At 67.3% G+C, this 58109-nt stretch overlaps 2 protein-coding genes across 6 annotated transcripts; one reads left to right on the forward strand and one right to left on the reverse strand.

The window, feature by feature from the left end:
* Positions 1 to 282: 282 nt before the first annotated feature.
* ARRDC5 (arrestin domain containing 5) lies at positions 283 to 8762 on the reverse strand. The gene is made up of 3 exons (XM_062185158.1): positions 8510 to 8762; positions 6612 to 6817; positions 283 to 804 (listed from the first exon to the last, which is right to left on the reverse strand). The coding sequence occupies exons 1-3, from the start codon at positions 8760 to 8762 to the stop codon at positions 283 to 285; spliced, it is 981 nt and encodes a 326-aa protein (XP_062041142.1).
* A 2363-nt stretch (positions 8763 to 11125) lies between these two features.
* Positions 11126 to 32454, forward strand: UHRF1 (ubiquitin like with PHD and ring finger domains 1). 5 transcript variants are annotated; one of them, XM_062185162.1, is made up of 17 exons: positions 11126 to 11225; positions 12308 to 12470; positions 20185 to 20445; positions 20797 to 20957; positions 22280 to 22495; positions 24944 to 25044; positions 25184 to 25370; positions 25890 to 26013; positions 26123 to 26230; positions 26828 to 26932; positions 27318 to 27424; positions 27738 to 27900; positions 27982 to 28119; positions 28830 to 28995; positions 29102 to 29253; positions 29893 to 29991; positions 31472 to 32453. In XM_062185162.1, the coding sequence occupies exons 2-17, from the start codon at positions 12318 to 12320 to the stop codon at positions 31616 to 31618; spliced, it is 2388 nt and encodes a 795-aa protein (XP_062041146.1). In that variant the 5' UTR covers positions 11126 to 11225; positions 12308 to 12317; the 3' UTR covers positions 31619 to 32453. The 5 variants fall into 5 exon arrangements, with proteins under 5 accessions (XP_062041146.1, XP_062041145.1, XP_062041143.1 ...); XM_062185161.1 differs by having other exon boundaries at positions 11149 to 11225; positions 24944 to 25008; positions 31472 to 32454; XM_062185159.1 differs by having other exon boundaries at positions 11155 to 11225; positions 12305 to 12470.
* Positions 32455 to 58109: the final 25655 nt, after the last annotated feature.

Raw genomic sequence — 58109 nt, forward strand, 5'->3', positions numbered from 1 at the left:
GGACAGCAGCAGAGGACGGCCCGAGTCCCTGGGCCCCTGCACCTGCGTGGGAGACCGGGATGGAGCTCCTGGCTCCTGGCTCCAGCCTGGCCCAGCCCTGGGCTGCTGCAGCCATCCGGGGAGTGACCCAGGGGGTGGAAGCTTTGTCTCTGTGGCTAAAGTCACACACACACACACACACACACACGCACCCGGCACAAGGCGCACTCCAGGGAGTCAGACGCGAGGCGGAGGACTGGGTAGAGTCTGATAAAGCTTTTTCATATGTAGAAGTCTGGACACTCAGTTCTGGCGGTCTCGGCTCGGGGGCGGCGTGCAGCCCGGCGCCGCGTCGGTGTCGGCGGCGGGGGTCCTGGCGATGACGACGGGCACCTTGGCCTTCACGCCGCTCAGGGACCAGGGCAAGTGCACGGTGACGACCAGCTCGTAGTGCGTCTGCACCAGCGCGTCCTCGCGCGAGCCGCCGCTCACCGGCAGCACGGGCGGCAGGTGGAAGGCGCTGACCACCTTGCTGGTGCCGAAGGCGCCGATGTGCGTGTTGGCCTCCTGGCGCAGCAGCTCGCTGCTGTCGGTGCGCAGCCGGCGCTCGGCGCTCGGCGTGAAGCCCTGGTACTGCGCGCGCGCGTACAGCGCGAAGGTGACCGTCTTGATGCACTTGCCGCTCTGGTTGCTGATCTCGGCGGTGAAGGCCACCTTCTCGCCCGGGGCGAACACGCTCTTGTCCATGCGCACGCGCAGGCGGACGCTGCCCTGGCTGCAGCAGTTGTAAGGGACCCGCTTCTCGGCCTCCACCAGCAGAGGGTTCTGGGAGAGCAAGCGGGGAGGGGCGCGGCGGTCAGCGAGAGGCCGCTGTCCACCCCGAGACCCTTCCCAGCCGCGGGGCCCGGGGGCGCCCCAGGGAGACGCCCGGGGGCAGCCTCCCCTCTCCGGGACTGCGTGCCCGCCCGTCCTGGGATCAGCTTCCTTCTCTCTAGAGCTGCACGCGAGGTCCGGTGGGTTCAGAGCCCTGCCTGCCGGCCACCTCCAAGCGCCCGGAGTCAGCTCCCTGCGCATGCGCACCCTGGGAGGAGGCAGCGGGGAGCGCTCAAGTGCGTGTGCACCTGCACCCCAGCGCGTGAGACCCGGATGGAGCGCCGGGCTCCTGGCTCTGGTCTGGCCCAGCGCCGGCCGTTGTGGGCATCTGGGGAGAGACCCAGCGATGGAAGATCACGCTCCGTGTGTGCCCCCCTCCTCCATGTCGCTGCGCAGGGGTCTCCCACGCGGGTGCAGGTGCACACGCACTTGAGCGCTCCCCGTGGCCTCCCAGGGTGCGCAGGTCCTCCCAGAAGCTCCATCCGGGTCCCCCACGCAGGTGCAGGGGCCCAAGGACCTGGGCCATCGTCCACTGCTCTCCCAGGCCACAGCAGAGAGCTGGATGGGAAGAGGAGCAGCCGGGACTCAAACCGGCGCCCATGGGGGATGCCAGCGCCATGGGCAGAGGCTTTAACAGTGCTGACCCCATGACTTCATTTTTAAAAATTATTTATTGGGCCAGCACGTGGCTCACTTGGCTAATCCTCCGCCTGTGGCACCGGCACACCGGGTTCTAGTCCCAGTTGGGGCGCTGGTTCTGTCCCGGTTGCTCCTCTTCCAGGCCAGCTCTCTGCTGTGGCCCAGGAGTGCAGTGGAGGATGGCCCAAGTGCCTGGGCCCTGCACCCCATGGGAGACCAGGAGAAGCACCTTGGGGAATGAACCAATGGAAGGAAGACCTTTCTCTCCCTCTCCCCCCCCCCCCTCTGACTATAACTCTACCTGTCAAATAAAACTATTTCTTTTCATTTACATGAAAGGCAGCGCAACAGCCACAGGAGTCAGGACAGAGTGCTGTCTGCGGGTTCGTTCCCCAGGAGCTGAGTCAGGCCAAGCCGGGCGCTCGGCGCTCCATCGGGGTCTCTAGCGTGGGGGCAGGGACCCAGGGCGGGCAGCAGCAGGCAGCGAGAGGAGTGGAGCCAGGCACTGTGACGGGGGTGCAGGGGCCCCCGCTGCTGCTCTGACCCCCGCCCCGGGCTGTGTGATGGGGGGGCCGTGTGGTGGGGGCTATGTGGTGGGGGCTGTGTGGTCGTGGAGCTGTGTGACCATGGGGGCCATGTGGTGGGGGCTGTGTGACCGTGGAGCTGTGTGACCGTGGAGCTGTGTGACCGTGGGGCCGTGTGGTGGGGGCTGTGTGACCGTGGAGCTGTGTGACCGTGGGGGCCGTGTGGTGGGGGCTGTGTGACCGTGGAGCTGTGTGACCGTGGGGCCGTGTGGTGGGGGCTGTGTGACCGTGGAGCTGTGTGACCGTGGGGGCCATGTGGTGGGGGCCGTGTGATGGGGGCCGTGTGACTGTAGAGCTGTGTGGTGGGGGCCGTGTGGTGGGGGCCGTGTGGCCGTGGAGCTGTGTGACCGTGGGGGCCATGTGGTGGGGGCCGTGTGATGGGGGCCGTGTGACTGTAGAGCTGTGTGGTGGGGGCCGTGTGGTGGGGGCCGTGTGGCCGTGGAGCTGTGTGACCGTGGGGGCCATGTGGTGGGGGCCGTGTGATGGGGGCCGTGTGACTGTAGAGCTGTGTGGTGGGGGCCGTGTGGTGGGGGCCGTGTGGTGGGGGCCGTGTGGCCGTGGAGCTGTGTGACCGTGGAGCTGTGTGATCGTGGGGGCCGTGTGACTGTAGGGGCCGTGTGACCGTGGAGCTGTGTGACTGTGGGGGCTGTGTGACCGTGGAGCTGTGTGACCGTGGGGGCCGTGTGGTGGGGGCTGTGTGACTGTGGAGCTGTGTGATGGGGGGGCCGTGTGGTGGGGGCTGTGTGACCGTGGAGCTGTGTGACTGTGGGGGCCATGTGGTGGGGGCTGTGTGATTGTAGGGGCCGTGTGACCGTGGAGCTGTGTGGTGGGGGGCTGTGGTGGGGGCTGTGTGGTGGGGACCGTGTGGTGGGGGCCGTGTGGTGGGGGCTGTGTGACTGTGGAGGCCATGTGACCGTGGAGCCGTGTGACCGTGGGGGCTGTGTGACTGTAGGGGCCGTGTGACCGTGGAGCTGTGTGGTGGGGGCCGTGTGGTGGGGGCTGGGTGACTGTGGAGCCTGAGTGACCGTGGGGGCTGTGTGACTGTGGGGACCGTGTGGTGGGGGCTGTGTGACTGTGGAGCTGTGTGGTGGGGGCCGTGTGACCGTGGGGCCGTGTGACCGTGGGGGTGCAGTGCACGCGTGGCGGGGGCCATACTCGGACTCTGCCCCCTGGCTGGTGCCCTGCTGTCCCACGCCTTCTCCTGCTGTCGGTTCCTCCGTGGTCAGGAGAGGAAGCCACGGCACCGGGCGTTATGCCCTGCGGCTGAGCTCCGCTGTGCGTAGGCTGTGGGTATGTATTTAATGCGTTTTCTGACTACGATATTTGCAGCTTGCGCTGGGTTTACAGGGACTGGACCCCACGATAGTGGAAGAGCATCTGTACATAGCATCCCCCAGGGGCGCCGGTTCAAGTCCCGGCTGCTCCCCTTCCCATCCAGCTCTCTGCTGCGGCCTGGGAGAGCAGTGGACGATGGCCCAAGTGCTGGGGTCCCTGCACCCACGTGGGAGACCCGGATGGAGCTCCTGGCTCCTGGCTCCTGGCTCGGGATCGGCCCAGCTCTGGCCATTGCGGCCATCTGGGGAGTGACCCAGCGATGGAAGACCTCTCTCTCTCTCTCTCTCTCTCTCTCTCTGTCTCTATCTCTAACTCTGCCTTTCAAATAAATAAATCTTAAAAAAACATGGCCTGCACACACCGAGTGCTCCTCTCGGGCAGTTCTGACTCCATCGTCTGCTCCGTGCGCAGAGCGGTCGCGGCCACCAGCCTCTTCCCCGCTGTCCATTCCCAGCGCTGCTGCCCCTGCCTCGCGGGCGGCCGGCGCCCCGCATTGGAGCCCCGGTGCAGCCCCGACTCTGCCCTGCGCATGCGCGCCCTGGGCGCACAGGGAGGGCTCAGGGGCCCGGCCCCGCGTGGGAGCCCCAGGCTTTGGCCCGCCCGGCCCCGGTGGACGTTTGAGGAGTGACCCAGCGGGTGGGAGACCTGTCTGTCTCTGTCTCTGTGTATTTGAAGTGAAACACAGGATAACCACGCACAGCCACACCCACACTCACACACACTCACACACGCGCACACACACCCACACTCACACAGACTCACACACACCCACACACACTCACACACGCGCACACACACCCACACTCACACAGACTCACACACACCCACACACACTCTCGCACACACACTCACAGTCACACCCACACAGTCACACACACTCGTACACACACTCTCGCACACACCCACACTCAAGTCACACACACTCACAGTCACACACTTGTACACACGCACCCACACTCACACTCTTGCACACACACCCACACTCACACACTCACAGTCACACACACTTGTACACACACCCACACACTCACAGTCACACACACTCGTACACACACACCCACACTCACACACTCACAGTCTCACGCATTCACACACTTGCACACACACAGTCGCACTCACACACTCGCATGCACACACACAGAGTCGCACACGCCCACACACAGTCTCACTCTCATATACACACACACTCAGACACAGACTCTCACACACACACTCGTACACACACACTCACACACTCACACTCTCGCACACACACACTCAGTCACACACACAGTCTCACACACATTCACACACTTGCACACACAGTCGCACACAGCCGCACTCACCCACAGTCTCACACACACTCACACACTTGCACGCACACCCATACACACACAGTCACACACTCACACCCACACACTCAGTCTTACTCTCATACACCCACACTCATACACAGTCTCTCACACACCCACTCACACACTCACTGTCTCACCCACACACTCACACTCACCCCCCACACTCCCACACACTGATACACACACACACAGTCTCTCATACACTCACATGTGCACACACTCTCACACTCACGTGCACACACACTGTCTCACACTCACACGCGTGCACACACACAGTGACTTGCAACCTGCCCACGGCCGTGCCCGTGGTTTGAACACCCTGCCTGGGGCCGGCGGTCCCTCCTCTCCGGCCCTGCCCCTCCCCAGGCCCCCGGGGGCTTCCTCTCCTGCTGCCCTCAGTCTCATTCGTTAGGGTCCCCGCGCTCTGAGCCCCGGCTGTGCTCACTCGGGACGAAGCCAGGGGCCCCGTCCACAGGGGCCCGCAGACCCCCACCCCGGCCAGGCGGTGTCACGGGAGGGGCCCTTGGCCGAGGATGCACGGTACGCGCCCCACGCCGGATTTCCTGGGCGCGGAATGTTCTGGAATCCCGTTTTCCTTCTGGGTCTCGGAAGCCCGGGGGACTCCGTCATCCAGCCGGTGTGCAAGTTCAAGGACACCCCGAGGTCTCCCACGATAAAAATGACAGATTTGAAAATGAGCCAGGTGACTCCTGGTCGGGACTGTGATGAGGCCTTGTGGGATACAAAACGTTGCCGAGGGCCGGCTGCGGTGGGCAAAGCCCTTGCTTGCAACCCCAGCATGCCGTGTCGGAGTGGGGGCTCGAGTCCCGGCTGCTCCACTTCCGATCCCGCTCCCTGCTAACGCGCCTGGGAAGGCAGCGGACGATGGTCCAAGTCCCTGGGCCCCTGCGCCCGCGTGGGAGACCCAGATGGAGCTCCTGGCTCCTGGCTTTGGCCTGGCCCAGCCCTGGCTGTTGGGGCCATTTGAGGAGTGACCCAGCGGTGCAAGATCTCTTTGTCTCTCTGTGGTTTAGCGTTTCAAATAAATAAATAAATAAATACGGTTTTCCAAAGTCAATGCATGGTGTCTGACGCGTTCTAATCACCTTATGTGTTTCCTTGGAAGGCAGAGAGGTGGGAGTCTCCCACCTGCAGGTTCACGCCCCAGAGGACCACACGGCCAGGGCTGGGCCAGGCCAGTGCCGGGAGTCAGAGGCTCCATCCGGGTCTCCCCCAACTCCCGGAGCCCCTCACTGTGCCTCCCAGGAAGCAGGAGCCGGAAGCCGAGCCAGGACTCGAACCCAGGCCCTGGGGGTGGGAACACGTGTCCTCACCGTGCCAAAGCCGCCTCACTCTGCTTATTCCTTTTTTTTGGGGGGGATGTACTTACTTATGTTTTCAAAGATTGATTTACTTATTTATTTGAAAGGTGACATTAGCGACGCCACTGGAGACAGAGCGAGCGGCCTTGGCCAGCGTCAGTCCACACACCCAACTTCCGCCCCTGCAGCTGGCCTTGGGAAGAGACCAGACGCCCGGCCCCTTGGTCTCCAGCGTCCGAAGGCTTGCAGGCCCGCGCTCCCGCCCAGAGCCCCACTGTCCCTGTGGCCTTGGCCCTGCCCCCCCCCCACCTCCTTGTGCCGTCCTGAGCCCCTCCTGCCCTGATGCCCCCAGGGTCCTGGGATCAGGGTGGCCGGCTCAGCTCCGCCCCTGCTTCAGCTCCCCCCACTGCCTTCTGATGCCTTTTGTGAAACTCCAGGGCCGGGGGGGCGGTGCCAGCTTGGTTCCCGTGGTTCCCGCTTCCGGGTTGGAGGCCTTGGGGGCGTCCCTGCCCCGCCCCACCCCCAGATGCCCCGCCCCCGGATACCTGGAGTAGGTTTTCCTTGTGGGCGTCCGAGGTGCCTTGGACCATTAGGTAGGCCCGCCGCTTGGCCAGCACGTGCTCCCGGCCCAGGCAGCAGGCTTGCACGTGGTAGGAGATGCGGGCGACCTTGCTGTTGAACGTGGAGGGGAGCCTGGGAGGCAAGTTGAAATGGAAGTCAAACGCGTGGCTGCCCGCACTTAACCAATTATCTGAAAGCAAAACACACCGCGGCCATCAGAGGGCTCCGGACGCCCCCCGCCTTCCTCCTGTCTCCCGCGCGCTCACTTCAAAGATTTACTTATTTACGGGAAAAGAGAGAGAGAGAGAGGAGAGCTGCCTTCCGCTGGTTCACCCCCCAGGTGGCCACAACGGCTGGGGCTGGACCAGGCCGAAGCCGGGAGCCCTGCTGGGCTGGAGGGGGCGGTGGGTGGTGCGGCTGGGGCGGTCACTGCACACCCCACCCAGCTCCGGCCCAGATGGTTTTAGGCGATGTTCACAGCCATAAGCGCTGCATACAGTAGGCACTTAATACTTGTGGGTTGACCAAGTTTCAGCTCCCTGGGTTTCTCTGGAACTCTCAGTGTGTGCGTGTCCCAGCTGATGCTCCCCTACCCCTACACCGTGTATACAGTAGGTGCTCAATACATGCTTTCAACTAAACAAGCGAACCTGTTGCAGGCCTCAGGCCAACTGCATTGTCCGCCTGGGGATGCCTTTTCCTAGCTCCCAGGCCTACATTTTGTGAAATTTTAGGCCTTTAAGAATTGCCCCGGGGGCCGGTGCTGCGGCCCAGCGGGTGACTCCGGCATCCCATCGCTGTGCCCATGTGGGTCCCGGCTGCTCCCCTGCTGATGCGCCTGGGGGGGGCAGCAAGTGATGGCTCAGGTACTCGGGCTCCTGCCACTCGGGAGGGAGACCCAGGAGGTCCCGGCTCTAGCCCGGCCCAGCTCTGACGGCCGCAGGCACCTGGGAGCGAGCCCGGGGACAGACATGTCCCTTTCTGTGCCACTCTGCCTTTCAAATAGACGAGTCTTTAAAAAAAATTACATCCAGGCCGGCGCTGTGGCTTAACAGGCTAATCCTCCGCCTTGCGGTGCTGGCACACTGGGTTCTAGTCCCAGTTGGGGCACCGGATTCTGTCCCAGTTGCCCCTCTTCCAGGCCAGCTCTCTGCTATGGCCCTAGAAGGCAGTGGAGGATGGCCCAAGTCCTTGGGCCCTGCACCCAATGGGAGACCAGGAGAAGCACCTGGCTCCTGGCTTCGGATCAGCGTGATGAGCCGGCCACAGCAGCCATTGGAGGGTGAACCAATGGCAAAAAGGAAGACCTTTCTCTCTGTCTCTATCCACTCTGCCTGTCAAAAAAAAAAAAAAAAAAATTAGGTCCGGTTCGGCGTGGCGGTGCAGCGGGTAAAGCCACAGCCTGCAGCACTGGTGTCCTGTACCTGAGCGCCAGTTCGAGTCCCGGCTGCTCCACTTCCGACCCAGCTCCCTGCCAATGCACCTGGGAAAGCAGTGGACGACGGCTCAAGTGCTTCGGTCCCTGCACCCCTGTGGGAGACCCAGAAGAAGCTCCTGGCTTCGGATCGGCCCAGCTCCGGCTGTTGCAACCATTTGGGGAGTGAACCAGCGGATGGAAGACCTCCCTCTCTCTTTCTCTGTAACTCTGCCTTTCAAATAAATAAAACTCACACCAAAAAAGTCTGAAGTTAACCTCTGACCCAGTCGGCCGTCCCCGCGGCAGGACCCCGGAGCCGCGGGGCTGGAGGCTGGCGGCCAGCGAGGTGCCGTCCGCGCTCCGGCCTCCGCGCGCCCTCTCCCCACGCGGTGTCCCGGCCAGAGGGACAGGCCGCTCCTGCGCCTGGCCCCACGCGGCGTCCCTGGCCGTGCCTGCCGTCCTCACCCTCCACTGGGAACGTCTTGGTCTTGTGCACGTAGTCTGCTTTGTTGTTGCAGATGACGGCCCGGCTGTAGTCGCGGGTCGCCCCGACTTCCTCGTTCCACTCCACATAGCCCCTTCCCACCAGCTCCACCCTCACCACGGGGTCCACCAGGGTGCTGTTCAGGGTCAGGACCACCTGTCCGTGGACGCTGGAGCCAGCCAGGTAGACGGCATCCTTGGGCAGCACGAGTTCGATGGACTTCACCACAGACATGGGGGGTGGGGGCGCTGGAGACGCATCCTCCCCCTCCCCCGCGCACCTGTCTGTGACCTCACTCTGCAGAGTTCCGGGGAGGGGGGCGCCCCGGGGCCGGGGCCGGGGCCAGGAGTCACACGGCCCCCACGGCTTCCCGGGGTGGCAGCCGATCACTGGGGCCTGGGCGGGGGGCCCTAGGCCCCAAGTCCCTCCCCCCAAAGTCCAACCTTCCTGCCACAGAGAGCTGTCCGTCATCCTGTCTGGCGGCCCCACACCTGAGCCCACAGGTTCACGGCTCAGGTCCACCCACACACGGACGCCCCGTCCGTCTCATAGCGCTCTGTGTGACGAGAGCGCACAGATGGCCAGGGCCCCGGGGATGCCTGGGCGACCGTGTACTCGGCCCCAGCACCCACACTGCCTCCCCTCCAGCTGGGCTCCAAGCCTGCCTCTCTGTCGGAAGAGAGGACGAGAGGCCGGGGCGAGGACTGCGTCCCCTCCACTGCCTGCTGCCCTGGGCCTGCCTCAGACTGGGGGTGGGGGTGGGCAGTGAAAGTTGGTCGAATGACTTAATGACCTCCACAAGTCTATCATTTTGCAAAGGGGAAATGGGGGCCCTTGGCAGCCCAGGGGTCAGTCCTGGGGAGGGGACCCTGAAGGCCCCTGCTCCGGCGTGCCGAGCCTCACTCGTGGCCTGCTGTGTCTTGCTTTAGTTACGGCGGCAGCCTCCGTGGGCCTCCGCAGGCCGTCTCCCTCTCGGGGTTTTGAGCCCTGCCCTGAGACGGCTGGAGCAGTCTCTTAGGCTTTCAAACGGCGAACCCGAGCCAGTAATGGCGTCTGAGCGAATCTGGAGCTTCCTGACTTTCCCAAAATGACCGGCGAGGTGGAGCCCTGGGACTCACCACCACCTGCGGGGCTGAGCTCCCCGGGCTGACTTCAGAGACCTGCGCCCGCCCCAGGTGCGCCCTGAGAGAGAACAGGGCTCCCTGCGTGCGGCAGGTGCTCCTGCCCGGAAGGCCCTGGCCGCTCGCACGGGCCCAGGTGGAGCTGCCCGCGACCGGCGTGCACCTGGGGTCTCTCTGCCGCAGGGGCAGGCGGGCTTCCGGTCCGCAAGGGGACGGGCTCCTCCTGCTGCCGCACGTGTGCGAAGTGGCTCGGGAGGACACACCGGCATGACCTTGTGGGCCACAAGTCCAAAACGCAAGGGCGGGAGAACCTGTTTCCGGTCTCTTCGCCCACTCCCTCTCCACCTGTGGGAACCTTTCTGATGACCCCGGGCTCACCTGGTTGCCTCGAAATCCCCCCCCCCTCCAGCGCACCTGCAAAGCCCCTTGGACCGGGAGAAGGGGCCACAGTCCCCACTCCAGAGGCTAGGACGGGGCCATCTCTGGGGACCACACGGGGAAACAGCAGGAGCCCCCCCCAGCCCCGAGAAATAAAGGGGGGCTCCACAGTGTGGGGAGAGCTGATGGCCCCTGGTGCTGCTCGCTGCTCCCCAGGCTGCCCGGTGGCAGGTCACCCGCGGCCCTCCCCGGCCCCTGCACCCCTCTGTCCTGGGAGCCCACCGCCATCGCCCCAGCCGGGTCCCCTCCCTCCTCCTCCTTCAGCTTTTGTATTATCAGCAATAGTCTGCTTTTGTTCCTCATTTCTCGCTTATCTCAGGCCGGAGTGGACCTGCTGGGGACCAGCAGCCCAGGTGTGGTGGCCCCCGCCCCGTGCCCCCCAGCTCTGCACATCCCATCCATTAACCTGGGGGGGGAGTGCCCAGCGCCGGTCACTTGTGTGCCCGCCGAGACTGGCCAGAGTGGAGCAGGCAGGGCGGAGGGGGCAGGGCAGCCCTGCCCGCCTGGACAGCCCGAGAAGGCGGGAAAACTAGGCGGGAAAAACCGGTGACCAAACCCTGCGGGTGGGGAGAGCCGGGGCCCTGAGGCGAGGTAGAGCGATCGGGGCCTCAGGGTGCAACCCGGCTCCTGGGGACCCCGCATCTCCTCCCCCGAGGGTCTGGACACTGAATCCGGCCTTCTCAGTGCTACTGGTCAGTGCGTGCCCCGGCCAGGAGGTCGCGGGCACCAGACTTGAGAGGCCACGGGGTCCGCACCCGAGGCAGGGTCCCTGCCCCCGCGGGGGTCCCTAGGGCTCCTACAGGGCACGCGTGGGGTGCGGAGCCCAAGTTCCGCCCCCCCGGGCTCCCCTGCACGCTGGGCGGGGCGGAGAGCGGGGAAGTGGACAGAGGCGGGGGCGCCCCCCACCCCCTTTCTCGCTTCCCGCCACTGGCGCGGCCAATCAGGAGGCAGGCGCCCGCCCCCGGCACGGCCTCCCGCGGGCCCCGCAACTCCCAAACGCCGAGTTTTCGCGGGAAAAAAATCAGAGCAGCTGGCACCGCGGCGGGCAGCGCTCGGGGGCGCACGCAGGGGTCCGGGCCACGCACGCGGCCCCACCGCCACTTGCAGCCGGGCCGAGCCGATCGCGGCGGCCGGAGAGGTGAGGGTGCCAGCGGGGCCGCGCGCGCCCACGGGGAAGCACTTTCGCGCGCGGCCCCGCAGCCGGCCCCGGCGCGTCCGGGAGTCGCCGTGCCCACCCGCTGCGGCCCCGGCTCCGTCGTCCCCGGGGCCCGGCGGGGGTCGCCCAGGGCCGGGTGGGGGAGGGCCCGGCGAGCCGCGGGGGAGGATGTCAGGCTCCGCGCCTGCGCGCGGGGAGCCCCGCGATTCAATTGTCGCGCCCGAGCCTGATTTCGCGCGCCCTGAGTTCCCCGGGCGCGTCCGGGCCAATGGGGAGCGAGCGGGGCGGGGCGGCCGGGCCCTGCGGAGCCAATAAGAGGGGCGGCTGAAGTGAAGGGGCGGGATTTGGCGAGCGGGGCCCCTCGGTCGGTCCCGGCGGCGGCGGCGGCGCGGCTGAGGCGGCGGTGGGCGTGGGTTGGCTGGCGCGGCCCGCGCGGGAAGGAGTTCGGGGACGTGAGTCTGCGGGGCCGGGGGGCGCGAGCCGCTTCGGGGTCGAGGTGAGTCGCTGGGCGCGCGCGGGGGCGGCCGGGACGGGGCGGCCGGTTGCCATGGCCACCGCGGGGCCGGCCGCGTCGCGCACGCGCGCGGGGGGCCCCGGCCGGGGCTCCGGACCCTGAGGGGGGCCCGGGTCTCGCGTGGGGAGGGGTCCCGCCGAGCGCGCGGCGCGCTGGGCTGAGTTCCTCCCCCGGGACTTCTTGAAGTTCCGGCCTGCGCGGGACTTCGGGATTCCCTCTTCCGTGTGCGTGAATGAATGAATGAATGAATGAACGAAGGCGCCGCCGGCTGCGCGCCCGGGGCGGGGACGTCGGGCCTGCCCTGGGGAGGGGGCGGTGGGTGGACCCCGGAGGGCCCAGACCCCTTGCGCGCGCGTCTTTGATTGCCTTCGATTCTCCGCACTTGGTGCGCGTGGAGCCATCGCGTCCTTAATTCGCCCTGCCTGGCGCTGCCCGCGGTCCACGTGCGGGGCCCTCGGGGCCTGGACCCTCCCCCAGCCCCTAAGGCCCCTGTCGGCCGCCGGAAGCTGACCTGCGGGCCCTGCCCTCTCCCACCCCCCCACCCCAGCAGCACCGGCACCATGTGGATCCAAGTGCGAACCATGGACGGGAAGGAGAGCCACACGGTGGACTCGCTGTCCAGGCTGACCAAGGTGGAGGAGCTGAGGCGGAAGATCCAGGACCTGTTCCACGTGGAGCCCGGCCTGCAGCGGCTGTTCTACCGGGGCAAGCAGGTAGGCCCGCCCCACCTTTGTTCTGGCCCCGGGCCCCGGGCCCCCGGCCGTCCCGGAAGGAGAAGTCTCAGAACAAAGGCTGGGCTGGCGGGCGACCCCAGCCGGCGCGCCCACCCCTGCCCCTTGCAGAACGCCCCTAGGACTCGTTTCTAGGGAAAGAGGTTGGCGGTGGCCGGCGAGGGCCGGGCCGGGGTTCCCTGGACGCCTGCCCCAGAGGCCCCGCCTGCGCCCCTTGCCCGCAGGCCCCGCCGAGCGTGCTCTGGGAATCGGGCTGGGGGCTGCGCTCACGCCCAGCTGCCCGCACTTAGCGCGCTTCTCCCGTCGGCCCGGGCGGCTCTGCTTCCCGACTGGGCTCCCCGGGCGCGGGGGGAGTACCGCCACGGGAGGACTGGTGCCCGTGAGCCCGGCCCGGCCGCCGGCTCTCCCGGGACCCCAGCAGAAGTCGTGGCCGGGCTGCCAGCGCCGTACTTTGTTGTCGCCGTGTTGAGCTGGGTGCTGCTGCCACCTGCTGTCTCGCCGGGAAACACGCCATGTGCGTGGCCGGGGCGTGCTTGGCTCACCGGGAGCCACTCGCGAGGATGGCGGTCCCCGGGCTGGCCCAGCCCCGGCCGATCCTCGGAGCCTGTGTCCCGGGGGCCGGCGTGAGTGAGGGGCTGCCTCGGGCTTCCGGGCAGGAGAAGCTGCCCTGGAGACGTTGTGGGCCCCTTGGCCCCGGCTCCCCCGTGGCACCGATCCTTTTGCCTCGGTACCGTCGGTTCCGCACAGGCTCCGGCTTCCCAGAGTTCCCGAGGACGGTGCGCCGGCCGTGGCCGGGAGCCTGAAGCCCGCGCAGCCCGTGTTCCCGGGGCCTGCTCTGTGCCAGGCCCCGCGTCGGCCTTGGGACGTGGGCTCTCCGGCGTGTGGCCGCGCTGAAGGAGCCGTGGGCGTGCACACGCGTCCGCGCGTGGCTGTGCTCGTGGCAGTGTGCGGGCCGGGCTCCCGACACGGCCGGCGGCCCTCTTCCCCAGGGTGCACTGGGGATGAGTGACACACCAGCCCACCCCCACTCTCCCGCTTCCAGCCTGGGGTCCTTGCGAGGTTCTGTGCCTTCTTGGGGTAAAATGTGCGTGTAGTGAGGTAGACGCGCTCGATGGATCATTCGAAAGGTTTTTCAAACACTTTGTGCAGCGGAGAGAGGCGGCTGGGGAGAGGAGTCGCGTGGCCCCAGCGCTGGGGGGGGGCCCCAGGCGGCCGGGCCGGAGGAGGGAGTTGGGGGGCAGGACCTCCGTCCAGCTCTGCCTTGTTGCTGGCGGGCTCAGAAGGCAGAGCTGGGACTCGAACCCGGGCCGTGGGGCCTTCCTGGCGGACCAACCCCCCCCCCCAGGGGCTCAGAGACGCCCCAGCTCCTTCGTTTGCAAGGTGGCGTTTGTGTGCTAGGGTAGCCCTGGCGTCTGGCGAGCGTGAGGCGGGTGGTAGCTGGGGTGTGTTCCTGGCGGCGTGCAGTCGCCCGGCTGGCAGGGGCTCCGCGCGTGGACGGCGTGCCAGCGCCCCGACGCCCAGGGGGCGCACGTGGGCCGTCTTCACGGAGCGCCGAGCCCCTTTGTTTGTCTTTCTAAGGAGTGGAGCCCAGCTTGGCCGCGGGAGGGTGGCCGGGCGTCTCCTGTGGGCTGAATGGGGCGGTGGGGGAAGGGCCTTGGGGCCGCGGGCCCAGCCTGTCCCGGGAGATGGCTGCGGCTTGGCCGCTTCTTTTCTCTTGTGGCCACCGTAAAATAACAATGGCTGTCGTGGCGCCTCTACCATGCTAAGCACGATGTTCTGGGCTTTCCAGAATTGCCCAAGTCCCCCCGCCACCCAGTGTGTGCCGGCGGGGCGCTGGTGGCTGACCGTGGCCCGCCCAGGGCAGCGCGGTGAGAATTCAGCGAGGGGAGGGCAGGCCGGCCGAGCCCCGAGCCCAGCTCGGAAGAAACGGCTGAGAAGCCGCCGGGTCAGGGTCTCTGCGGCTCGGCACGGGACCCCGGAGTCGGAGGGTCCTCTGGGCACTGCAGGGTGCAGAGTGGAGGCCCCGCCCCCGCATGCCAGGGAGACCCCCAGCCGTGACGGCCCAGGGTGAGGTTGATGTGTGTGTCACAGAGCCGCCTGCCCCAGCCTGGAAATGAGCTGCAGGGGAGGCCTGGGGCGGCCTGGCCAGGACTGCCGGTCACGGCGCCGCCCTGGGGAGGCCGCGCGAGGCGGGGTTCCTGCCAGCCCCCCTTGCTCCCAGGGTCTCCAGCCGGAGGCCATCTGAGCCTGCGTGGGCGAGGCCGGGTTGCATGCTTTTTTTAGGATTTATTTAGTTGGAAGGTAGTGTTGGGGGGGAGCCATCTCCCATCAGCTGTTTCACTCCAGAACGCCTTAGTGACCGGGACTGGGCCAGGCCGGAGCCAGGACCTCCCCCTGGGTCTGCCGTGTGGGTGCAGGGGCCCCGGGACTCGGGCCGTCCTCTGCTGCTCTCCCGGGTGCGTTGGCAGGGAGCCACATCGGAAGTGGAGCAGCCGGGACTCGAACCAGCGCCCACGCGGGAGGCCGGGGCTGCAGGCGCTGGCTTTCCTCGCTGTGCCACACGCCGGCCCCGTCGGTCTAGCTTTACTGCCAAAAGCAGGTGCAGGCCAGAATGGTCAGCTGCCGCAGGGGGCCACTGGAGCCCGTGTTCCCATCCTGCCCCGGTGTGTGCCGGTGACCAGCCCTGCTGTGGTGTGTGCTAGGACAAGTCCCGGGTACGAGTGTTTGCTGTCCGTGGGGCGCGGGTCCCCAAGAGCCTCCGTGGACGCGGCTGCTGTAGGGGGCTGGTGGCTCAGGAGTGGGAAGCGGCCGGAAACAGGCAGCCTGGGGGTACGGCGTATGTGCCCCACCGCGCCCTGGTGAGGCCGCAGCCGTTCGGCGTCATCGTGGCTGGGGCTCGCCGAGCTGAAGTGCTGCCCCGAGGCCTGAGTGGGCTCCGTTGCGCTGGGACTCTTCCTGTCCGGGGGAAGACGGTGCCGTCCGCTCCACCTCCTGCCCGCGTGTCCGCCTGTCCACCCGGCTGTCTGGACACCTCGGGTGGCCTCAGCTCTTCCCTGCCAGGCTGGGACGGGACAGTGGGGCCAGGAGGAAGGACACAGGCCCAGTGCGCAGGCCCTGTGCGCCGTGTCTGAGCCCGCCGGCACCGCCGGCCCACCTGTGGGCGGTGCGTGGCGTCCTGGGAGGTGTCCAGGAGTGGGTGGGAGCCGTCCCGGCGCCAGCCCTGCGGCCCGGCGTGTGGAGCCAGGTTGCCTTTTTGTTTTTCCAAAGATTTGTTTGCTTGTGAGGCAGATTTTCCATCCATTGGTTCACTCCCCAAACAGCCGTGGCTGGAGCTGGGTCAGCCTGGAGCCAGGAACTCCTTCAGGGTCTCCCACGCGGGTGCAGGGGCCCGAGCACTCGGGCCGTCCTCTGCTGCTTTCCCAGGTGCATCAGCAGGGAGCTGGATCGGAAGTGGAGCAGCCGGGACGCGAACCTGCGCCTGTGTGGGATGCCGGCGCTGCATGCGGCCACGCTACCCGCTGCACCACAGCGCCGGCCCCTGTATTTGGTGTGTGACACAACGTGCCCGTGTGCACAGCCAGGGGCCCTGCTGATCCCGCCTTGGCCTCAGCTTACCTGGCAGTTGGCCGCAGTCCCCCAGGTGCTGAAACGTGCGGCTCTGCCCGGGACCGCGTGACGAGAGCCCGCCCGAGCGTCACCCTGGGCGGCTCTGGCGTCCCCATCTGTGTGCGGCTCGTCTTCCCGCGATGGCTTCCTGTGAGCTCTGTGGTCCGGGCGCCGCCTGACGCATCTTGGTTTGTCTGAGGCTGCTGTGCGTCGGAGGCCTTTACAGGACAGGGCGGGGAGTGCGCGGTCCGGTTCGGGCAGGGGCTGTTGCCGGCCCGCACCTGCGCTCAGCACGGAGCCTGCGAGGGTGGACAGAGGCCTGGCTCGGGACAGTGGCTGTGGTACTGCAGGGTTTGTCATGTCTTACTGTGCCCAGCTGTCCGTTACCTGTGGCCCAGGTTTGTAGGTAGGGGACAAAAGCGTGCACCTGGGGCCGAGGCCCACCCGTGGCTCCCAGCGTGCCCTGGGGGTCCTGGGACGTGTGCCCTGCGGACCAGGGGCTGCTGTGCCGGGCGGGTTTTAGGTGAAGTCGTCCCTTCCCGGTAGAGTGGCAGGATTTGAGGTAGAGCTGCAATTGTTTGTTTTTCAAACAGAAGATTGGAGAGGAAGGCCGAGCTCGCACCTGCTGGTTCACGCCCCAAACGCCTGCAGCAGCCCGGGCTGGGCCAGGCTGAAGCCGGGGGCCAGGAGCTCCATCGGGTAGCGCTGGCTTCCTGTATGGGCGCAGGTTCCAGTCCCGGCTGCTCCACTTCCCGCCTAGCTCTCTGCTGTGGCCCGGAAAAGCAGCGGAAGGTGGCTCAGTGCCAGGCCCCCGCACCCGCGTGGGAGACCCGGATGGAGCTCCTGGCTTCAGCCTGGTCCAGCTCCAGCTCTGGTGTTGTGGCCATCTGGGGAGTGAACCAGCAGATGGAAGACCTCTCAGCCTCTCCCACACTCTCTGTAACTGCCTTCTAACCGAAAGGGAGACGGAGCATCCGTCTGCTGGGTCACGCCCCACGTGGCTGCCATGGCCAGGGCTGGGCCAGGCTGGAGCCAGGAGCTGCTTCCAGGTCTCCCACGTGGGTGCAGGGGCCCAGGCACTCGGGCCGTCCTCTGCTGCTTTCCCAGGCCATTAGCAGGGAGCTGGATTGGAAGTGGAGCAGTCGGGACTTGAACTGGCCCTGATGGGTGTGGCTTAGCCCGCTGTGCCACAGCACCGGGCCTAGGCTTCGTCTTTAGCATCATGAGCCGGCCGGCATGTCAGGGTGTGCAGCTCCTGCTAATGTCCTTAGCCTCCCGCCGGGCCTCTGTGTCCCCGTAACCGGCCTGGACCTAGAACGTTCCTCCCGCACCTGACGGGCTCGCGGCCTGGCCTCTCCCTCCTGCTCCCGAGACACTGTGCTTGGTGCAGCTGCCGGGCAGGCGGCTCCTGCCACCCAGGGACCCTCCTGGGAGGTTCCAGAAGCAGTATCAGGAAGTGGCCTGACAGCTTGGCCACTTCCTGCCCCCTCTGCCCCTCTAGGGGCCCATCCTGGGCCTCTGACCAGGTTCACAGCTGGGAGGGGCTGCACCGGTGCTCGTGGGGCTGCTGCCCCAGCAACACGAGAGGGGGCCGGTCCCTGGTCCCCGGTCCCCGGTCCCTGCAGTTGGGCCGCCGGCCCTCCTCGAGACTGCGCTGTTGACCTCTGCACCTGCACCCACTGGCTGCCAGTGCTGGTCGCCTCTGCCTGCCCGTGAGCTCCACCCTGGCCTGCTCTCCGGCCCCTGGCCTGTCCCCCTGCCCGCCGTCAGACCCAGCTGCCTCGCTGGCTCCTGCTGGTCTGTGGTTTGGTTTGTGGGCCCGCCCCCAGCCACCTGCTGGCTGCCCCCCCCCCCCCCCGCTGGGCTCCCCAGTCTCCCCTGACTCGGTGGGGCTGGGCTGTGTGATAACCCTGCCGCTCCGCCCCGCAGCTGTTTGTCTTCGATAGCCCGGGCTGTGAGCGCGGGGCTTCGCTGGGCCCCTGGGTCTCAGGACCTCTGGCTGTCACGGATGGGGTGCCCCGGCGTGGAGTGGGTGGGGCTGGTGTCAGCAGGACCCTGTGCCCGACTGTGGTGCGAGCCCTGCCTGTGGGTGTCCTCGTCACCACTGCTCTGGGGACACTGCTCGCCCTCGGCCTTTCTGGAGCAGTGTGGGTTCACGGCACCTGTCCACGACGTCCTTGTCACCGCAGCCCGCGTCCACTAGGGTCACGGGTGGCGCTGCCCCCCCGTTGGGATCCTGCGGTGTGTGGCCTTCCTGGATTGGCCTCCTGCCCTTTGTAAGTGGCCCCTGCCCTCGGGACGTGGCTCCGTGGTTTTGGGCGTCTTCGGGTCGCACAGCTGTCGCCACCGTCCCCTTAGAAGTCCTCGGCCCCAGAGGGAAGCCTGTGCCGCCAGCTGTCACCGTTAGACCACACCTCCACTGTCTGGATTCCGTTGCTCTGGCGTTTCCTGCCGTGGCGTGCCGCTCTGGTTTTGGTGTGTGTGTCTCCCTGCCGTGATGTTCTGGGGCCCCCCACTCTGTGATGTCCTCGGGGCCCCCACGCTGCAGCGTGCCCACGCCTGCTCCCCTGGGTGCAGGCTGCCCTGTGGCTGTGGGGCTGTGGAGGACGTGTGTGTACAGGTGGACCTGTGCCCCCTCCCTGGCTCCACCACCCTCCATGCAGTGGCAGGTGGTGTCCCCCCCCCCCCCCCGTGGGAGGGCCAGGTGTGGCTTCCAGTGCCACCTGGCAGTGTGGGCCTTGGAGGTGAACAGTGGGGGTGGGGCAGGCCTGAGAGCCCTTACTGGGGGGAGGGGCGGTGCTGAGGTCAAGTGCGATTCCTTGGCCATGACCCCAGGTGCTATTTGCATACTAATAGCGGTGGGTCGGCCCTGGGAGGGAAGCTGACCTGTGCTCCCTTCTCCCTTTCCTTAGAGACCCCTGGACTCTGGCATGGAGTGGGCGGGGCTGGATAAGGCCGTCAGGAAAGGGGCCTTGTTGGACCCTGGGCGGGGGTGGGGGGAAACCAGACGCCGCCTCGGCATTTTGTTAGGTTGAGTGGGGACGGCTACAGGGAGGTTACCCCACGGCTGCTGGCCAGGAGCCGCCTTTTTTTTTTTTTTTTTAAAGTATTTTTACTTACTGGAAAGAATTAGAGCTGCTGGGAGAGGCAGAGAGAGGGAGATGGACATTCCCTCTGCTGGTCCACTCACCGAACGGCCACAGTGGCCAGGGCTGGTGCAGGTCTCCCACGAGGGTGCAGGGACTTGGGCCATCGTCCACTGCCTTCCTAGGCCATAGCAGGGAAGTGGAGCAGTTGGGTCTCAAACCCGCGCCCACATGGCATCCCTGGCGGCAGCTTGACCGCTGTGCCGCGGTGCTGGCCCCTCCTGGTCCACACTCCTTGGAGAGCCTGCGGGGGGGGGGTAGGACCCCACGGAGGGGCCTACGGAGGAAGCTGTGAACCAAGGGAGCCGCAGCTCCTGGCCTACACAGCCGGGTCTGTCCCTGCTCGGCCTGTCCTGGGCTCTGCCGGGTGGGGTAGCATCGCCGGCAGCGCCCCCCGACACGGCCAGACACCTGGGGCACGGGTCGCCCTTGGCTGGGAATCTGTGGAGTTCCCGGGATCGGGGGTTGCCGCGGGGCCGGGGCTACCGCGCACCGCGCACCGCGCTGTCGCTGCCTACGCGGCCGGCATCGGGTTCCGGAGCTCTGCTGGGGTCCCGGCTGCTCCGTGCCCACCCAGCTGCTGCTCAAAACACCTGAGAAGGCGACCAAGGACGGCCCAAGTATTCGGGCCCCGTTAGCCACGCGGGAGGCCGGGGTGGGGGGAGGGGAGCTCCTGGCTTCGGGCTTCAGCTGGGCCCAGCCCGGCCCTTGCTGCTCTTGGGAGAGTGAGCCCGACGGGAGGTCTCCTGTCTGTGTCTGCTTGTCTCCGTCACTCTGCTTTTCAAATCCTTAAAAAAAAAACTTCCGTAAGCAGAGCGTGAGAAAACGGCCCTGAAGCCCGGCGCGTGTCTGCATGGCTCCGGCAGCCCTGGCTGCCCAGGGCCTGGGGCCGGCCGGCGTGGGGGCTCCTGCCCCGGGCTCACCCCGGCACCGTGTCCCCGCAGATGGAGGACGGCCACACCCTCTTTGACTACGACGTGCGGCTGAACGACACCATCCAGCTGCTGGCGCGCCAGAGCCTGGCGCTGCCGCCCAGCGCCAAGGAGCGGGACTCGGAGCTGTCGGACACCGACTCCGGCTGCTGCCTGGGCCAGAGCGAGTCGGACAAGTCCTCCACGCACGGCGAGGCGGCCGCCGAGGGGGACGGCAAGGCCGGCCTGGCCGACGAGGACGAGTGGGACGAGACCGAGCTGGGGCTGTACAAGGTGAGGCGAGCCGCGTCCGTCGTCCCTGGCCAGGGCTCCTGGGCTCCCTCGTCCATGGCAGGGCCTCGCCGCGCCCGGGGCGTGTCGGAATTCACTGCCCACGTCCGAGACCGGCAGACCTCTCGGGGAATCGCAGTGTCCAGCTTCCCTGGACGGCTGGCAGCTCTGGCCTGCTGCCGCCTCCTGCAGGCTCTGGTCCTTGGGGGGGGGGGGGGTCCTGCCCGAGGGGACGTGAGGTGGGTGGGGTCGGGGCCGCTGCTCCACCCCCTGCAGCGCCCAGAGGTGTGCCCAGGCTTCCCCGGCTGGCCGGGAGGTGCGCCCGCGCCCTGACTGCAGCTCCCGGCCCCGCAGGTCAATGAGTACGTGGACGCCCGGGACACGAACATGGGGGCGTGGTTTGAGGCGCAGGTGGTCCGCGTGACGAGGCGGGCCCAGTCCCAGGACGCGCCCTGCAGCTCCACGGCCAGCCCCGCCCCGGACGAGGACGTGATCTACCACGTGAAATATGACGAGTGAGTGCAGACTGGCCCCCCCAGAGCTTCGTCTCGCCCCGCCCCCGGGACCTCGGGGCCCCTCCCACCTGCCCCAGAGCTGTATGTCTGGCTCTGCTCCCAGGACCTCAGGGACCCCTCCCGCCTGCCCCAAGAGCTGCGTGTCTCGCCCCGCCCCTGGGACCTCAGGACCCCTGCCCAAGGAGCTGCGTGTCTCTCCCTGCCCCCAGGACCTTGGGGACCCCTCCTGCCTGCCCAGAGTCCCGAGAGCCCTGTCTCCAGCACAGGGCAGGGACGCGGGGACTTCTGCCCTTCTGCCGAGAGGCCTCTGGTACAGTCTAGGCTCAGCTCTGAAACCCCGCGGAGAGAGGGCTTGAGTGAGATCCACGTCCTCCTGGGGTAGCAGGCCACCTCCTGGGGGCCAGCTGGGGCCAGCTGTGGCCCCCGTGGCTTCACGGGCACATCAGGTCGGCGCTGGCGGCTCTAGCAGCGAGCTGAAGCTGCCGTCGGGGCAGAGTCCTCCTGACCCCGAGCCCTTAGCGTCCTGTGTGGCCTTGGCGGGAACCGTGTGACGGCCCCACCGTCTGCCTACAGGGCGTGGGGAGCCCCCAGCCCCAGAGCTCCCAGCGTTGCTGACGGGATGTGTCTGTTGGCTTAGCTGCCCTACCGCGTGCCTGCTTTGGGGCCACCAGGACGTCCTGGTGTAGCTGCGGGGCCGCCCGCGTGCTGTGTCGCCGTGGCAGAAGCCATGTGCAGGCCGTGCCTGCAGTTACTTTGCCTCCCCAGGTTCCCTCTGCTGGTCTCACAGGGCTGCCAGAGCTCAGAGCCCCAACCTGGGAGGCCCTGGGGGTGGGCGCCATCCCCTCAGGCCCCGCGTCTGCTCTGGGAGTGGCTGGGGGTCCAGGAGCGCCTGCTGTCCAGTTCCCCACCCCTGCGGCCTGGGCCCCTCATCCTCTGGGTCTCCCTCCTGGGTGCCAGGGACCCATGTACTTCTGCCTTCCCAGACGGGTTAATAGAGAGCCGGGTTGGAAGTGGAGCAGCTGGGACCCGAACAAGCACCCGTGAGGGATGCCAGCATCCCAGGCGGTGGCTTGACCCGCTGTGCCACGGTGCCGACTGCTGTCGCCGTCCTGTTGTAAAGGGGTGGTCACGTTGGAGCAGGGCCCCCTGCTGCGACCCCACAGCCGGAGCCAGGGCTCCAGAGTCGGGGGCTCCTGTTCCGACTGACGGCTGTCATCGTGCCGCGCCCATGTGCCCGCGCCCACACCGGCCGACCTGGGGTCTGGGTGGGGGCGCCCAGCCTGCTGTGGCCGTGGGCTCTGAGCGTGGGCTTTTCCCACCAGCTACCCGGAGAACGGCGTGGTCCAGATGACCTCGCGCGACGTCCGCGCACGTGCCCGCACCATCATCAAGTGGCAGGACCTGGCCGTGGGCCAGGTGGTCATGCTCAACTACAACCCCGACAACCCCAAGGAGCGGGGCTTCTGGTACGACGCCCAGGTGTCCCGGAAGCGGGAGACCAGGACGGCGAGGGAGCTGTACGCCAACGTGGTGATCGGGTGAGCCGCGCACGCCACGCTCGGCGTCTCTCTCTCTTGCTCTCGTGTCGCTCGTGTCGCTCTCGGTGGGAGGCTGGCGAGGTTGGCCAGGCCCGGCCCCGCCCCAGGAAGGACCCAAGGCCGCACGCTGGCCCGGCCGGCCGCTCGCTGGCGGCGTCGCTTTCACTGGTGCCTCGCAGGAGCGTGCCGTGCCCGAACACAAGCCACAGCTTGTGTCGCAGCCTGGCGCCCACACAAGCCGGATCCGGCCCCGGCCACAGCTGTTGGTCAACCTTTTCCCATGGCTGCGGCGGGGCGGGGCGGCCATGACCGCTGTGCACCAGGAATCGGCCGCTGGGATGAGTGGGCTCTGTGAGGCTTAGTGACACTCGGCGCTTTCCCGTGGCTGTGGCTTTGCGGCGCTCGTCTCCAGAGCCGAGACTCTGTCCCGGGAAACCCTGGCTCCGCCTCCCAGTCCACTTCCCGTCTGTCTGAGGACTCCAGGGACCTCCGGGAGTGGATCCGGCAGGCCCCGTCCCTGGTCTGTGTCTCTGAGCGGGGCGTATGTCTATGTTGGAGTATTAACGAGATCCCGCTAGGCTCCCTGTGTGTGTCCGGCACCAGTGTCCCCAAGCCGAGGCGCGGTGTGAGCGGGGCGGGGCCGCTCCTGGTGCCTTCCTGGCCTGGAAGGGGGGTGAGCCCCCGTGGGCGGCTCCGGGGGCCCTGGCTTGCTCTCGTGGGAATTGGTGGTCAGTTGCTGTTGGAGGGAGCTGTCGGAGGGGTCCCCCCGGAAGTGATGTCTTGAGAGTTAGGGACGCTGGCCGCGGAGTGGGGCAGGGAGGGTGGGCAGCCGGGAGACGGAAGCTGCGGTGTCGTCTGGGGTCGGTCTCGGCTTGCGCAGCGCTGCTGGGGTGTCCCTGCTGCCCTGGAGCCGGCAGAAGCCGCCCCGCCCCTCGCTGCGGGGATCGGGTCACTGCTCCCGTGCATGTCTGTGCCATCTGCTGTGTGACGCTGGGTCGACCTCTGTCCCTCTCTGGGTCGTGGGTTCCAGGTGTCCGGCCAGGGTCCAGAGGCCTCAGTGGGGTGTTGCTGTCGATTCGCTTGCCAGCAGCCATCTTGGCGTGGCTGTCTCATCCCACTGCAGCGGGGCGGGGACGGGCAGCCGGGGGCAGCTCAGCCCAGGGGGCCCGGCCGCAGCCTTCCCGAGAGCCCACCTCCTCAGTTGTTACTGGGGGTGATTCTGACTTTTACGTGCTTTTTTTATGTATTTTTGTTTCATTTTTTAAAGATTTATTTATTTGAGAAGCAGAATTATGGAGAGGGGTCTTCCGTCTGCTGGTTCACTGCCCAAATGGCCACAACGGCCAGAGCTGTGCTGATCCGGAGCCGGGAGCTCCATCCGGGTCTCCCACGCGGGTGCAGGGCCCAGCACTCGGGCCATCGTCCACTGCTCTCCCAGGCCACAGCAGAGCTGGATGGGAGGTGGAGCAGCCCGGACTTGAGCAGCGCCGCTGTCCCACGGCGCCGGGGGCCTCCCTCCGCCCTGCTGCCATCTGTGTTGCGGTCTCTGGGAAGCCTCGGTTTGCCCTCTGGTGCCTGGGTTTCTTTGAGTCCTGGGAGGATGTGTATGTGAAAGGCAGAGTGACGCGCAGATCCTCCCATCGCTGCTCCTGGTTCACTCGTCAGGTGGCGTCCCCGTGTGCCTGTGGCCGCGTGGGAGCCGTCCCCTGCCGTCCGAGCCCCTCCGTGGCGCACGTGGCCGTGGGCTTGGACACACGTGCGGGTTCAGACTTGAACCCGCTGCGAGCTGGCCTGAGTTCTTCCCGCCCTGCCTGCGCCCTGCGGGAGCGGACAGCGCTGGAGAGGCTGGCACGGCGGCAGGGCGCCAGGAACCCGCGGGGGAGGGGCGCCTCTTCCGGTCCTGTCCGGAGTCGCAGCTGCAGAAAGATGCTCTGAAAACGGCCTGTGTGAAACCGGCAGGGTCTCGCGGGTGCCCTCGCGGTCCACGCGGTCCCCAGTGCCCGCCTTCCAGGGTGGTTGCTGGGAACCCCGGGGGCGGCCGCCTCGCCTCGGAGAGCCTGGGCGGAGCCCGCGCCCTGGCAGGCGGCTGCGAGGGCTCGGCTGCAGGGTCCCTGCGCCCGCGGGGGCTCCTGGTCGCCTTCCCAGCCCCTGGCTCCCGCCGGGCCTGGCCCGCGGTCTGGTCCAGGGCGTGCGCAGGGCCTGGGGCGTCTGTCCGTCTCTGCTCCACCATTCACACCAGCGGCGGCCGCTCCCTCCCTGTCCAGGCGTCCTCCCCCACGCGCGCGGGCACAGTGGCCTCTCCCAGGCGACTTCAGGAAGCTCCCGGGAAGTGGAGTAGCGCACGGCCTGTCTGGTGCCCGCCGGACGTGAGGTCCGCGCGTAGCCGGCAGCCTGTGCTGTGCGTTCTGGTGGGCTTGGCGCGGCCACAATGTCCCCTCGTGTCCGCAGGGAGGGCTCCATCAACGACTGCCGCATCCTCTTCGTGGACGAGGTCTTCAAGATCGAGCGCCCTGGTGAGGGGACCCCCGTGGTGGAGAACCCCCTGAGGCGTGAGTGCCGGGGCCGTGGGGGTGGGGGGTGCGTGGGCTCGGGGCGCTGGTCTTGGGCGGAGGCTCGGGGTGGGGGGCGCTGGAGGCTCCCCGGGGCGTGGGCTCGGCCGCGGCCAGGCTGACGCCCCCGCCCGCGCAGGCAAGAGCGGCCCGACCTGCAAGTACTGCAAGGACGACCTGAGCAAGCCGTGCCGCGTGTGCGCCTGCCACGAGTGCGGCGGCCGCGAGGAGCCGGCCAAGCAGCTGCTGTGCGACGAGTGCGACATGGCCTTCCACATCTACTGCCTGAGCCCGCCGCTCAGCGCCGTCCCCAGCGAGGCCGAGTGGTGAGCGCGGCGCGGGGCCGCCGAGCCGTGCGCCCGTGGTCCGAGCGTCCCGCCGTGCGCCCGTGGTCCGAGCGTCCCGCCGTGCGCCCGTGGTCCGAGCGTCCCGCCGTGCGCCCGTGGTCCGAGCGTCCCGCCGTGCGCCCGTGGTCCCTGCGTCCCGCCGTGCGCCCGTGGTCCCTGCGTCCCGCCGTGCGCCCGTGGTCCCTGCGTCCCGCCGTGCGCCCGTGGTCCGAGCGTCCCGCCGTGCGCCCGTGGTCCCTGCGTCCCGCCGTGCGCCCGTGGTCCCTGCGTCCCGCCGTGCGCCCGTGGTCCCTGCGTCCCGCCGTGCGCCCGTGGTCCCTGCGTCCCGCCGTGCGCCCGTGGTCCCTGCGTCCCGCCGTGCGCCCGTGGTCCCTGCGTCCATGGTCCATGCGCCCGTGGTCCGAGCGTCCCGCCGTGCGCCCGTGGTCCCTGCGTCCATGGTCCATGCGCCCTGCCGCGGACCCGGGCCACCCTCGCGAGCCCCGCCTGTCCCCGCAGGTACTGCCCCGACTGCCGGACCGACTCCAGCGAGGTGGTGCGCGCGGGAGAGCGGCTCAAGGAGAGCAAGAAGAAAGCCAAGATGGCGTCGGCCACGTCGTCCTCGCAGCGGGACTGGGGCAAGGCGAGCTGCGCCCCCGCCCCCGCCCCGCCCACCAACCCAGGCCCCGCCCCTCCGCCCCGCCCCTCCCCCCGCGCTCACCCCCCCCCCCCCGTGTGTCCTCCACGCGCAGGGCATGGCCTGTGTGGGGCGCACGAAGGAGTGCACCATTGTCCCCTCCAACCACTACGGACCCATCCCCGGGATCCCCGTGGGCACCATGTGGCGCTTCCGAGTCCAGGTACAGCTCCCGGGCCGCGCTGCCTGCCGGGGTCGCTGGGGCGGGGGGCCCCTGTGACCTGTGAGAGGGGCACCCTTCCTGGGCACAGTCGCGTCGTGGGCTCGGGCTGCTCGCTGCCGCCCTCTGATGGGCACGGGTGGACGCGCCCCTGCCTTCCCACCCGGGTCGTGTCGGCCCAGATGCCCCAGGTGTTGCTGGGGTCCCCTGTGGAGGGCACACGGGCCTCGGGCAGGAGACGGCCCCGCGCTGGGCTGTGCTGGCCGGGCTCCTGTCACGACCTCGTGCCACGTGTGGCGCGTGACTGGTGCTCGGGTGTGCAGGCGCGTGGCCGCAGGGTCTGGCCGGCCCACACAGGGCTGCGGTTCAGGCCGGCTGGCTCCTGTGTTCAGAGCCGTTTGTTTCTGGTTTGCTTGACCGTTGATTTGAGAGTCAGATTGTCTCACTGCCGCGGCCAGGTCACCCGCGTGGTGGCGGGGCCGGGTGCCCGCGGGTCGGCTGCTGCCCAGGGTGGGGTCGCGGCAGGCCCTGCTGCGGGAGGACCCGGGCGGCTCGCGGGGCGGCCTGGAAGGTGCCAGCCCCGTGTCGGTGCCGCCGCAGGTGAGCGAGTCGGGGGTCCACCGGCCTCACGTGGCGGGCATCCACGGCCGTAGCAACGACGGCGCCTACTCGCTGGTGCTGGCCGGCGGCTACGAGGACGACGTGGTGAGTGTGCGCTGTGCCGGCCTGGGAGGCGCCGCGGGGGTGCGCACGAGCCGAGTGGACGGCGCAGCCATCGCCTGCTCCGTCTCCCGAGCTGTCTTCCCGCCCCCCACACCCCGCCCCCCGCCCCCCACACCCCGCCTCCCACACCCCCGCACCCAGCCTCCCACACCCCGCCCCCCACACCCCGTCCCCCGCCCCTGGGGCCTCCTGCTCTGGTCTCCCGGGGGGGCGTGAGGGCCTTGGGCCGAAGTGCGGTTCCCCGGAGCCCCCCAGACGTGCCCGGACTTCTGGTTCCTCTTGTCGCGGCGGCGGCCGTGCTGGCGGGCCGTGGTCCCCCCGGCCGCCGGCTCTGCGCGGCGGCTTCAGCGGCCCCCCCGCCTTTCAGGACCACGGCAACTTCTTCACGTACACGGGCAGCGGCGGGCGCGACCTGTCGGGCAACAAGCGGACCGCGGAGCAGTCGTGTGACCAGAAGCTCACCAACACCAACAGGTCTGTGGGGTGGGGCCGGGGCCTGGGCCTGTGGGGCGGGCGGGGTCCAGCCCCTTCCTCTGAGGCTGGGGGCGGGTCCGACCCGTGGAGGGCGAGGGCCCCCACGCCGGTTCACGCTGCAGACTCGTTCACGCTGCAGACTCGTGCGGAGCCGGGAGCCAGAATGGGGCCGTCGGCGCCACCATCCCCCTGTGCCCGTGCCCTCTCGCACATGCGGATTCGGATCCAGATCCTGACCCAGCCGAGCAGGCTGTGTGCCCCGGCGGGGGTGGGGACATGGCTCCAACCTGCACCCTGGCTCTCCCCCCCGCAGGGCGCTGGCTCTCAACTGCAGCGCCCCCATCAACGACCAGCAGGGGGCGGAGGCCAAGGACTGGCGCTCCGGGAAGCCCGTGCGGGTGGTGCGGAATGTCAAGGGCGGGAAGCACAGCAAGTATGCGCCGGCCGAGGGCAACCGCTACGACGGCATCTACAAGGTGAGCCGCCCGCCTGCCCGTCCCGCCGCCCGGCCTGGCCGCCTGTGCCGGACGCCGTGCCGAGCCTGCCCTCCCCTCCAGGTCGTCAAATACTGGCCGGAGAAGGGCAAGTCCGGCTTCCTGGTGTGGCGCTACCTCCTGCGGCGGGACGACCAGGAGCCGGGGCCCTGGACCAAGGAGGGCAAGGACCGCATCCGGAAGCTGGGGCTCACCATGCAGGTGCGGCGCCCGCGGCCTCGCCAGCCCCCTCCCTGCAGTCCTGGGAGAGAGCGGGCTCCCCGCCATCGTGGTGGAGCTCTGGTCACACTGAGGAGTTCCTGCAGTGGGCTGTTCAAGGAATCCTAACTGCTGTGGAGACGCTGGGCCTGCCCCGGGGGCGCGGGGCTGTCACTTGAGCTCCCAGCCCCAGGGGCTCGCAGGGGAGCGCTGGGGTCCCTCAGTCCCCATTGTGACTTGAGGCTGCTAGTGAGGGCGGGTTTCCTGGTGGGGCCGCCGTGCGGGTGTCACCGCTGTTGCCCTAGAGGTGGGCGATGGCGGATGGAGCCTGGCGGGAGGTAGGAGAAGGCGGGACCAGCCCGGGGTGAGGCCCCTGAGGCGCGAGGGGCAGCCCCTGGAGAAGTGTTGGCCCTGCTGCTGAAGCTGCTCCAGCCCACCTGTGCTCCCCTGGCCAGAGGCCCACGGTCCCCGTGGTGCCCGGGGCTCCCCCATCCCGGACACAGCAGGCTCTCTGGGGCTCACGCCAGTAGGCAGGCAGCCCCGGGCCTGGCTCTCACTGCCCCTGCCCTCCCCCGTCCGGGCTCTCACTGCCCCTGCCCTGTCCCTGCCCCTCCCCCGTCCCGGCTCTCACTGCCCCTGCCCTGCCCCTGCCTGCCCCTGCCCTCTCCCTCCCCTCCCCCGTCCCGGCTCTCACTGCCCCTGCCCTCTTGCAGTACCCGGAGGGCTACTTGGAAGCCGTGGCCAGCAAGGAGAAGGAGAAGGAGAACAGGAAGAGGGTGGTGGCGGAGGAGGAGCCGGAGGAGGAGGAGCAGGCGCCCAAGAAGGCCAAGGGCAAGGGCAAGGGCTCCTGGAAGCGGAAGGCGGTGCCCGCGCCCGCAGGTGGGTGTTCCCACCCCTGCCCGCCCCGCCCCACCCCACCCCACCCCACCCCACCCCACCCCGCCCCATCCCACCGGCCTTCCCCTCACCCTCTGCCCCCTCCCAGGCCAGGGCAGCGCCGGGACCCCGGGCCGGGCCGCCAAGAAGACCAAGGTGGAGCCCTACAGCCTCACGGCCCAGCAGAGCAGCCTCATCCGCGAGGACAAGGCCAACGCCAAGCTGTGGGGCGAGGTCCTCAAGTCGCTCAAGGACGGCCCGGTGAGCGGGGCTGCGTGGCCGCCTCTGCCCCCCGAGACCCTGCCCGGGCACCGACTGCTTCCTGCCTGGGGGTCTGAGCTCGCAGGAATGCAGTCTGAGCCGAACGGGGTGTCCTGGGGGCCCCGCCTGGTCGCTCACCCCTGGGGCGTGGCTGTGTGTGTGCCCCCCCCCTCGCTCATCCCTGGGGCGTCCCCCCCCCCACCGCTTATCCCTGGGGCGTGGCCGTGGCCGAGACTGACAGCCCTAGTGGCTGTGGGCTTGCCCCCTCGCTCATCCCTGGAGTGTGGCCATGGGCGTGGCCGAGGCTGACGGCCCGCCTGGTCACTCTTCCCCGGGTCACTGTGTGCGTGCCCCCCCTCGCTCATCCCTGGGGCGTCTCCCCCCCCCCCCCCCCCCGCTCATCCCTGGGGTGTGGCCGAGGCTGACGTCCCGCCTGGTCACTCGTCCCCGGGTCACTGTGTGGAGTGTGGCCATGGGCGTGGCCGAGGCTGACGGCCGCCTGGTCACTCGTCCCCGGGTCACTGTGTGGAGTGTGGCCATGGGTGTGGCCGAGGCTGACGGCCGCCTGGTCACTCGTCCCCGGGTCACTGTGGAGTGTGGCCATGGGCGTGGCCGAGGCTGACGGCCGCCTGGTCGCAGGTGTTCCTGAGCAAGGTGGAGGAGACGTTCCAGTGCATCTGCTGCCAGGAGCTGGTGTTCCGGCCTGTGACCACCACGTGCCAGCACAACGTGTGCAAGGTGAGGGCGGGATCGAAAGAGTTAGAGAAGAGGTTGTCCATCCGCTGGGTCACTCCCCAGGTGGACGGAGTGGCTGGGAGCTGGGAGCCTCCTCCTGTTCTACCGTGGAGCCAGGGCCCCAGCACGGGGGCCATCACTGCTGCTCTCCCGGGCACGTCAGCAGGGAGCTGGATCGGAAGTGGAGCGGCCGAGGCCCCTGTGGGCCGCCCGCGCTGCAGGCCAGGGCTTTAACCCGCTGCGCCAGGAGCTCGGGCCGTGACGCTGCCCTGTGTTAGCCGGAGCGTCAGCGAGCTTCCATTCCCTGGTTCACCCTGCAAGTTCCCAGTGGGCCAGGCTCAGCTGGGGGCTGGGACCCAGGAACTTGCCGTCACCAGGTTGAACTCGGGCGCCCCGTCACGGAATAGGAGTGTCCTAGCCACTGGCCAGATGGCTGGGGGTCAGGGGGAGCCAGTGGGCTGCGCTTGGGTCAGGCGACAGGAGGGGCGTGTCCCTAGGGGGCCAGGAAGGGCTGGCCCCTGGCGGAGGCGGCGTGGACTCCGTTCGGGAAGTGTGGGGCGGGGGAGCGTCCCCGGGGTGCAGAGTGGGGCGTGGGGGCCGGGGCAGGCCTCAGTCGGGTCAGGGCACCTGTGTGACCCCATTGGATGGACTTTGAGAGATTGGGGACACTGCGTCCGCACCCCCCCATCTGCCCTGGCCTCTGTCGCTGGGCCTTGGTTCCCAGCCCTGGCACGCCCACTCCGCTTCCTGTCTGGGGACCTGAGGGGTCAGGGACCTCCTAGGAGCGTCCTAGGACCCCAGTGCCTGCTCTTGGAGTGGGGAGGGCACCTCGCCCCTTTCTGTGGCTGCTGGTGCGCTGCCGCCACACAGTGTCCTCCGGACCCCGGCCGCCTCCCCCTAGGCTGTCGCGTGTCACCGTGGGCTGGAGCCAACTCCAGCCGTCAGCCTGAGCCTCTTTCCCCCGGCGTCCGGACTGTGGGCTTGCGTGTTCCGGGGTTGGCGGACGTGGGAGATGAGGGTGGGAGCTGGCCTTGGCCGTTGGCCGTGTTGAGGCCTCGTGGGGCCCGGTCCCTGGAGCACATCCCTGTGCCTCTGGCTCCACCTGGCGTCTCCCCAGGCCTGGGGCGACCTTGACCCCAGTGCCTAGCTCCGTGGACGGGGCTCCCCTGGGCCCTCACTGAGCATCCGCTCTGCAGTGGGCGCCGTGCGCAGTGCCGGGAGCCAGGAGCGGCCTCTGACCTGCTCCGCACAAGCACAGGAGGCGGCCCGGCGGAGGGCACAGCGCTGGCCAGGGTGCGGCTGCTCTGGGCCTCCCGGGCCATCCGGGGGCGGGGCCGGGCAGCCGTCCGGGCTCTCACTGGGTGCTCTGGTCCTCCCAGGACATCCGGGGGCGGGGCCGGGGCGGCCGTCCGGGCTCTCACTGGATCTGGGGGCAGGGCCGGGGCGGTTGTCCGGGCTCTGACTGCGTGCTCTGGTCTTGCAGGACTGTCTGGACAGGTCCTTCCGGGCGCAGGTGTTCAGCTGCCCGGCCTGCCGCTACGAGCTGGGCCGCGGCTACGCCATGCAGGTGAACCAGCCGCTGCAGAGCGTCCTCAGCCAGCTCTTCCCCGGCTACGGCAGCGGCCGGTGATGGCCGGGCTGCGTCCTTGGCCCCGTCGGCTCGGCTCCCTCCAGACGCTGTCTTCCCGCCCCCACGCCCCCTGTGGTCCTTGGGCGCCCCGTCCCGGCCGCAGCGGTGGACCCGCACGGTCCTGGTCTGGTTTAGTTCTGTTGTGTTTTAAACGTCAAGCCTGCCGTTCAGCCACGAGACGACGACGCGAGGTTTCGGAGACGGGATGTGCGGCCTCGGCCTGCGGCTGCTTCTGGGCGGGGCCGCTGCGCCCCGCCGGGCTGGGCCACAGGCCACGCCAAGTGCCTTCCTCGCTCCCTTTTAAAGACGGGGCTCCTTGTTCTTAGCACTGAGTTGTCACACGCCAGCCGGACGCGCCGGGCCCGGGCCGGTGGCTTTTAGCGACCGTTTCAAGTTTGTCAGCTTTTAACTCTGCAGTTGAGAATTGAGGCTTTTTTGTGGTTTTTTATGAACGCTTTTTTAAATGAAATTCCTCTGTAGTCACTGTACGTGTCCCCAGAAACACGACTTACGGTTCGGTCGGTTGTTCTCGTTTTGTTTTGATATGTTTTTGAGTGGTTTGTTGACTTTCTAACTTGACCAAAGTTTGCAGTTCATACCTCAGCAGCACAGGGCTACGTTGTCACCCACCTGGCAGACTGGAGCAGAACCGTCCCTGAGGGGCTGTCGCCTCCCTAGACCCTGACTGTAGCAGTGACACAGCCGCAGCTGGGCGCGGGCTTGTTCTCCACTCGGGTTTTAGACGCTCAGAATAAACGTTTTTCACAAACGCATCTGACGGCGTCGTCCGTGCGCAGCGGCTCTGCGGCCGGGGAGGGCGGCGGGGCGGCGAGACCCCTCCCGCGGGAGTCCTCGGGCAGCGGGCCCGGGGCCCGGGAACGGCGACTCCACGGTCATCCAAGGTGGGGGGCAGCACCGACACCTGCCGGGGGCATGGTCCGCGGTGTCCGCCTTGGCAGCCGGGGCTCCACCCCCTCCGGGCCTGGCGAGCGTGGCTGTGGCTCCCCCCCCCCCCCCGCTCACATGACCCCAGTTTCGCCGACAGCCAGGACGGAGCACGCGTGGGGCTTCGCAAACTCCGCGGGGAACACGAGTTTATTTTTGCTGCACAAATTTTGGGGAATAAACAGTCTTCAGAAACCGCGTGAAAATGTATTTTATGGAAACATTACGTACAGACTTCCAAATTTTTTCTTTTGCACCAAAATTTTTTTTCTTTTTGACAGGCAGAGTGGATAGAGACAGAGAGAGAAAGGTCTTCCTTTTTGCCGTTGGTTCACCCTCCAATGGCCGCTGCAGCTGGCGCATCTCACTGATCCGAAGCCAGGAGCCAGGTGCTTCTCCTGGTCTCCCATGGGGTGCAGGGCCCAAGCACTTGGGCCATCCTCCACTGCCTTCCCGGGCCACAGCAGAGAGCTGGCCTGGAAGAGGGGCAACCTGGATAGAATCTGGCGCCCCGACCGGGACTAGAACCCGGTGTGCCAGTGCCGCAGGTGGAAGATTAGCCTAGTGAGCCACGGCGCCGGCCCAAAATAAAATTTTTTAAAAATTCATTTATTTGAAAGATGGAGGGAGAGAGCTGTGCCCTGGCTGACCTCCCCGAGGGCTGCAGCAGCCAGGTCTGTGGGCAGTGCCCCAGGCCCCCAGAATGTTCTGGAAGGTCGGGGGTGGCCTTGATCCTCCTCCCCCTGCATGGACAACAGTTTGGGCTTGTGGGGAGCACACGTGTCCTGTTGGGAAGCCCAAAGCCCTGACTTGACCGGGCCCAGGGGCGGCCACTCTGTCCACGGCGGGTGCTGGGGACAAGTGGGGGACCTGCCAGGAGACGGCTCCACCTCACAGGGCTGCCCCCAGCTGGGTCACCTGGGTCACTTCACCCCGAGCTCGGGGTCTGCAGCTGTGGGACTCTGAGCTCCCCCAGCCCGAGGCACAAGTGAGTGGGAGTCGGGGCGCGTTGCTTATTTGAAAGGCAGTTGGATAACAGGTGGTGCCCTCCCCAGGTGGCCATAGCAGTCAGGGCTGGGCCAGGTCAGAGCCAGGAGCTCCAGCCGGGTCTCCCACGAGGGTGCAGGGTGCAGGGACCCAGGCACATCAGCAGGGAGCTGGGTGGGACGTGGAGCAGCCGGGACTCGAACCGGCGCCCCTACGCGATGCCAGGGCTTTAAGCCGCTGCACCGCAGTGCCGGCCCCAGCTGTGCACTTTGGCCGGGAGTCAGTGTGGAAGTCTGGTGTGAGCACGGAACCGAGGAGGGTGTGGGGCCGCGGCGGAGGGGGCAGGGAGAGCCACAGTCCCGTGTGAGACCCCCAGGTCAGAGACCCTTTTCAAATGTGCGGTGTAGTTCACCTAGCGAGGCTCGGCCACTAGGGTGCACGATCTGATTACAAGATACCAGAAAAGAAACCCAATATTCGTACCCACCTGGCCGCCACCAGTGCCCCTCCTGTCCAGGACTCACCTGTCCTGGGGTCCCACACGCAACGGTCTTACCCACCCGCTTTTTTTTTTTTTTTTAAGACTTTATTTGAAAGGCAGAGGGGGGTGGAGGGGGGTGGAGCTTCCACTGCCGGTTCCCTCCGGATTCCCCAACAACCAGGCTGGGTCAGGCTGAAGCCAGGAGCGGGAGCTCACTCCGGGCCTCCCAGGATGTGCGTTAGCCGGAAGCCGAGGAGCCTGGACTCGAACCAGGTGCTCTGATGCAGAAAGGGCTTGAACCCGCTGCTCCACCCCGCCCCGCCCCGCGAGGGTTCTCGTCCAATAGCGTTGGAGAATGTCTGCTTAAGACAAGCGAGATAAAAGGCCGGCGCTGTGGAGAAGTAGGTTCAGCCCTCGCCTGCGGCACCAGCATCCCGTGTGGGAGTCCCGGCTGCTCCACTTCCCATCCAGCTCCCTGCTGTGGCCTAGGAAAGCAGTGGACGATGGCCCAAGTCCTTGGAGCCCTGCACCCGCATGGGGGACCCGGATGGAGCTCCTGGCTCCCAGCGTTGGATGGGCCCAGTGCTAGCCGTTGCGGTCATTTGCAGAGTGAACCAGTGGATGGGAGAACTCTCTCTCTGCCTCTCAAAAAAATCGATCAAAAAAAAAAAAATTTGCGAGCCCTGAAGTCCAAGCGTGAGCGTCGCTGCCTTCTGGGACCTCTTGGCAGGACGACAGCGTCTCGCGTGGCCCAGGGGCCCAGGCGGAGCCACTCCCCGGGTCCGATTGCACTTCTGGCTCCTGGAGGACGGCGCTTTGAGCGCAGAGCTCCGTCCCCTGGGAGCAGACGCCAGCTGGCTGCTCGCTTCTCCGGCGGGGCTGTCAGTGCGCTCAGAGAGCTGGCGCGCACCTGTGCTCCTGGACCCCCGGCGAGGGGGGCTTCTCGGGCCTCGCGGTTTTGGGGACCTGCAGGTGCAGCGCGAGGCCCTGGCCAAGGCGCTGGGCACCGCCCAGGGGCTGGGCTTGCAGGCAGGTGGGGGCGCGTGCACACCCCGTCCGGACCAGGTCACTACGGGGCAAACCCCAGGGGCAAGCCCTTCCCGTGCCTTGTGCACTGGCGGGGCGCGGGACGCGGGGGGCGGGTGCAGCCACTGGATCCCATCCCCTCCCGTGGGCTCTAGGAGAGGCGGGGCAAGCCGCTCAGGGGGGTGGGGCTGACGGCTGCTCGACCCTCCCGGTCTCTTCGGCAAAACTGGGTTTCTTTCGGTGCTATGTCCCCCAGCACCGCGACTCGGCAAATTAGGAAACGCTGCGCCCCCAATTCCAGCGGCGGGTCTCGAACCCCGTTCCTAAGCCTCCCGAGCCGGGTGCTGATGCTGTGCTGGTCTCACGTACTCAGCCGCCGCCTGATAACTGGGGCGGGGCCCAGAGCGAGCGGGCAATGATTGGCACCCTCCGCAGCCATTCGGCGCCTCGGGCTTACCCTGCAGGCCAATCCTCACCTCCCTCTGTGCGGTCGTTGGGCGGTCCGTGAGGCGCCCTTGTCAATCCGAGGCCCAGCCGCCGTCGGGTTGGCCTCTGGCGTCTTGGCTGGCAGGGGCTCTCTCCAATGAGAATGGAGCCGGTCAGCGGGCACGTGGGTGGGCGCCGGCGTGTCCCTGCCGCCCGGCCAATGAGGAGACGAGTGCAGCGCCAGAGCCCGCCCAATCACGGTGCTCGGTAGGCGGGCCGTGCGGTGTTGATGGGCCCGGCGGAGGGGAGGGGCGGAGCTGTCAGCGACGACCAATGGGCGCGCGGGCGTGGGTTCGGGGGCCAATGGCAGCCGGGGCGGAGCAGGCGCGCGGCCTCTTAAGCCCCGCCCGGGCGCTCGCGGAGGGCTCGGCCGCCAGCGAGCGAGCGGGGCCCGGCCCGAGCGGGGCCTAAGGGTGCGACGCCGAGGGCGGGGGAGCGCGCGCCGCCGCTCCGGGACCGGGCCGCGCGCGCCGCCTCAGGTGAGCCCGCGGGGAGGCCGCCGGGCCTCCCGGCCGCGTCCGAGCGCGGGCCCCGCCGTCGCCGCGGCCGCCCCCGCGCCCAGGCTCGGGGCTGCGGGCGCGCCGGGGACTCGAGGCCCAGGCCTCGGGCGCGGCCTGCTCGGGCCCGGCCGCTGCGCTTTGTCCGGGGCCCGGGAGGCGGTTGGGGGCGTCAACCGCCCAGGCCGGGGGCGGCGGCGGGGCCGGACAATGGCGGGGCGCGCCCGGGGGCGGGGGGCGGGGGCGCCCCTTCCAGGGCCGGGGGCGCACGGGGGGCTGGGCCCAGACGGCCCCCCGGTCCGCCCCGCACAAAAGATGACAGCGTGAGCGGCGCGGCGCGGCCCGGCGCTGCGCGAGGCCCTTCTCTTTGATTTCGGAGCGCAATCCTAATAAGAATCGAAAATTTGAAAAGCGCAGGACCTATGACCCACATCGCTCAGGCAGCCCCCCGCCCGCGTCCCTGGCCCCGGGGACGCCCCCCGGGCTGCACACCCAGCCCCCGGCGCGCGCACGCCGGTCCACCTGCTAGGCCGCCCCCGCGCCCCTCCTGGGGACCCCCCACCCCAGGCCAGCAGACACGCCGGCGGGCTTGAGGGACTCTGCCTGCACGGCCGGGTGATCCACTTGCCAACGATCGCAGCGCCCAGGTCGCGCGCCCCTGCCCGAGCCCCTGCAGCCCCGCAGCCGTGGGCTCGGATGAGCTGCACCCCGCCCCCGCGGACGCCCCCGCGGAGCTGGAGGGACCCGGTCTCTCCTGCAGGGCCGCCCTGGGTCTGCGCCCCGGGCCGCGGGCACGGGGACCTCGGAGGGGTCCGCCTGGGCCGGGGGACTTCTCGCCCCGCCCCCACCCCTCCTCCTGGGCGGGGCGGCCGCCGGGGACTGCTGGGGGGGGGGGTGTTGTCCCATCTGTCGGCGTGGGGGAGGGCGCCGCACACCTGGGGAGCGGCTTCGAGTTGTGAAAGTTGTGCGACGGGGGCGCCTTTTCCCTGTCTCCGTCGGCTTCGGTGGGCAGGTCCCCTTGAGAGCGTTGGGGTCCGGGGGTCCCGGGACGCGTTCAGGCACCCCCACCCCGTGCCTCTGTAGCTCTGATCCCCCCTCCCCCCCCCCGCGTCCCCGGGCGACGAGGGCCCCGAACCGGCTCCAGCCCCCACGCGGGCTCATCAGGGGACTCCTGGGGGCGGTGCATCAGCTAATGACGCCCCTAATTCTCGCGTAATCGCTCCCTCTAGGGCCGTGGGGAGGCCGCGGCGCCGGCGACGCTCGCGAGGTGCCGGGCTGGCCGGGCTCCCGTGGGTGCCCCGTGGGGGTCGCGGAGGCGGTCAGAGCGCCCTGGCCCCGCGGAGGCGCCGCCCGGGAGATTGGTTTGCACCGACGCTGCGGGGTGTTGGGGTGCTTGGTGGCGCCGCGTGAGTGCGCCTTGCTGGTGTCCCAGCCTTGGACGCTGGTCCTCTCCCCTCGGGGCAGGGGGCTGCGAGGAGCCCTTCCCGGAGCAGGAGCAGCGCCGCCCCTCGCCTCTGCCGGTCCTTGCGCCCCGCCCCCTCCAGGGACCCTTGGGTTTTGAGGGCCAGGCAGGTGCGGAAGTCTTGACCTCCAGGGGCCTCCTGAGGAGGGGGCGTTTTCCCAGGAGCTCCCGCGGGACCTGGAGTCCGGGTTCAGCGCTGTGCGACCTGGGGCTGATCTCTGACTCAGGAGCAAAGTGGGGAGCCCTAGACGTTCCTGGGGTGGGAACCGGAGCCCAGAGGGCCCCACAGCCCTGGGCCGGCCGGCTCTGATGGACGGACAGGCCTGAGTGGACAGCCTGGCCCAGCTGGAGAGACGTGTGTGTGTGTGTGTGTGTGTGTGCGCCCCTGCCCACCCTGGACAGCAGGGGAGGGGCTGAAGCCAGGCTGAGCTCTGACCGGCTGTTCCAGCCCGGGTCCTGGGCTTTTCTGTCCTCCGTTGTAGGCCCTGCGAGGTCTTTAGACTCTAGGGACCTGGGTTCAGATCCCTCCTGGAAGGCCAGGCCTTGCTTTCCTCATCCATAAAATGGGTGCTAGGATAACACCTGCCTCCAGGATCCAGGGCACCGAGGGGCTGGGCGCGGCCCAGGACTCCACCTGCCTCCCGGTGGCTGAGAGGATCCAGGGGGCACCGAGGAGCTGGGCGGGTGCCCGGCTGCCACCGGCTCCGTGTGCGCCGCATGGGACCCCACCTGCCTCCCGGGCCTTTTCCTAGCGAATGGCCCCTTCAGCCCTCGCCTGGCCAGCTGGGTCCTTCGCTGGGCCCCTGCCCTTCCCAGCGCCGCTGCGACCCGCGCCCGCGCCCGCCCCCCCCCCCCGCCCCCCGTCAGGGACGTCCCCAAGCGGTGCTCGGCGTTTCGCGTGGAGTCCGGTGACTCCCTCAGCGCCTGGGCTGCCGCGCGTCCCCGGGTCCCTCACCTCTGATCCGCGCACCCAGCAGATTCTGAGGGGTTTTCGTTTTCAGACGAATCGTCTGTGACGCTCACTCCCTGCGTGCCCCGAGGTGGGGGTCCCGGGCGGCTGCCCCTGCCTCTGGGGGGTGCGGGCCGTCCCCCCTCACCCGCTCTGACGAGGTGCGGCTTCTAACAGTCAGGTCGCGCGGGAGAGGAAGCCCAGGGACACCGTCCCCCTGCTCCAAGCCTCCCACGCTTCTGCCCCCACTCCCCCTCGCGCCCCTCCCACGGCGGCTGGCCACGCAGGGCTCAGTGGCCGTCCCGGGCATGGGGCGAGGGCTTCCTCTCCGAGGACCAAGCAGAAGCTGTTGGGAAGGTGTTAACCAGAGCGGATGGAGCAGGGAGTCGCCGCGGGTGCGGCGAGATGAGGGCCTCCCTTCGTGAAGTGTCCCCCGCTTGACGCCGTCTGTTTACTCGTTTCTGCCCCACCCTGGGAAACTCAGAGCCACTCTGGGATTGCAGGCGGCCGTCGGGCCGACCCCGACCCGACACGGTGCTGGGACGTGGGGCCAAGAGCAGGAAGGGCGTCTGAGCTCTTTACTGAGAAAGAGCTGCTGGGGCTCCATCCCCGGCTCCCGAGCACCTGTGCCATCCCTGCTGCCTCCCAGGGCGTACATGCGCAGGGGGCTGGCTGGGGATGGGACCTGGGGCTGGCACAGGCCCCTGCTGTGGGCTGTGGCCATCCTCCCTACTTCAGGTGTCTGATGGGTGGCCCTGGGCCGTGGGTGTCCCCCTACATCAGGTGTCTGATGGGTGGCCCTGGGCCGTGGGTGTCCCCCTACATCAGGTGTCTGATGGGTGGCCCTGGGCCGTGGGCGTCCCCCTACATCAGGTGTCTGATCCGTGGCCCTGGGCCGTGGGCGTCCCCCTTCATCAGGTGTCTGTCTGTGGCCCTGGGCCGTGGGCGTCCCCCTACATCAGGTGTCTGATCCGTGGCCTGGGCCGTGGGCGTCCCCCTACATCAGGTGTCTGAAAGTGGCCCTGGGCCGTGGGCGTCCCCCTACATCAGGTGTCTGATCCGTGGCCCTGGGCCGTGGGCGTCCCCCTACATCAGGTGTCTGTGTCTGTTGCCCTGGGCCGTGGACGTCCCCCTACATCAGGTGTCTGATCCGTGGCCCTGGGCCGTGGGCGTCCCCCTACATCAGGTGTCTGATCTGTGGCCCTGGGCCGTGGGCGTCCCCCTACATCAGGTGTCTGATCCGTGGCCCTGGGCCGTGGGCGTCCCCCTACATCAGGTGTCTGTGTCTGTGGCCCTGGGCCGTGGGCGTCCCCCTACATCAGGTGTCTGTGTCTGTGGCCCTGGGCCGTGGGCGTCCCCCTACATCAGGTGTCTGTGTCTGTGGCCCTGGGCCGTGGGCGTCCCCCTACATCAGGTGTCTGTGTCTGTGGCCCTGGGCCGTGGGCGTCCCCCTACATCAGGTGTCTGATCCGTGGCCCTGGGCCGTGGGCGTCCCCCTACATCAGGTGTCTGTGTCTGTGGCCCTGGGCCGTGGGCGTCCCCCTACATCAGGTGTCTGATCCGTGGCCCTGGGCCGTGGGCGTCCCCCTATATCAGGTGTCTGATCCGTGGCCCTGGGACGTGGGCGTCCCCCTACATCAGGTGTCTGATCCGTGGCCCTGGGCCGTGGGCGTCCCCCTACATCAGGTGTCTGATCCGTGGCCCTGGGCCGTGGGCGTCCCCCTACATCAGGTGTCTGATCCGTGGCCCTGGGCCGTGGGCGTCCCCCTACATCAGGTGTCTGTGTCTGTGGCCCTGGGCCGTGGGCGTCCCCCTACATCAGGTGTCTGTGTCTGTGGCCCTGGGCTGTGGGCGTCCCCCTACATCAGGTGTCTGTGTCTGTGGCCCTGGGCCGTGGGCGTCCCCCTACATCAGGTGTCTGATCCGTGGCCCTGGGCCGTGGGCGTCCCCCTACATCAGGTGTCTGTGTCTGTGGCCCTGGGCCGTGGGCGTCCCCCTACATCAGGTGTCTGTGTCTGTGGCCCTGGGCCGTGGGCGTCCCCCTACATCAGGTGTCTGATCCGTGGCCCTGGGCCGTGGACGTCCCCCTACATCAGGTGTCTGTGTCTGTGGCCCTGGGCCGTGGACGTCCCCCTACATCAGGTGTCTGATCCGTGGCCCTGGGCCGTGGGCGTCCCCCTACATCAGGTGTCTGATCCGTGGCCCTGGGCCATGGGCGTCCCCCTACATCAGGTGTCTGTGTCTGTGGCCCTGGGCCGTGGGCGTCCCCCTACATCAGGTGTCTGATCCGTGGCCCTGGGCCGTGGGCGTCCCCCTACATCAGGTGTCTGATCCGTGGCCCTGGGCCGTGGGCGTCCCCCTACATCAGGTGTCTGATCCGTGGCCCTGGGCCGTGGGCGTCCCCCTACATCAGGTGTCTGTGTCTGTGGCCCTGGGCCGTGGGCGTCCCCCTACATCAGGTGTCTGATCCGTGGCCCTGGGCCGTGGGCGTCCCCCTACATCAGGTGTCTGTCTCTGTGGCCCTGGGCCGTGGGCGTCCCCCTACATCAGGTGTCTGATCCGTGGCCCTGGGCCGTGGGCGTCCCCCTACATCAGGTGTCTGTGTCTGTGGCCCTGGGCCGTGGGCGTCCCCCTACATCAGGTGTCTGATCCGTGGCCCTGGGCCGTGGGCGTCCCCCTACATCAGGTGTCTGTCTCTGTGGCCCTGGGCCGTGGGCGTCCCCCTACATCAGGTGTCTGATCCGTGGCCCTGGGCCGTGGGCGTCCCCCTACATCAGGTGTCTGATCCGTGGCCCTGGGCCGTGGGCGTCCCCCTACATCAGGTGTCTGATCCGTGGCCCTGGGCCGTGGGCGTCCCCCACATCAGGTGTCTGTGTCTGTGGCCCTGGGCCGTGGGCGTCCCCCTACGTCAGGTGTCTGATCCGTGGCCCTGGGCCGTGGGCGTCCCCCTACATCAGGTGTCTGTCTCTGTGGCCCTGGGCCGTGGGCGTCCCCCTACATCAGGTGTCTGATCCATGGCCCCGGGCTGTGGGCGTCCCCCTACATCAGGTGTCTGTGTCTGTGGCCCTGGGCCGTGGGCGTCCCCCTACATCAGGTGTCTGTCTCTGTGGCCCTGGGCTGTGGGCGTCCCCCTACATCAGGTGTCTGTCTCTGTGGCCCTGGGCCGTGGACGTCCCCCTACATCAGGTGTCTGATCCGTGGCCCTGGGCCGTGGGTGTCCCCCTACATCAGGTGTCTGATCCGTGGCCCTGGGCCGTGGGCGTCCCCCTACATCAGGTGTCTGTGTCTGTGGCCCTGGGCCATGGGCGTCCCCCTACGTCAGGTGTCTGATCCGTGGCCCTGGGCCGTGGACGTCCCCCTACATCAGGTGTCTGTCTCTGTGGCCCTGGGCCGTGGGTGTCCTCCTACGTCAGGTGTCTGATCCGTGGCCCTGGGCCGTGGGCGTCCCCCTACATCAGGTGTCTGTGTCTGTGGCCCTGGGCCGTGGGCGTCCCCCTACATCAGGTGTCTGATCCGTGGCCCTGGGCCGTGGGCGTCCCCCTACATCAGGTGTCTGATCCGTGGCCCTGGGCCGTGGGCGTCCCCCTACATCAGGTGTCTCCGTGGCCATGGGCCGTGGACGTCCCCCTACATCAGGTGTCTGATCCGTGGCCCTGGGCTGTGGGCGTCCCCCTACATCAGGTGTCTGTGTCTGTGGCCCTGGGCCGTGGGCATCCCCCTACATCAGGTGTCTGATCCGTGGCCCCGGGCCGTGGGCGTCCCCCTACATCAGGTGTCTGATCCGTGGCCCTGGGCCGTGGACGTCCCCCTACATCAGGTGTCTGTGTCTGTGGCCCTGGGCCGTGGGCGTCCCCCTACATCAGGTGTCTGATCCGTGGCCCTGGGCCGTGGGCGTCCCCCTACATCAGGTGTCTGTGTCTGTGGCCCTGGGCCGTGGGCGTCCCCCTACATCAGGTGTCTGATCCGTGGCCCTGGGCCGTGGGCGTCCCCCTACATCAGGTGTCTGTGTCTGTGGCCCTGGGCCGTGGGCGTCCCCCTACATCAGGTGTCTGATCCGTGGCCCTGGGCCGTGGGCGTCCCCCTACATCAGGTGTCTGTGTCTGTGGCCCTGGGCCGTGGGCGTCCCCCTACATCAGGTGTCTGTGTCTGTGGCCCTGGGCCGTGGGCGTCCCCCTACATCAGGTGTCTGATCCGTGGCCCTGGGCCGTGGGCGTCCCCCTACATCAGGTGTCTGATCCGTGGCCCTGGGCCGTGGGCGTCCCCCTACATCAGGTGTCTGATCCGTGGCCCTGGGCCATGGGCGTCCCCCTACATCAGGTGTCTGTGTCTGTGGCCCTGGGCCGTGGACGTCCTCCTACATCAGGTGTCTGATCTGTGGCCCTGGGCCGTGGGCGTCCCTTGTTCCCCTGGGGACAGCACGTGCTTGCCTGTCTGCCCTGTATGAGAACGTGGCACAGCGGGTGAGGCTGCTGCTGGTGGCACCGGCACTGCACAGCTGAGTCCTGGCTGCTCCACTCTGACCCAGCCCCTGCTCACCTGCGCTCCAGTGTTTTGGCCTCTGCCTTCCACAGGGCAGACCAGGGAGATCCTGGCTCGGGCTTCCGCCTGGTGGGCTGTGGGCCTGTGAGGGAGGGCCAGCGGGGTTCCCCCCCCAGTCCTCCACCCTCTTTGTTGCTATGCTCTTCATTTCATTCATTTATTTATTTATTGTTAGAGATGTGTTTATTGGAGAGAGAGCGGGAGAGACCTTTCACCGCTGGTCGCTCCATGGCTGAGCGGGGATCTCGCCGGGGTCTCCCACAGGTGGCAGAGGCCCAGGCCGTCCTCCACTGCAGGACTGGACCGAGCCCCAGGGACGCCTGTGCCCCAACACTGGCCCCTGTCGCTGTGCCTATTAAATAAGTAAATCTTAAAAAAAAAAAAAACATTGAAAATGATACTTTAGACTTTTGAAAAGTGGTCAGGGTCATTTTGAGGGAAATTAAAACTGCCGGGGAGGGGGGAGGACCAGAGCAGGGATTGCCCCCCCCAACACAGCCTGGCTGGAAGAGGGGGAGGAGCCACGGGGGGAGGGGATCCTGGCTGGAGGAGGGGGAGGAGCCACTGGGGAGGGGATCCTGGCTGGAGGAGGGGGAGGAGCCACGGGGGGAGGGGATCCTGGCTGGAGGAGGGGGAGGAGCCACGGGGGGAGGGGATCCTGGCTGGAGGAGGGGGAGGAGCCACGGGGGGAGGGGATCCTGGCTGGAGGAGGGGGAGGAGCCACTGGGGAGCCTGCAGTTGGGATGGTTTCTGCCCTGGAGTCCCACCCCCCCCCCCACTGTGTCTCGACCTTGACAGTTGCGCCGCAGAGCTGGGTTAGAAGGAAGCCACGTTTCACAATCCTTTGTTTTATAAGCACCAGCCCTCCTCCTGGCCACTGCCCACAGCCCTTGTCCGAAGCCCAAGTGGGCTTGTCCTGGGAGGGGCCCAGCTGGGCAGGCGCCCCCTGGCGGGCAGGGGCACTCGCGCGGGTCGTGTCGCCTTCCCGGCCGGGACGCTCTGACTTGTCAGGGCCAGGCTGGCGAGGCCTTGATCCTGCTGGGGTGGAGTCGGGAGGGGGTGAGTGACACAGGCCGGGGGAGCCAGCCACAGCTTCGTGGGCTCTCAGCGTCCAGCTGAGCACGTCCACCCTGTGGGCCGATGGTCACAGCCTGGGAGCAGGGACCTGTGTGGCCGCGTGGGTTCTGCCGGGCGATCCCCTTGTTCTCTGGGTGTGGACCGGCCCTGCAGGGACCAGGAGTGAAGTCTTGTGTGGGCTGGAGGAGGTCCCGTTAGGGCAGGCCTCAGTGCCCTGCGTGCCACACTGGCCCGGGGACGCAGCGGTGCCACGGGGCTAGGTCCCCATCTGCCCTGGAGGGGCGCCCGTGGGGTGCCGCGGTGCCACCGTTGCCCCGTCTGCCCTGGAGGGGCGCCCGTGGGGTGCCGCGGTGCCACTGTTGTCCCGTCTGCCCTGGAGGGGCGCCCGTGGGGTGCCGCGGTGCCCCAGTTGCCCCGTCTGCCCTGGAGGGGCACCCGTGTGGTGCCGCGGTGCCATGGGGCTAGGTCCCCATCTGCCCTGGAGGGGCGCCCGTGGGGTGCCGCGGTGCCACTGTTGCCAGGCAGTCCCGGCAGTCCAGGGCCGTCTGGGTCTTGTCTCAGTCTGGAGGCCGCGCTCCAGGTGGGACCCCAGCGCTGCTGCCCTGGCTGGTGGTGCGTGGCGAGCAGGGTGATGGGCGTTCATTAAGTGCCCCTCAGCTGGGTAGGTGCGCTGTGGTGGTCTCGGGGGGTGGATTGCCCGGCCCTGGCCTCGGGGAAGATCAGGCTGCGCCTCGATGCAGGCCGGTGCATGCACGGGCACCCAGAGTCAGCTGCCAGGCTCGGTGCCCGGCAGCCCCTGAGTGGCAGGCGAGGGCCAGGAGGGGTGCCCTTGGGGACCTGCAGGGGTGCTGCGGCTTTACCTGCGTGGCAGAGGTGTGAGTGACGAGTGCTGGCCACCTCTGAGGGAAGCAGCAGCTGCACGTGCAAAGGCCCTGCGGCAGGAATGAGCTGGCACGTGTGTGGGAGGAGGCCGGTGCAGCGAGCTGAGCTGGTGGAGAGCGGGAAGCTCTGGGCTCACAGAGCCCGGCCCACAGGCCCTGCCCCGTGGTCTGTGGCCAGGGGACGGACCCTGGGAGGGCAGGAGAAGCCTTAGCTGGTGCCACTGCTGTCAGAGTGAAGGCAGGCCGGCCCACTGGACCACGCTCCCGGGGTCCAGGTGAGCTGTGCTGGGGTGGGGGAGGAGCTCTGGGCTGGGCCCACGGAGGCTGGGCTCCTGTCCACTGGACCACACCCCCGGGGTCCAGGTGAGCTGTGCTGGGGCGGGGAGGAGCTCTGGGCTGGGCCCTCGGAGGCCGGGCTCCTGTCCACTGGACCACACCCCCAGGGTCCAGGTGAGCTGTGCTGGGGCGGGGAGGAGCTCTGGGCTGGGCCCACGGAGGCCGGGCTCCTGTCCACTGGACCACGCCCCCGGGGTCCAGGTGAGCTGTGCTGGGGCGGGGAGGAGCTCTGGGCTGGGCCCACGGAGGCCGGGCTCCTGTCCACTGGACCACGCCCCCGGGGTCCAGGTGAGCTGTGCTGGGGTGGGGAGGAGCTCTGGGCTGGGCCCACGGAGGCCGGGCTCCTGTCCACTGGACCACGCCCCCGGGGTCCAGGTGAGCTGTGCTGGGGCGGGGAGGAGCTCTGGGCTGGGCCCACGGAGGCCGGGCTCCTGTCTGGACCTCACAGGTGGCGCTGAGGGGCCATGCCGGCTGCCAGGCTGGAACAGTTGGTTTCAGAACCGGCTCTGCACCCCCCCCCCCCATCACAGTGGCGAGTCCTGTCACCCCCCGAGCCCCGGCCCGTCCGTCTGTGGTGAGAGGTGGCAGGGCTGTGGGAGCAGGCGGCTTCAAGCCTGGTTCTCCGTGAGGCCCAGGGCACCCAGTGGAAGCTGCACAGAGGGTGCTGGCTCCTTCGCTGTCCTGGTCCTGTGGGCCAGTCTTCTGGTCTGGAATCTCCTCCCTCTGAGAAAGAGGTGAGACCATGGTGCTGGAGTGGCTCGTCTCACCCTGGACCCGGGCATGGAGGGCGCAAGACGCCGCCTCAGCCGGGGCTCCTCTGGGCCTTGCGCCTCTGTGACGCCCATCACCTGCCCGTCAGTCACGCCCGCCCCTGTACTAGCCCTGCCCACTGCGCATCCGTGCCTGTGCCCGGCTGAGGCCCCGTGTGGGTGGAACGGCACCGTGTGTGGCTTCGGGGTGCTGGGTGCACCTGCCTGTGCCGCCTGGCAGTGCCCACCCCAGTTTCTGTGACGTGGCTGGTCCTGGTCACACTGCGATGGCCCCCTCGTCCGTCTGGAGCTGTCTCGTCCTCCAGTGATTTGTCAGACAGGATGAGCTCTGTGGATCTTCCGAGATCCAGCTCTGGGGCCTGGGCTTTCTCCGGGCTTCGCTGATTCTCCGTTCTTTACGATGCGTTAGACTGGGGCGCCTTCCCTGATGTCTCCAGGGAGACGTTTAGATTGTCAGATACAGACCTTTCTTTTAGACGATCTAGGCAGCTCTGAATTTCCCTCCAGGTACTGCTGTAGCCACGTCCTGCAAGTTTGGCTTTGCTGTCTTGATTTCCGTCCACCTCAGAGTGTCTTCTGGTTTGTGACTTCTTCTTCGACCCACTTGCTGTACGTGAGAGCCCCAGGCTGCTGCTTTTCACTGATGGCTGATTCTCACTGTGGTCACAGAGCCCACTCTGTGGTTCCGTGGGCTGTGTCTTACGGCTCAACCTACGCTTTATCCGGAAAGACGTTCCGCAGCGAGCGTCTGTGGAGTGGGGTGTCCCTGGGGGCCTGTGGGTGTGCAGGGCTGTGCGGGTCCCTGTGTGTGGGTGGATTTGTCCCTTGTTGAACTGGCGTCGATGGCTCTGCGCACGCTGCCGTCATTGTTAGTGACCTTTAGTTTCTTTCAGCTTCTGCTTTGTGTGTTTTGGGAGTCTGTTATCAGGTGCATAGAGGCTTCTGGCTACTGGATCTCCCGGTGCGTTGGCCCTGTCTGTGCTGCAGAGCGCCCCCTTTCTCTCCGGAAGCACCCTGCAGTCTCTTGTCTGATGTTCACGTCACGCGCGCGAGCTTTCCGTGGTTGTTGTTTGCTTCTTGTCCCTTTTCTATTCTGTCTTTTCCAGTCTGTCTGTGCCGCTGAGTGTGGAGCGAGCCCTGTGCCCGGCCCCCAGCGTCCTGATGTCGCCGAGTGCCCTGGGCGTGGCCCTGGGCGTCCTGATGTCGCCGAGTGCCCTGTGTCCTGATGGAGAGATTTTTTTTTTGACAGGCAGAGTTAGAGACAGAGAGAAAGGTCTTCCTTCCGTTGGTTCGCCCCCCAAATGACCACTATGGCTGGTGCGCTGTGCCAATCTGAAGCCAGGAGCCAGGTGCTTCTCCTGGTCTCCCATGGGTTGCAGGGCCCAAGCACTTGGGCCATCCTCCACTGCCTTCCCGGGCCACAGCAGAGAGCTGGCCTGGAAGAGGAGCAACCGGGACAGAATCAGTGCCCCGACCGGGACTAGAACCCGGGGTACCAGCCCTGCAGGTAGAGGATTAGCCAAGTGAGCCGCGGCGCCAGCCCTGATGGAGAGATTTAACCTCTCCCCATCCAAGGTCCTCTTCTCCCCTCTTCCTCCTTTGGCTGCCTGCTTTTGTAACAATGTTTCTTCCTTTTCTTTTGTTAAAAAGATTTATTTATATACTTGAAAGAGTTACAAAGAGGCAGAAGCAGAGAGAGGGGGAGGGAGATGGGGAGGGAGAACCATCGGCTGGTTCACTCCCCAAAGGGCCACAATGGCTGGAGCAGCGCCAATCCAAAGCCAGGAGCTTCTTCCTGGTCTCCCATACAGGTGCAGGGGCCCAAGCACTTGGGCCATTTTCTACTGCTTTCCCAGACCACAGCAGAGAGCTGGATTGGAAGTGGAGCAGCCAGGACTTGAACCGTGCCCGTATGGGATGCTGGCCCTGCAGGCGGCGGCTTTACCTGCTATGCCGCAGTGCCAGCCCCTCAGGTGAACATTTCCAGTGTGATATTTTTGTGGCTGTAGTGGCTTAACCACGTGTCTTGGGGAGTATTTTCCAGCCAGCTGCCCTAGGCCTCTTGTATATGTCTTCCATCGCCGGACCGACTGCAGATGGCCACCGTGTTTAGTCCAGGTCCCGCCGGGCCGGCCTGTGGTGTGGGTTTCCCGGGGGCGTGTGTTCCTTCGCACTTCCCCTCCCTTCTGGTGGGTGCACGTGTCCACACCCCCCGGGAGCGGGGATGGGGGAAGCCGCCTGTGAGTTCTCTGCCCCCACCCGGGCTGGGTAGGCGTCTTGGGCTCTGTTCTCGCCCGCACTGACACAGGGTTCGGGATCTGGGTCAGTGGGTCACGTGCGCCCGGAGGCCGGCCGTTGGGTTTTCAGGAGTGCTCTGTGCGGAGGCCTCAAACCAGCCTGCCCGGAACTGGCGGAAGGGCGGCAGGGGCTGGGCCTGCCCGTTGGCCGTGGCTGTGTGGGGAGGTCTGGGTGCCCGGCGGCAGAGCGGGCAGCCCTAGGGTCCTGGGCCCACGGCGCTGAAGCTGCCCGCCAGCCCTGAGGGTGGTGGGAACTCCGGGAGCTGACTTGCTCATTTCTGGCCGGGTGGACGCTGTTGTTTTACGTAGCGGCTTTGGTGAGCAGGACCCACATGGCCCGCAGTTCACCACTTTGGAGTGAGTGTGTCGCAGAGGTGTGCGGCCGTCGCTCCCGCCTACCTCCGGAACCTTCCCTCACCCCAGAAGGCAGCCTCATCCCCGTGAGCAGGCACGTGCCGGCCCTCCCGCAGCCCCTGCTGACCCCGGGTCCCCTCCCTGTGTGGTTTGTGTCTGTCTCCCCCGAGCATGGGGCCCCCAGGTCCTGCCACTGGGTAGCGAGCCTCGGAGCCGCAGCCCTGTTCCTGGCTGCGTCGCGCTCCACCGTGTGGAGGTCTGGTTGTTGCTACTCTCAGGCCACGGGGAGGGAGCGAGAGTGCGGGTGGAGGTGTGTGCCGCCCGTCTCGGGTGACCTGGGAGAGCTGCTGGTCCCCTGGTGACTCCCTGTCGGAGAGACTGCTTTCCAAAGGGGCTGTGCCGCCTTCCAAGCCCCGGCAATGTGGGAGGGTTCCGGTTTGGTAGGCATTTTACACTGGCACTGGAGGAGCAAGCTCGCCCTCCCCTGGGGGAGTGGGCAGTCCCAGGACGCACAGAGCCGCTCCCACCCCCTTGGTCACCCACAGCAGCTGGGGCTGGAGCAGGCCAGAGTGGGGAACCCCGGCCGAGCTCCTGAGCCACCACCGCAGTCTCCAAGGACCCCTCAGTGCTGCGGGGGTGGGGACTGGGGCAGCGTGGACGTGGCCGCCACCGGCGTGTGCTGGCAGTGGTGGCTCGGGACGGACGTGTGCGCTGTGGTTGGCTCACGCATCCTGAAACAGCAGAGACCGTCTGCGAGCGTCCCCGCTGTGGCCGTGTGGCCGTGGCTCAGAGCCGTGCGCCCTTGGATCTGAAAGCCTGCGGTCCGGGTGTCCGTGGTGGTGCTGCCTCCAGCCTGTGCCCGTCACCCTTGTCAGGTGTCGCCTCGCTGTTGCTCTTTTTTTTTTTTTTTTTGACAGGCAGAGTGGACAGTGAGAGAGAGAGACAGAGAGAAAGGTCTTCCTTTGCCGTTGGTTCACCCTCCAATGGCCGCAGCGGCCGGCGCACCGCACTGATCCGAAGCCAGGAGCCAGGTGCTTCTCCTTGTCTCCCATGGGGTGCAGGGCCCAAGCACTTGGGCCATCCTCCACTGCACTCCCTGGCCACAGCAGAGAGCTGGCCTGGAAGAGGGGCAACCGGGACAGAATCTGGCACCCTGACCAGGACTAGAACCCGGTGTGCCGGCACCACTAGGTGGAGGATTAGCCTGTTGAGCCACGGTGCCAGCCTCTTTTTTTTTTTTTTTTTAAAGATTTATTTTATTGGGGCCAGCTCTGTGGCGCAGCCAGTAAAGCTGCCACCTGCAGTGCCGGCATCCCACATGGGCACTGGTTCAAGTCCCGGCTGCTCCACTTCCGATCCAGGTCCGTACTGTGGCCTGGGAAAGCAGTGGACGATGACTCAAGTCCTTGGGCCCCTGCACCCACTTGTGAGACCCAGAGGAGACTCCTGGCTCCTGGCTTTGGATCGGCGCAGCTCCAGATGTGGCCATCTGGGGAGTGACCCAGCGGATCAAAGACCCCCCCCCCCGCCTTTCAAATAAATAAATAAATAAAAGATTTATTATTTGAAAGTTAAAGTTACAGACAGAGGTAAAGATGGAGAGACAAGTCCTTGGGCCATCCTCTACTGCTTTTCCAGGCATGTTAGCAGGGAGCTGGATCGGAAGTGGAGCAGCTGGGACTCGAACCAGCGCTCACATGGGATGCCGACACTGCGGGTGATAGCTTTACCCACTGCACCACAGCACTGGCCCCCAGTGGCTCCTTTTTGAACCTCAAGTTCACAGCCTTTGCCGGCTGGTCGGATCAGGGCTGTTCCTTTTCCTCTCGGCTTCGGGCTTTATGTCCTGAGCTGGGAGCCCATCTCTGGCCTGGAGTGGGGAGCGGCATGGCGGCCTCCAGCCCCCTTGCTCCTAGCACTCCGTCCCTGCAGGGCAGCCCAGCCCGGGCGTCCCCCTGTGAGTCACTCATGCCAGCTCCTGTGTTAGGCATTAGCACCCTTGCATGTTCGTCACCTACTTCAGCTTTGTTTCCAATGTGTCGCGCCGTAGAACGTTCCGAAGGTCACTGCCGGGCTGTCCTTTGCTCTAAGGCTGCTGGTTTTGGTTCCCCACCCTAAGGTTGTGCAGACGTGGGCCCATTTCTTCCTCCCCCAGCTTCTGTGCACCTGTGGAGCCCCGAACTTGGAGGCAGCCAGGTGGTTGCCCCGTCCCCACCCTGCTCCGGGTCTGCTGGGCAAGGCCTGGCGGGAAGCTGCACTCCTGTTATTAGCCCAGGGACCGCGGGGGAGTCACTCGGCTGCCCCGGGCCTCAGCGTCCACAGCTGGGAAGTGGGTTGTAATGACAGTGCCTACCGGACAGGGCTGTTGGGCTGGTCCGACTGGCCCCCTGCGTGGGCTCACCGGTCCCTCGTCCCATGTTGTTTCTCGTCCCAGCTCCAAGGAAACCCTGCAGCATGCCACGTGGGAGGGTGGGCAGGGCCCCTGTGCTGGGTGCAGGGCTCAGTGAGAGGGGGTCTACCTCGCGTCCCCGCCCCGCCCAGACGTGGGAGCTCCAAGCAGAGCACAGAATTGCAAGGCAAACGTGCAGATGAATAGGAAGACATTTGGTTCATGATTAGAGCTTTAACCACGTCACTGTGGGACTGCGGAGCCCGTATCCCCTAAGGAACGCCGGTGTTCGCCGGGGATTGCGTCTGGCTGGGCGGGGCCAGGTGGCCTTGGCCCCTCTGCTTCAGGCCCCATCCAGTGCCTGCAGAGATGCGGGCGTTTGGGCACCATTCTCATGCCCGTGAGGTTGCAGCCAGGTTCCGGTCCTCCTGGGCAGCTCCGCTTTGCGGGGGTACTCCACTCCCTCTGCATTAAAAGCAAAAGTAAAACCCCGTCTGGACACATTTCCCGTTGGCCACAATGTTGCGAGCGCAAGGGGAGAAGTTGCCAGGCGCCTTTGAGCGCAGCTCCGGCCCTTCCCTGCGGAGCAGCGTGTGCTTCCCCAGACCTGCGCCTCCCTGAGGGTGTGGGGGAAGGCGGGAAGTTGACATGGCCATCGCCAGATCTCTGCACCGGTCACCCCCTGTCCCTGGCTCCCCGTGCTCGGGGAGCTGACACGGTCGTTCCCTGGCATCGTATCCGGAGGCCCAGGTGTTTGCGTGGGGACGGGAGGCTCAACACCACGGCCAGGTTCCCCAGGCTGCCGCGCCGCTCTGCCTGTGTCTGACGAGCAGCACTGAGTGGGGAGGACGCGCCATTGCTGCCCACGGGCACGGCTGGTTTGAGCTCCTGTGCTGGCGTCGAGGAGTGGGCCTGTCCGACTCCTTCGGTCCTGCCTTTGTTCCTTGACTGCTACCGGGAGGAACGGCTGCCCGTCTCCCCTCTCTCACCGCTGTCCTCGTGGCCACTCGGCTTCTTATTCTGTCCCGTGGCTTGGACTCTGCCACCGTCACCCTTCGCCGCCTGCGCGGTGGACTTCGGCTTGGCCGGACGGAGCTCCATGGAGCTTTGCTAGGGCTGCGAGATGCTCCGGCCCCTGGTGTCGGCTCCCTGCCTGCACGGGACACCAGGGGCTGCCCCTCCTCCAGCGAGCTCTGGGTCTGTTACTGGAGACCGAGGTCTGGTGCCTGCGGTGCGCTTGCTCCCGGGGTGTCTTTGTCCCCGCTGGAAGGCGGCCATGTGCACATCACACCACACATGTCCTAGTGTGTGCACGTGTGGACACACTAACATACACAGCCTCGTCCATTCCTGTCTTTCTTTTTAAGATTTTATTTATTTATTTGAAACACAGAGTTTCAGAGAGAGAGGTCTTCCATCTGCTGGTTCACTCCCCAGATGGCTGCAATGGCTGGGCTGGGCTGATCTGAAGCCAGGAGCCAGGAGCTTCTTCCAGGTCTCCCATGTAGATGCAGGGGCCGAAGCACTTGGGCCATCTTCCACTGCCTTCCCAGGCCATAGCAGAGAGCTGGATTGAAAGTGGAGCAGCTGGGACTCGAACCGGTGCCCATATGGGATGCCGGCACTGCAGGTGGTGGCAAGATTTATTTACTTATTGAAATAATTACAGAGCGAGAAGGAGAGGCATAGATCTTCCATTCACTGGGTCACTTCCCATATGGCTGCAATGGCCAGGGATGGGCCAGGCCAGAGCCAGGAGCCAGAGCTTCCTCCGGTCTCCCACCTGGGTGCAGGGCCCAAGCACTCGGGCCCTCTCCGCTGCTTTCCCAGGTGCATTAGCAGGGGGCTGGATGGGAAGTGGAGCAGCTGGAGCCGGAGCTGGGACTCAAATGCCGACACTGACGGGGCCCGTGGGCGTGTTCACCGCAGGGGCAAGTGCCTGTTCCCAGGCTGCCTCGTGCTGTGTGCACTTGGGTCTTCTATGAGCAGTTGTTCTGCTGGTTACACCTGCTGTGCCGTGAGCTGTAGAGGCCTGAGGTCCAGGAAGTTGTTCTGTACCGCAGTCCACGCAGAGCGCCCCCAGTGCCCTTGCCGCTGCCGAAGCCAGTGGTGGCACAGCGGCTCACGGGGGTCTGCCTGCTGTCCCTCCGATCGGGTCCCAGGTGGCCTGGAGCCCTCGCCTCCCCTGCTCCCTGCTCCGTGCCAGGACGGGACAAAGCCAGGACCCCGACCCGGAGGGTGCCGTTCAGATACTTGGCAGAATGTGCCCGTGGGTTTTTCGGAACGGGCGATGTCGAGCCCTGCCCCGTGCAGCGCCTCGGGCTCGCCCCGTCTGCTGAGGTGGCCCGGGTGCCTGGTCCAGGTGGCGTCAGCCGGGCCTGGCTTTCCCTGTGGGAGGTGAGGCGAAGCAGACTGGGGCCCTCATGCCTCCCTTGAGCACTTCCTGGTGAGGACTCGCGGGGCAGAGCCGAGCTGCCCCCGTCCCCCGTTCACTTCCGCAGGTGCTGTCCCGCGGTAAGGGTGCCGCCAGGGCCGTCTGTTTTGTAGCTCGAGGTGCCCTCTGCAGGCACCGGCCCCGCCCTCTGCCGCGCGTCCCCTTCCTGTCTAGGGCTCACTCGTGCCTCCCTGCTGCAGCCCAGGGCTGACCCCTTCCCCATGGAGCCGCGGTTGCTTGGATGGTGAGCAGTGATGGGCGCACTCTGCCGGCAGCTTGGGCACGTGTCTGCCCAGCGCGTCCTCTGCTGTCTGCACTGCATTTGTGTCAGTGGCCCCTGGCGGGGAGCTCAGAGTCCCCTGCAGCTCGGTGGCAGGCAGGAAGTGGCCGGCAGAGCAGCAGGTGGGTTGGCGCAGGTCCCCAGGTGTGCAGGGGAGAGGTTCCTTCCCTTCTGACCTGGGCTCCCAGTCTGTCCCCACCCCCACCCCCAGGCTCAAGGCTGGGGCATGGCTGACGCGGACCCGGCCTCCCGAGGGCTGGTGCTGGGCCAAGAGCAGCTGCACTCAGCGGGGCCGGGTCCTCGGGGTCCTGGGGTGCCGTGGCCCCAGTGGCTCTTTCTGGTTCCTGCTCTTGTTTTCCCCGGTCCACCCGCTGGCCTTCTCGAGGGGCGGGGGGGCCTCTGCAGGGGCGTCCCCACAGCTCTCACGGCGCCAGGCTGGGCTCCCCCTGCCGCTTCTATTCTTAGCGCCCCGGATTCGCCCTGAGCCCACGCGAGGTCCGTGGGCTGGGCCGGCACCGGATGCTGCCAGGCCTAGCCTGCCTGGGCCGCTGTGTGTTTTACCAAATTAATAGACTTTAATTTACGTCCTTGTTTGTTTTTAAAATCTGAAAATTTAATTCATCTGAGAGGCAGCGAGACAGAGGGGGGAGGGAGCTGCCGTCCCCACGTGGCATCACCTCCATTCTCACTTCCTGGGCTCGGGGGTTCTGTGGTTTGTCTGATTCTTCTCCCCATGGCCAGCGTGGGGTGGGGGGCCGCAGCGGGGCAGGCCCCTGTCCCGTCGTGTCGGGGCCATGTGGCGGTGGCCGGGCCTGGGTCACCTCTGGGGCGCTGCACGTCAGCTGTCTCCATGCCGCAGCCACAGCCCCGCCTCCCCGGGGCCACTTCGCGGGGGGAGCTGCTGCGCCCGTGCCAGGTGGAGCCTGCGGCCCCCGGTCTGAAGCCAGCCTGAGCCGCTGGCTGTGAAGGGGGCAGTGGGCGGGGCGCGGGCCGCGGTGTGAGAGCTGGGCCCGAAGGTGGACTGTCAGCCCCCAGCCGGCGCGGGCAGGGGCCGGGGGTCGGGGCAGCACCGCGGTGAGGGGGCGGGGTCGTCCAGCTGAGAGGCTGAGGTCGGGGGGCTCCTCTGCCTTTCAGAGCCCGTGCTGAGGGTGGGGGCACCGTGCCTGGGAAGAGATGATTGTGATTGACGGGGGGTGGGGGGCACTGGCTGCCTTCGAGACCTGTGGCCATGAGCAGGCCCCGTGCCGGCCTGGGCTTGGGCCTGCCGGGGCACCGCCCTGGTGGTCCTCTGTTGCCGTGATGGGGGACCACGGGCTGCGTGGCTGCAGACGCTCTCGGACGCGCCCCACATCTGCGGTGTGTGTCCGGCCTGGCTCTCCTGGGCCAACAGCCAGGGGTGGGCAGGGCCGGGCGCCCACCTTTTCCTGCTCAGGAGGTGCTGTGCCCCTGGCTCGCGGCCCCTCTCTCGTGCCACGCCAGAACTTGACGCTCCATCCGGCCTCTCAGCTAGCGTTTGAGTGTGGTTACTTTTTATAAGTGATTTTTATTCATCGGAGAGTGGGCGGGGAGAAAGGGAGATCTTCCGTCTGCTGGTTCGCTCCCTCAGATGCCTGCAGTGGCCAGGGCTGGTCCGAGCGGGAGCCGGAGACCAGGAACTCGGTCGTGGGCTCCTGCATGGGTGGCAGGGGCCCGAGTACGTGAGCCATCACCGCTGCGTCCCAGCGCGCACGTCAGCAGGACCTGGCGTTGTGAGCTGCAGCCAGGAGCCAGGAGCTCCATCCGGGTCTCCCACGCGGGTGCAGGGCCCAAGGACTTGGCCGTCTTCCACTGCTTTCCCAGGCCATTTTTCACATGGTGTGTCTGGGGGAGCTGTCGGGGTTTGGAGGAGGCAGCTCCTTGAGAATCTCGGTGGTTGTCGGTGTCTTACAGCTTCCCGAAGGTTCTTGCTGGCTCAGCTGTGGTCTTCGGAGCTGAGCTTGCCACAGACGAGTAATGAATGGGCAGACGCCAGGGGCGGAGTGCTCACCGGCCGGTGTCAGGTTCCTGACAACTGAGGGGGGTGGTCAGCCGCGCACAGCTGCTGGGAAGGTGATTCAGAATCACGACGTCGACGTCGGGGCTGGCGCTGCAGCCCCGCAGGCTGAGCCGCCGTGTGCAGCACCAGGGTCCCCCGTCGGAGGCTGCTCCGCTTCTGATCCAGCTGCCGCCACTCGCCCCGGACGGCAGCAGCAGTGGCTCGAGCACTCAGGTCCCTGCCGCCGCTGTGGGAGACCCAGATGGAGCTCCTGGCTCCGGCTTCAGCCGGCCCAGCCCTAGCTGTTGAAGCCATTTGGGGAGTGAACCAGGGATGGAAGATCTCTCTCCCTTATAAATGAATGAAGGAATGAATGTAAGTGTGCAGCCACTTTCACTAATTAAGCTTTTATCTGCTCCTTTAGCAACCGTCACCGCGGCTGGAAGGCCAGGGGGAGGCACCCACGCCGGCGTGTGGAGCGGCTCTCACCCAGCAGCCCCTGCGGCCCGGGACACAGCCAGTGCTTCGCGGTAAGCAGGGCGGGCTGCGGGCCCCATGCTGTGGGAGGTGGTGTCTGTCTGGCTCTCCCTCCGGGTCCCCGGGGTCAGGTTGTCCTTAGCCAGAGGCTGCCCCTGGGGAGGTGCCTGGGACCCCCCGCTGGGCTGAGTGCCCCGCGTCTGCCTCCTGCCCTTGGCAGCCGAGCCGTGACTTCTCCGTGACAGTGGCTCATGCGGGCCGGATGCCCTGCCTGAGCGGGGCCGGCGTGATGGCTCAGGTGCGGGTGTCTGGGGAGGGCAGGGTCCAGTGCCCACTCCCGCACCCTGGAGCCTGTCCTCCAGCTGTCAGGAGGGGCGTGGCCCCGGGAGTGGCCGAGGGGAACACTCCTGGGAGAGGACGGCACTGCCACTCGGGCTCACACACCGTCCAGGGCCAGGAGTGACGCGGGTGGGGGGTGCTGAGTGTGGGACGGGCAGCCCAGGCCCCAGGAGGTGAGTCCCCATCAGCGGCCCCCGGCTTCACGGTGCCCCCTGGTCGGGGAGGAAGGCGCCTGTCTGGGGCTGCATGGCCGGGGCCGGGGCCGAGTGTCCTGTGCGGGAGCGCTCCGGGTCCTCGGGGGCGGCTGCAGCGATGTGGCCGCCGCCTGGTTCTTTTAGATTTGTCTTTATTGGGTCAGAAGACACACGCACGCCCAGGAAGATCTCCCAGTGCTGGTTCAGCCCCCAGCGGCTGGGCCGGGCTGCCGCCAGGAGCCCAGAGCCTGATCCAGGGGTCCCGCGGGGGCAGGGCCCCCAGTCCTCGAGCCGCCACTGCGGCCTCCCTGGCCGTGCGTGAGCAGGAAGCTGGCGTCGGGAGTGGAGCTGGGACCGGACCCCAGTTGCTCCGATGTGGGACGCAGGCGACCCAAGCGGTGTCTTCCCCTCCGCACCGTTCCCGGGCCCTGTCTTTTTCTTAGCGGAGGGATAAGGCTTCATGGGGGACAGGGCGTCCGTCAGAACGGAGGGACAGAGAGCGCCCAGCCGCTCGGACGGGGGAGAGCGGGGTTACGTGGCTGAGCGGAGAGAGGACAGGGCAGGCCAGGCGGGCAGAGGGCTGAGCGCGGTCCGTGTTTAGACTCCGGTTTTTAAGGGAGCCTCTTTACCCCCCGCCCCGTCTGGGACAAAGGATGGGGCCCTGGCGGAAGGGTTTGATGGGTGAACATCAGCAAATTCCTCCCCAGATTGGCAGGCTCCGGGCAGAGCAGCGGGCTCCCCTAGGGCTCTATGAAGGTTTTATCGCCCCCTGTTGTCAGGTCAGGTAGCCCCTGTGGGCCTGGGGTGTCCCTGGGGCAGGGCTGGGACCACCTGGGGGGTCATCAGGGTCTGGGCAGGGCTCTGCAGTGCAGGACGCCGGGCGTCGGGCTCCGCGGTGGGTGCAGGTCCTCAGACCCCTCTCACACACAGGCTGGTGTGTAACTTCCGACCTAGCACGCCCCCCACCACCCAGGAGAAAATGCCCATAGTCCCGTGGGTAAGTGGCTGAAGTCCGTTTTCTGGAGCTGTTCGGAAGCTGAGCGCCGGCCCCGTCTGTACGGGAAGTGGCACTGCCGCGAGGCCACGTGTGTCCGTGGATGTGCCGCCGCACCAGCTGTGGCAGATCCCGTGGCCTGCAAGTCTGGAAATACTTCCCCACCCAAGGTTGTCTCCAGGCCGCCGCCCGGGGCCCTGTGCTGTGGCTCGGGGCGTGGCCGAGAGCTTGCTGACCAGCGGCTCGCCCATTGTCCCGCCGCGGACGCCAAGTGCGGCAGAGC

This window comes from Lepus europaeus, unplaced genomic scaffold (genome assembly GCF_033115175.1).
Source record: "Lepus europaeus isolate LE1 unplaced genomic scaffold, mLepTim1.pri SCAFFOLD_286, whole genome shotgun sequence".
Classification (NCBI taxonomy): Eukaryota; Metazoa; Chordata; class Mammalia; order Lagomorpha; family Leporidae; genus Lepus; species Lepus europaeus.

Coding starts and splice junctions, on each gene's coding strand:
- UHRF1 (XM_062185162.1), top strand. CDS start 12,318: ATGTGGATCCAAGTGCGAACCATGGACGGGAAGGAGAGCCACACGGTG. Junction 20,958..22,279: donor TACCACGTGAAATATGACGA/GTGAGTGCAGAC, acceptor TTTTCCCACCAG/CTACCCGGAGAACGGCGTGG. Junction 28,996..29,101: donor GGCGGTGCCCGCGCCCGCAG/GTGGGTGTTCCC, acceptor GCCCCCTCCCAG/GCCAGGGCAGCGCCGGGACC.
- ARRDC5 (XM_062185158.1), bottom strand. CDS start 8,762: ATGTCTGTGGTGAAGTCCATCGAACTCGTGCTGCCCAAGGATGCCGTC. Junction 6,818..8,509: donor CAAGACGTTCCCAGTGGAGG/GTGAGGACGGCA, acceptor TTTTGCTTTCAG/ATAATTGGTTAAGTGCGGGC. Junction 805..6,611: donor ACAAGGAAAACCTACTCCAG/GTATCCGGGGGC, acceptor TTGCTCTCCCAG/AACCCTCTGCTGGTGGAGGC.